This window comes from Heterodontus francisci, chromosome 4 (genome assembly GCF_036365525.1).
Source record: "Heterodontus francisci isolate sHetFra1 chromosome 4, sHetFra1.hap1, whole genome shotgun sequence".
Lineage (NCBI taxonomy): Eukaryota > Metazoa > Chordata > Chondrichthyes > Heterodontiformes > Heterodontidae > Heterodontus > Heterodontus francisci.
This window is the reverse complement of record NC_090374.1, coordinates 129,791,999-129,864,087: the sequence shown is the minus strand read 5'-3', so window position 1 is coordinate 129,864,087 and position 72,089 is coordinate 129,791,999. Positions and strand designations below refer to the sequence as shown.

The 72,089-nt window shown below is 44.2% G+C and overlaps 3 protein-coding genes across 4 annotated transcripts; 2 read left to right on the top strand and 1 right to left on the bottom strand.

The window, feature by feature from the left end:
- Nucleotides 1-11,989: 11,989 nt before the first annotated feature.
- Nucleotides 11,990-25,731, bottom strand: hint1 (histidine triad nucleotide binding protein 1). The gene is made up of 3 exons (XM_068028889.1): nt 25,560-25,731; nt 21,159-21,263; nt 11,990-12,317 (listed from the first exon to the last, which is right to left on the bottom strand). Exons 1-3 carry the CDS (start codon nt 25,668-25,670, stop codon nt 12,153-12,155), a joined length of 381 nt encoding a protein of 126 aa, XP_067884990.1. The 5' UTR covers nt 25,671-25,731; the 3' UTR covers nt 11,990-12,152.
- A 7,952-nt stretch (nt 25,732-33,683) lies between these two features.
- On the top strand, nt 33,684-47,170 carry lyrm7 (LYR motif containing 7). Of its 2 annotated transcripts, none has more exons than XM_068030169.1 (5): nt 33,684-33,741; nt 36,272-36,344; nt 41,736-41,806; nt 43,115-43,196; nt 45,377-47,170. In XM_068030169.1, exons 1-5 carry the CDS (start codon nt 33,724-33,726, stop codon nt 45,448-45,450), a joined length of 318 nt encoding a protein of 105 aa, XP_067886270.1. In that variant the 5' UTR covers nt 33,684-33,723; the 3' UTR covers nt 45,451-47,170. The 2 variants fall into 2 exon arrangements, with proteins under 2 accessions (XP_067886270.1, XP_067886271.1); XM_068030170.1 differs by having other exon boundaries at nt 43,115-43,200; nt 45,377-45,457.
- Nucleotides 47,171-49,737: 2,567 nt separating this feature from the next.
- Nucleotides 49,738-54,452, top strand: LOC137368820 (paraneoplastic antigen Ma6E-like; the record flags this gene model as incomplete). Its single annotated transcript, XM_068029024.1, has 1 exon — nt 49,738-54,452. A coding segment is annotated over one exon (639 nt), but the record flags the coding sequence as incomplete, so codon positions are not given.
- Between the last annotated feature and the right edge of the window lie 17,637 nt (nt 54,453-72,089).

Sequence of the window (72,089 nt, the reverse complement as noted above, 5' to 3'; positions counted from 1 at the left end):
CCCAGACACCGACCATTATAACAACCCCACAGCACACTCCAACAACCCCCAGACATTGCTCACTCCAACAACCCCCAGACATAGCCCACTCCAACAACTCCCAGACATAGCCCACTCCAACAACCCCCAGACATAGTCCACTGAAACAACCCCCAGACATAACCCACTCCAACCCCCAGACATAGCTCACGCCAACAACCCCCAGACATAGCTCATTCCAACAACATCCAGACATAGCCCACTCCAACAACCCCCAGACATAGCGCACTCCAACAACCCCCAGGCATAGCTCACTCCAACAATTCCCAGACATAGCCCACTCCAACAATCCCCAGACACAGCCCACTCCAACAACCCCCAGACTTAGCCCACTGCAACTCACCCCAGACATAGCCCACTCCAACAACCCCCAGACATAGTCCACTGCAACTCACCCCAGACATAGCTTACTCCAACAACCCCCAGACAGAGCCCACTCCTACAACCCCCAGACATAGCTCACTCCAACAACCCCCAGACATAGCTCACTCGAACAACCCCCAGACATAGCCCACTCCAATACACCCAGACACAGCCCACTGTAACTCCCTCCAGACGTAGCCCACTCCAGCAACCCGCAGACATAGCCCACTGCAACTCCGCCCAAACATAGCTCACTCCAGCAACCCCACATAGCTCACTCCAAAAACCCGAGACATAGTCCACTCCAATAATCCCCAGACAGAGCCCACTGCAACTCCCTCCAGACGTAGCCCATTCCAACAATCCCCAGAGCTCACTCCAACAACCCCCAGACATAGCCCACTGCAGCTCCGCACAGACATAGCCCACTCCAACAACCCTCAAACATAGCTCACTCCATAAAAACCCCACAGCCCACTGCAACAACCCCCAGACATAACTCACCCCAACCCCACATAGCCCACTCCAACCCCACTTAGCCCACTCCAGCAACCCCCAGACATAACCCACTCCAACAACCCCCAGACATAGCCACTCCAACTCCACATAGCCCACTCCAACAATCCCACATAGCCCACTCCAACAACCCCCAGCCATAGCCCACTCCATCAATCCCCAGACATGGCCCACTGCAACACCCTCCAGACGGAGCCCACTCCAACAACCCCCATAGCTCACTCCAATAACCTCCAGACATAGCCCACTGCAACTCCCCCCAGACATAGCCCACTGCAACTCACCCAGACATAGCCCACGGCAACTCCCCTAAGACATCGCCCACTCCAACAACCCCCAGACATAGCTCACTGCAACTCACCCCAGACCTAGCCCACTCCAACAACCTCCAGACATAGCCCACTGCAACTCACCCCAGACATAGCTCACTCCAACAACCCCCAGACATAGCCCACTGCAACTCCCCCCAGACATAGCCCACTGCAACTCACCCAGACATAGCCCACGGCAACTCCCCTAAGACATCGCCCACTCCAACAACCCCCAGACATAGCTCACTCCAACAACCCCTAGACATAGCCCACTCCAACCCCACATAGCCCACTCCAACAACCCGCTGACATAGCCCACTGCAACTCCGACCAAACATAGCCCACTCCAACAACCCCCAAAGATAGCTCACTCCAGCAACCCCACATAGCCCACTCCAAAACTCCATAGCACACTCCAAAAACCCCAGACCTAGTCCACTCCAATAACCCCCAGACATAGCCCACTGCAACTCCCTCCAGACATAGCCCACGCCAACAACCCCTAGAGCTCACGCCAACAACCCCCAGACATAGCTCACTCCAACAACCCCCAGACGTAACCCACTCCAACAATCCCCAGACATGGCCCACTGCAACACCCTCCAGACGTAGCCTACTCCAACAACCCCCAGACATAGCTCACTCCAACAACCCCCAGACATAGCCCACTGCAACTACGAACAGACATAGACCACTCCAACAACCCCCAGACAGAGCCCACTGCAACTCCCCCCAGACATAGCCCACTGCAACTCCCTCCAGACGTAGCCCACTCCAACAACCCCTAGAGCTCACTCCAACAACCCTCAGACATAGCTCACATCAACAACCCCCAGACATAGCCCACTGCAACTCCCCCCAGACATAGCCCACTCCAACAACCCCCAGACATAGCTCACTCCAACCCGACATAGCTCACTCCAACAACCCCCAGACATAGCTCACTCCAACCCCACATAGCCCACTCCAACAACCCCCAGACATAGCCCACTCCAGTACACCCAGATATAGCCCACTGTAACTCCCTCCAGATGTAGCCCACTCCAGCAACCCGCAGACATAGCCCACTGCAACTCCGCCCAGACATAGCTCACTCCAGCAACCCCACATAGCCCACTCCAAAACTCCATAGCTCACTCCAAAAACCCCAGACGTAGTCCACTCCAATAACCCCCAGACAGAGCCCAATGCCACTCACCCCAGACAAATCCCACTGCAACTCCCCCCAGACGTAGCCCACTCCAACAACCCCTAGAGCTCACTCCAACAACCCCCAGACATAGCCCACTGCAACTCCCTCCAGACGTAGCCCACTCCAACAACCCCTAGAGCTCACTCCAACAACCCCCAGACATAGCCCACTGCAACTCCCCTCAGACATAGCCCACTCCAACAACCCCCAGACATCGCCCACTCCAACCCCACATAGCCCACTCCAACAACCCCCAGACATAGCCCACTGCAACTCCCCCCAGACATAGCCCACTCCAACAACCCCCAGACATAGCCCACTCCAATACACCCAGATATAGCCCACTGTAACTCCCTCCAGATGTAGCCCACTCCAGCAACCCGCAGACATAGCCCACTGCAACTCTGCCCAAACATAGCCCACTTCAACAACCCCCAGAGATAGCCCACTGCAACTCCGCCCAGACATAGCTCACTCCAGCAACCCCACATAGCCCACTCCAAAACTCCATAGCTCACTCCAAAAACCCCAGACATAGTCCACTCCAATAACCCCCAGACATAGCCCACTGCAACTCCCTCCAGACGTAGCCCACTCCAACAACCCCCAGAGCTCACTCCAACAACCCCCAGACATAGCTCACTCCAACAACCCCCAGACATAGCCCACTGCAACTCCCCCTAGCCATAGCCCACTCCAACAACCCTCAGACATAGCTCACTCCAACAACCCCACATAGCCCACTCCAAAACTCCATAGCTCACTCCAACAACCCCCAGACATAGCCCACTGCAACTCCCCACAGTCATAGCCCACTCCAAAAAACCCCATAGTCCACTCCAACAAACCCCAGACATAGCCCACTGCAAATCCCTCCAGACGTAGCTCACTCCAACAACCCCCAGACATAGCTCACTCCAACAACCCCCAGACATAGCCCATTCCAAAACTCCATAGCTCACTCCACAACCCCCAGACATAGTCCACTCCAAAAAACCCCATAACCCACTCCAACAACCCCCAGACATAGCCCACTGCTACTCCCTCCAGATGTAGCCCACTCCAACAACCCCCATAGTTCACTCCAACAACCCCCAGACAAAGCTCACTCCAACAACCCCCAGCCATAGCCCACTGCAACTCCCCCCAGACATAGCCCACTCCAACAGCCCCGCATAGCCCACCCGAACATCTCCCAGATCTAGCCCACTCCAACAACCCCACATAGCCCAATCCAAATCTCCATAGCTCACTCCAACTGCCCCCAGACATAGTCCACTCCAATAACCCCCATATCTCGCCCACTGCAACTCCCTCCAGACGTAGCCCACTCCAGCAACCCCCTTAGCCCACTCCAATACCCCCAGACATAGCCCACTCCAATGACACCCGGAGCCCACTCCAACAACCCCCATAGCCCAGTCCAATTCTCCAGACATACCCCACTCCAATTTCCCCCATATTCCACTCCAAACCATCCCCTATTGATAGCCCACTCCAATTCCCCCCAGACATAGCCCATCCAACAACCCCCCTTGCCCATTCGAACCTCCCCATATCCCGCTCCAATCCCCTCTCGCCCACTTCCCACCCCGCTTTCCATGGCCCACTCCGATCCCCCTTCCCATGGCCCAGTACAATATTACCCCCCATAGCCCACTGCAACCAACATCACCACCCATATCAAGCACCAACCACCCAACCTCCCCCACCAGTGGAGGTGCGAACAACGCCTCAAAATGTGCCCAAAGAAAACTCTACCCTTTACATTCTTGTATTGCTTCCAACAAATGCTGAAAGCCATCCCACTGACACAGTAGCGATCCTCATGGAGAGACATAATTCTCTTCCTACAATGTTGTTAATAGTTGTGTTACTTGGAAAAGATAACACTAAGGCATCCGACAATGTTTTCCATGGATGCAAAAATGAATACTCTTTAAAAACTTGTACTGTAAGCTTTAACTAATCATTGTCCAGCAAATTAAAAGTTTCAGTTTGTTTGTGCCTGCTTTCTTGTGGGGGTGGGGAACATTTCTACTTGGACACCCATTTTCACACACAAAATAACACATTGGTGGTAATGTTTAAGTCAATGCCAATGATAATCTGGAGAGATGTCTATCAGGTGGCTGATCCAATATTGCCTGCTTTATCCTGTCACCCAAAGTCAAAATTACCCCATTATTCTTTGTTCACACTGTCTTCTCACTACTGCACTTCCCAGATTGCTTTCTCCTTTGCCTTTTAAGTATAAGTAAATCTATAAAATCTAAGACACCATAGGAAAAACTGGCAATTCTTCATCTTCCTCTTTATAAGGCAAATATAAGGGTATTTCTATTGGGGAATCCATGTCCAGAATGATAAGAAGTAGTTTGTGCAGAGCTGAGTGAAAGTAGCAACAAAAGGCTCAACCCTCAAAATACTTGAAGGAATGTTATGCAGAAACGCCAATCTTCAGCATCGGCGCACAAAATGGCCTCCTCCAAGCTGTATCTGCAGCATGATTACCTGCTGCAGCCTCGACCATCACATTTATAATGTCATTATTGTTTAGGGTGAAATTGAGTCAGAGGTGTTGACCATACCCCTGGACCCCATTTACATGGGGCAGTAAGCAATTCTGGCAGGACTTAACAGGTTTTTAAGACTCTTTATTTTTTGGGGGGGTGGGAGGGTTGGAGGATATGGGTGTAGTTTGTTGGGGGCGGATTTGAGATGGTAGCCTTAAACAACCCATTGTATGCTTTCATGAACAGTGGGAACAAAGCTGATTTGTTACAGAGACTGCCCCTGGGATCTTCTTGGCCTGTATAACTCAGTACCATACTTGTTAATGCACTTACCTGTAGAGCCACTATAGGATATCACCCGTCACTTTAAAAAAAATTTTCCCCTTCAAAATTTCCGTTTTTGATGATGAATTTTTCCTTCCATTTTTATTTGCTCCATTACACTACAATAATGCATCTAGCAGTCAGAATAAGAACTCGTAAAACTTGTTAAATGATGATAAACAAGTTTTAATATTGGTCAAGGGTGAAATTCAAACAAGTGACCCTCTGGTTGCAATTTCAATCTTTCCTTTCTTTATATTAGTTCCCCTCACAATTTTGCTGCAGCTTATTCCCCACTTCCTACTCAACAGTCATATCTGGCGACCAATAAAATACATGATAAGAGTTAGGACCTTTGGGTTACTTGATTAATTAGTAGTATGCTATGTTTGATGCCTCTTGTACATTTTGGATGAGTATTAACAGTAGAAAAGAGCATTTCAACACTCCCCCCTGCTCTCATGCTCACATCTCTATCCTGGGATTGCTGCAGTGTTCCAGTGAACATCAACGCAAGCTCGAGGAACAGCATCTCATCTACCGATTAGGCACACTACAGCCTGCCGGACTGAACATTGAGTTCAATAATTTCAGAGCATGACAGCCTCCCATTTTACTTTCATTTTTAGTTGTTTTTTCTTATTTCTTTTTTACATTTTTTGCAACCTTTTTTTTTGTATTTATTTCATTTCATCTTAGTTTGTTCAGTTTGCTTACCCACTGTATTTTTTTCATGTTTGCATTTGCTGCTGTTCAATATTCAGTTCGTTAACACCTTTTCTGTACTAATGCTTTGTCTTTCAACACACCATTAACATATTGTTTACCTTTGCTCCATGAACTTTTGGTCAGCTATGTGGCCTTGTCCAATCTACACCTTCTCCTTTGTTATCTCTTGCCCCACCCCCACCTCACTTGCTTATAACCTGTGACATTTTTAATAATTGTCAGTTCCGAAGAAGGGTCACTGACCCAAAACGTTAACTCTGCTTCTCTTTCCACAGATGCTGCCAGGCCTGCTGACTGGTTACAACATTTCTTGTTTTTATTTCAGATTTCCAGCATTTGCAGTATTTTGCTTTTATTTTAGAAAAGAGCATAGGTTCAGTCAGGCCCACTGGCAATTAAGGAAAATACCCATGGGGCCACAGCTTGCCATAATTAATTTTAACATATAAATACCCACTGTTGCTCAGCAATCTGAGTACCTAGACAAAGAAAGTCATAAATAAATTTAACTGTTACCAACAACAACTAAATTGTGCTACTTTGAACACTCTGTGCTTAGGTTAGATTAAACATTGGTAGTCTGAACCAAGGCCTCTATGCCAATGAGAGAAGGGGGAAATAATCTAGAGTTGCAATGACTGAATGCTGCTCAGTGACCCTTACTAGAACTTGTATGCAGTGACCCTTACTAGAACTTGTATGTGTGTGCAAATTAATGACAACAAAAGAAAATAAGAAATGCAGGAGGAAACATTTTTACTAAAATGGTTGGACATCTGTGACATAGATTGCTGTTGGGGAATAAGAAATCTTAAGGGTTTCAAGTAGGTCTTGCCAGCAAATAGGAATCAGACTGATTAGAAATGCCCCAAGGGAATACTGTAGATAGGTGGGCTAGATGGTCCAAAGACCTAAAACTGTTACTATGGCATCACTAGCATGGCAACAGGAGTCCAAGTGCCCTGCAATTTGCTTTTTGTGGGGATAAGAGGGCATCACCATTGCATCAGACAGTCGATGAGCCACAGGGAAAACAAGTGTGGATGCGAAATGATGCCCAGGAATAGATGCTGATTTAACTTTGAGGCTTCACTTATAATTCCGGGTAGCATGGAGAAGTTGAATCAAGGTGGAGACTGGGATTTCTTCCTCTATAGCCTCTATAGTAGGGAGGCAGGTATTTGTGGTTCAGAAAATGGAAGGGTGAATACCTTCAGCAGCTGTCAAGAAAGTTTAATGATTGTTTTTCCTCCAAGTCAGCAATATTGCAAAAGGCAGATGGCATAGTATTGAACATGGCCTCCCAAGTGTAAAGGAAGAACAGCAATCTGCAATAAGTATTAAAGCAGCAAAGTCATTCGTTATTCAAAAGTCAAAAATAAAGATGCTTCTTGGTGATACTAACCTGTTTCTTAAGACAGAGAGGATAAAATCAGTCACTGTCAATAATACAAAAAAGGCTTGTTGCGAGTTGCAGCCTGTTTTACAACATGGCCAATTCTCTTCATTGACTTCAATGAAAAAGAAAATAGAGAATGACGGCAATTCTTGAATCAGTGACACCATGTTTCTCTAGGATCAGTTTTACCCCGAACTACACATGGTGCAATTTGGGTAGGTTTGAATGCGGAAGTCTCTGACATTGATTTGCATGAAACTTTACAGTTTCTTCAAGCACTGTCTGGTGCAGACACCAGAAGAGATGAGGAAGTTTGCGTGCAGTGCAATTCAAAAGCAAGGGATTAGCACCCACTGTTCGTCTGTATTGCATCCATCCATTGTTCCTCTGTGGCAGGGGGGAACTACTTGATAAGCAGGGCAAAAAATTGTTTCCCCTAAATGGATCTTCCTGATCTGTGAGTCTTAGCTTACTCAGTGGATATATTCACTAAGCCATCAGGAGAGCTAAGGAGAACTGTTAAATTAATATTTTCAGAAAGAATGAGATAGTTCATTGTCATTAGGGTCACTTTTCTTGTTCATAACATTTAGAATCAACATTAAATTGCATTAATAAAACAAGTTGCAAATACTAACAACATTTGCTTTTAATGCACAAGGTGCATCCTGCCAATTTTGAAACTACAATGGCACCTAGTGTTCAAAATGCATAAAGAAGCCAGAGGAGGACAGAGTTACTCTGCAATCCACTCCAATGACTTCTGGCTGTCATTTGCTTCCATTTGACCCACAGAGAGTAGTTAAAGTCTGTCTCCAAGGGTGACATCAATCAAAAGGAAAAAGAGCGTGATCAGGAGCCATTATGTGGAAGTCGAGTCAACTTAAGTAACATTGTGTTCACTGACATTTGGTTCAATTGACTAAAGAAAAAAAATTCTGGGAAATTAAAATTAACATTGTACTATGAAAAACTGCAATTTTTGTAACTAAAAAGACTTTATATATTTTGGAATATACATTATATATTTTGGAATAGTACTAAAAAAAATGGGCCATGTGATGTTTTTCTGTTTACTAAACAAATATCATAAATGTAGAGAATCTGTTTTGCTAAAAGTTAGTATCCTTATATATTTTGTGGGGTAAATGTTTTCTTTTCAAGGCAGGAGTTGTCAATGCAGAAGAAAGGAATTTTTTCCATCTTTGACTACCTAAGATATGTTTTCCATTCTGCACTGGTGCCATTGTGAATCAGGCGTGTACGGGCAGGGAAGTTAGGCAGAAACTTGCGTCATTGGCTTTTCACCCATTTTGTTCACCGCACAATCTACCGATTGTCTTTTAGTTTGGGCTAAAGCACATCAATGATGTGAGAATGTAGTTTAAACATTAAATTCATTGAAATTTCAGCACACAAGGAGGCAACTCAACTGTGCTTATGCTGCCTCTTCAATTGGAGTTATCTATTCTAATCCCATCGTCCTGTCCTTTCTCTCCATCCTGCCAAATTCTTTTTCAAATACGTAGCAAGTTCCCTTGTAGATGTTATAGGGAATGATGATCGACACCTCTTACAGAAGATGCCCCCTCGTGACATAGGTTTCAAGCAGCCTCTTCCACCTCTGCCTCCCCGCACCACCACCAAAACCACCATCCCAACTTCCCCACCCCCAACCCCAGGCCTCCCAGTGGCAGCATACTCACAGGTTTAACCTACCACTGCTAACAATGTTTGGGTCTACATAAGTAGTAGTCTAAACTTACGTGAGGGTTTGCACAACAGGTTGACAGGCAACACTCTTGGCATGGATTCTAGGGCCAGCCACATGGCCACATTAAAGTATGGCATCTGTTCATGTTGTCCTGGTTATGCAAAGCAAAATTGTGCTGACTACAAACCTTCTGTTAGACATGTTGCAATAGTGAGTTCTTTGCTTCTTTCACCATCTTATGGCTCGCTGAGCAAGATTGGCAACTTATGCTAAATTATGGAGTTTTATGCTTTGTACCTGTACTCATTTGAAACAGAGTTGAAACTGGTTAAACATTTCATAGGTTCTTTCATAGTCAACCAAGGGACATTCTCATCCATTATACTGTACTGGATTAGAACAATCTTAGAGGTGAATGGATATAGTATTCTAACATACTGTGCTAACTCAGCATCGTATAAAAACAAAGTTACAAAATATTATTTTTACATAAACTTATTTTATTCCCCATTTAAAAATAATTAAACAATGACTGTCAGTGATCATGAAAGAACTGTTTTGAAGGAGATAAATTTGCTAGTGTGAAGGTACTTTCTATTTCATTGCATTATCTCAACATTTTTTTAAATTGTAAATCTGGTTTTCCACATGAGCTTAAGTTAATCAGAACCATGTACCACAGGAAAAGGTGCATTATAAAAGAAATGTGGCCTTAACACAATAGACTTCAGTGACATTACAATTCACTGCACAGTCAGCTGATGATTTTACTGTTACTCACACATGGTGCATAGTTATTGGCATGTGTAGCTTGGTACTTTATATAGGGAACTTACTTGTTTCATGGGATTGCTATGTCAATATTTTGCCACAAGCCAATTAGATTTGCCTTAAAATAAATGCCTATTAGCTCCTTCTCTTGGCCAAGCTTGCTCTGGTTGCTCTTAACAGAATTATTGCAGTGGCAAACATTGAGTTTGACATATTAATATGCCAGGTAACAATCAGATGACTTACAAATCATGTAAGAAAGCTTTCCTACCCAAGGAGACATCACTGCTGCTGATCATCACAACTGAAGGGTATACATATATTGGTCAACTGCAAAATATACAGCCTGAATGAGGAAACGCTGGTGGCTTCTCAGTTAGGCCCAACCAGCTGAGAACAGGAGCCAGGGCTAGAAGCAGCTCATTAACATAAGCTTTTTAAATTTTTTATACAAGTTTCCATATGGTCAGCAGGAGCAGGCGGAACACTAAGTTTTCAGTGTTGATTAGACTTAAAACAAAACTGTAGGTTCTTAAATAACCAAGATGCCTACATTTGCTAGCTTGATTCATTAAAATACATTTTATTCTTCACTCTTTCTTGGCTATTGGCTGGACAGGAGTGGGGAAGAAAGGTGGATTTATGTTGCATTTTCCAACAAAAAAATTGGATTTTTTTTTTTATTGCATTTTGATCTGGTAGCTGTTAAGTGCCGAGAATCAAGGTAGAATTTCAGCCTACACTAAAACCAAAATTTGACAGTGAGAGATTTGCATTTTTAAAAAATAGCCACTAAATTAAAGTATCACAGTAAAGAAGTGTGTGTGGGAAGCAGCAGAGATCAAAAGAATGTACAAAAGAGCCGATTTGTTTACCAACGGTCACACGTGCGGCTGCCAACAGTTAATGGCAACGGTGGTTGATGAAGAACGTAAACAGAAGGTAAGGGAGCCCTGGCTGGAGACCTTGCTTCTGAGAGATGGGATGGGATTGATGGCATGGTATGGGTGGATGAAACGATGGAATTGGTTAAGTGTGGCAAAATGGTGGGGACAATTATTTGATACAAATTATTCAAAAGCTATTCTTTCTGCTAAAAATGAAGATTCACTAGATTTGAATGAGAAAGGTTTAGAAAAGCTGTCAGGTGAATTAAAATACATCAGTGTTGATTCTATAGACGAAGATGATAACAGTCTACACCCTCCAGAGTTTCTGCATGGTCTGACTCCAATGACCATGCCACCCACAAACTTAAGATTCAAGGAAGCAGCAGTTATAATGTTGCTACAAAAACTTAAATCCCAAACAAGGACTTTGTCATGGAACCAGATTGGTAGTTAGGAAGCAGTGTTCTTTGATAATAGATGTTGAAATAATTTCCTTGAAATCTGCCAGTTATAGTGTTTATTCCTCAAATAATATTGAGCCCATCAGATATGAACCTGCCCTTCCAACTCAGGCAAAAATAGTTCCCAATTAGACTTTCATATTCTATGACTATAAACAAGTCACAAGGCCAGAATCTTGACAAAATTTGTATTTATATTCCTAGGCCTCTTTTTATAACAAGGACAGCTTTATGTAGCTTTTTTCAGAGAAGTTTTGATTCTGTGAATGTCTTTGGTGAAAGAATAACTAGAAATCCTGTGAAGAAGTACAGTTCTATTGATACTAATTTGACCACAATGTTTTTGCAGGTCTCTGCTAGTAGCACCCTATCTCATTGGGAAGAGAAAGTTTGATTAGTAGCTAACAACCTGAAAGATATCTATTTATGGCCCTCAGAAAACACTACAGGCTTTTAAGTGTTAGCTATATATTTACCTTTCTTCTTTGTCTCCAGAATCTTTTCAAAATGCCTCTCAAAGCACACTGATGTACGATGACCGAGTCATATACCTCAACATGGAAGTAAGCCACACTGCAAAAAGGGCCACCTCCGTCAACTACATACACTTAGGAGTCAATTTCATTTCCCAGGTGGGAAAGTAGTCAGGAGTCAGCTACCCAGCACAAGGTAAATGCTGCAAGGAGAAAACTGGTTGGAGCGGGGAGGCACGAGACTTCCTTATAGGGCATTACCGTTTAAATAAATAGCATTTACACAACAGATTCATTATGAACTCAATTTATTTTGTAAGCTTTACAGCAATTGATACATTGAAAGAAATCAGTAATGGTGTTTTGAGATTAGCACACCATTATTCTGCATGCAACATGTTCTTTAAATGACTGCATTAAACATTCCAAAGGTCAAGTAACAGTCATGTAGCAATTAACCTGGTGGCCAAAGCATTTGGCGCCCACCACATACGTGGAGATGAATGTGGTAAACAGACTGTCCACCATCCCGGCCTTCATTCAGAACGAGTCTGTAGCCATTTGTTAAACCCAACTGCGCTGCACATTTTTTACCAACGATCATCAGGTGTCCCAGAAGCTGCAAGGTATTTGAAAAAAATGCATAATTGAATCAGTATAGTTCACCATAAAATCAATGGTTTTACTGGGTAAAATGCAATGACTATATAATTATTAGCATCTTATATATATAAATAAATGGCATTCAATAACAGATCAATGCACATATGGTCTATTCCAAGCCACAAAAGACATCAGGTTTGATCCTGCATTCTGATTGCGTTTAACACATTAGGATGCTACAACTGGCCTCAGTGAACTAGTGGAGACAGGAGGAAATGGGTTTCCAGATACTGATTGGCCTAAAGTTTTTTTTTGAAAAGGTACAGGTACTTATCAGACAGCAGCAGCTCAGGCTCAACTGCAATGCCTCCATAGTAGCATAGCCAGCTGACAGTCTAGCCTCACACAGGAACAATGGACACATGGATGGTGCAGTACATAGTTGATAGGCCTACAAATTTGCACTTCAAGTGACAATGGAAAAATTAGGAAAACATATAAGTGTTTTATTCCAATAATCTATGGCAGGGTTACTCTACAAAGTTACTGAAACAAAGGGCCTGATTCTAACTCTGTGCAAGCGAATGGATTTTGAGTAAATTCAAAATTTCACCCAAAAAAAACATAAGTTGCATTCCCTAGAGTTTAGAAGATTGATGGGTGAGCTACTTGGTGTTTAAAATGATAAAGGGATTTGGTAGATAAAGAAATGATTTCCTCTTGTGTGAAATCCAGAACAAAAGGGCATGATCTTTCAATTAGAGCTGGACCAGTTGCGGGTGAAATCAGGAAGTATTATTCCACAGAAAGAGCCATGGAAATGTGGAGCTCTCTTCCCCAAATGGCTGTGGATGCTGGGTCAATTGAAATGGTCAAGTTTGGGAAACAACTATTAGTTAAAGTTATCAGGGTATATGGAACCAAGGCAGGTAAATGAAGTTGAGGTATAAATTGGCCACAATTTAACAGATTGGTGTAACAGACTAGAGATGCTGATTTCCATACTCTCATTCCCATTCCAACAATATGAAACTAAGTGTAAGCAGTTCAGAAAAGCACTGCCATATATTGCAAATAAGTAAGTTTGTAGGCATGAATGAAAATAAAATAACTGGTGATTTCAGCTTTTCCCTGAAGTCTTACTGTAAACTGGTATATTGTAGCGTGAACAGTAACATCTCCAGAAATTGCTCATACAGTTTCTTATTGGCAGAAGTAGGTTTTATGGGCTGAACAGTCTTTTCTATGCCCTTAGAACACAGCTTGAATGATTTGTGGCCTCCTCTGAAACATTCCCCCCTGGCCCCCAAAAGCAAATTCCCGCAATCACTTCTAGACTACTTTCTTCTTGCTATCCCACAGGAGTATTAATCTACACCAGGGACTTGACTAGCAGGCAAGATTCATACTGATCAATCTCAATTTTAAAAAAACACTAGTAAATGTTATTAATACCTGGAGTATACAAGTTGATGTTTTTAAATCAGTTGCTTTTATGAGGAGAATTTGATTTGCATTTAAAGTTAGTTCGTTCCTCACTGTAATACACTCCAGTTTTTGAAACATTTTTATTCATAGCTCCTTCATTAACTATTTCATACAAACCATCCTCAAACACATCCTTCGCTAAAATGCTTCTTGTTCAGCTGCTAAAAATACATGAGAGAGTTTACTATATTATAGGACATCTCTTTAAAAGGCTCTGAGCGAATTTCGCGCTAATAGTCATTATAGGACTCCTATAAGCTCACTTACATAACACTTTATATGGCTCCCAAAGAGCATTATTCAGATCGACTAGAGAGCACATTGTAAACATATTTACATCATACTAGGGCAACAATGCTGTTTTCTCACCAAAGCAGCTAAATTTCAGTACACATTGGTTATGTGGTGTGTAACAACATAGCCAGGCAACTTGTCTTAGCCACTGTTGCCCTCCTTCTTCCCGTCACACAATGGAACCACAGCCTTCAAATAAGCTAACAGACATTGGCAAACAGCACTGTAACCAAACAAAAATAAACCATACCTTTAGGAAATGCATGACTGCCAGAGTATTTCAACCCAATAGACCTGCTGTATTCTGACTGCACTCCCAGCAACGAGGCTTTCACGCACCCTGATCTGACGCACTTTAGTACATTCGCTCATCAGATGTATTCATTTAACCTGCCCCATCACTAAAAGGCTTTTCTGTGATTCTCCTCTCTTTCCCCACTGAAGGAGCACTCCATCTCTGACACAGAAAATATTCAGGACTGGTAACTGCTACTGAAGAACATTTTGGAGCTGTTCCAATCACCATCGATAGGCATTTCTCTCAAGTCGGTGTTCTTCATACTTGAATTTCATCATCCTGAAGATTGAGACTGTGTGCAGCTGCCTCTGCCCGTTATGTCCTCCTTCCTTTCCATTTGGCCCCAAGTCCTAATTCCTCCCCACTCTTACAACAAAATATATATAAACAACTTTAACATAGAAAACATTCCAAGATGCTTCAGTGGTATAAACAGACAAAAATGGTTTAGTTCTGAACTGCCATCTATCTGCACCTCCACCTCACCTCCTGCCACATTCAACCTCATCTCAATGAGACCCAAGTGCTACTCCAACAATCTCCTGCTCCCTCAACTCCTGACCGGCCAACTCCTCTTCCTGGTCCCATTTTGGTTGACATTACCAATAGCTCCCTCTCCGAGCACCATCTCTTTTCAAAACTACCATTACAACCCCCTTCCTCAAAAAATTCCAAGCTTGACTCTTCCATCCTTGCCAACTACCACCTCATCTTCAACCTCTGTTCTCTCTAGGTTCTTCAGCATTTTGTTGCCTAACAATTCATAGTAATCTCCCTGTTCAAATCCCTACAGACCAAACTACGATCATGGTGTTTTATCCTCCCTCATACTTATCCACAAGGTTGACACAATCCAATGCTTCTCTTTAGGACTGTTCTTGCAGTTTCACTCCTACCTACTTGAATGCAGCCAGCCAATCTCCATTGCCAACATATACCCACCCACCCTTTCCAGAAATCTTCCTTTGGATTAATGGACTACTCCTCTTCCTTATCTATACATAGCCCCTCAGTGACAATCTACAGACACAGATCAGTTTTCACAAGTACACTCAGCTCCACCTCTCCACTCCTCTGTGCTGTCAGACTGCCAGTCCAAAATCCACTCAAAAAAATCTCAGTGCCCTCCAGCTGACAGTGGGAAAACCAAAGCCATCAACAGCAACACCGAGCAATACCTCCAATCCCTGTTCACTAGTTCCGCTCCTTCCTTAGTCACTCTCTCAAGCTCTTTGCAACCTCAACATCCTGTTTAATGCTAAGACGCGCTTCAAGCCTCATTCTCTCCAACAGAAAGACCACCTATTTCCACCTCCTCAGATTTGTCCAGCTCCAATTCTGACACCTTTATACATTACTTTGTCAACTCCAGATTCACCTATTCAAACACCCTCCCTGCAGGCCTAGTTTTCTACCCTTCATAAACACAAACGCATCCAAAACTCTGCTGCAGACATTCTGTCCCACTCACTCATTACCCCAGCCCTTGCTGACCTATATTAGTTCACAATCCCTCAAGTTTAAAATATTGTCCTAATTTTAAAATCTGTCCATGATCTCACCCACCCTATCTTCACATCTACCTCCAGCCCTTTTTCTCCCCTCAAACTCTCCATACTGACTTGAAGCTTTACATCTTCCTTCTCTTAGCCCCAGCACTACCAGAAGAGCCTTCAGCTGCCTGGGTCATATTCTCTGGAGTCCCCTCCATAAACTCCTTACCTTCTCTCCCTTAATTCATCCTTCTGACCCAATTTTTCAACCAAACATTTGGGCAACTCTCCTAATCTCCTCTATTAGTTTGGCATCCATTTCCCATATACTCTGAAGCATCTTGAAACGTTTTTCTATTAACATTGTTTACACAAAGGGAGTTTTTGTAACAAAGTTTAACCAAGTAATCTGAAGCAACTATAAACATTTAAACAGTCTAGTTTTAACAGACAAAAAGTTCAGGCCAAACCTCGGACAATTAATGAGCAAGTCCAGAGATGGCAGCTGCTGAGACCTACCCAATTGTGATTTTTTATTTTAATATTGTCCACAGCAACAGCAGAGGATTAGATAAAGTAGGGTGGGAGAGGGCCATCAGCAAATCCTTCTAGTTTTCACTTAGGATTACACAGGGTACACAGCATACAAACAGGCCACTCAGCCCAACCAGTCCATGCTGGTGTTTATGCTACTCTCAAACTTCCTCCCATCTTTCCTCATCTAAATCTATAATAACCCTCTAATCCCTTCTCCCTCATATGCTTAAATGCATCTAACTGCTCCCTTTGATAACATGTTGCACATTCTCACCACTCTGGGTAGTTTCTTCTGAATTCCCGATTGGATTCTTTGGTGACACACTCATATTGATGGCTTCTAGTTATGCTCTTCCCCACAAGAGGAAACATTCTTTCTATATCCACTGTAACAAAATCTTTCATTTTTATAGACCTCTATTAGGTCACCCCTCAGCCTTATTTTTTTTTTGAGAGAGAGAAAAAGACCCAGCCAATTCATCCTTTCCAGATATGTATACCCACGCATTTTTGGTATCATCCTTGTAAATCTTCTCTGTACTCTTCAAAGAACTATACCATTTAACAAAACAAAGAACAGTACAGCACAGGAACAGGCCATTCGGCCCTCCAAGCCTGCGCCGATCTTGATGCCTGCCTAAACTAAAACCTTCTGCACTTCCGGGGTCCGTATCCCTCTATTCCCATCCTATTCATGTATTTGTCAAGATGCCTCTTAAACGTCTCTATGGTACCTGCTTCCACCACCTCCCCCGGCAACATGTTCCAGGCACTCACCACCCTCTGTGTAAAGAACTTGCCTCGCACATCCCATCTAAATTTTGTCCCTCTCACCTTAAACCTATGTCCCCTAGTAACTGACTCTTCCACCCTGGGAAAAAGCTTCTGACTATCCACTCTGTCCATGCCGCTTATAACTTTGTAAACCTCTATCATGTCGCCCCTCCACCTCCGTCGTTCCAGTGAAAACAATCCGAGTCTATCCAACCTCTCCTCATAGCTAACGCCCTCCAGACCAGGCAACATCATGGTAAACCTCTTCTGTACCCTCTCCAAAGCCTCCACGTCCTTCTGGTAGTGTGGCGACCAGAATTGCATGCAATACTCTAAGTGTGGCCTAACTAAAGTTCTGTATAGCTGCAGCATGACTTGCCAATTTTTATACTCTATGCCCCGACCGATGAAGGCAAGCATGCCATATGCCTTCTTGACTACCTTATCCACCTGCGTTGCCACTTTCAGTGACCTGTGGACCTGTATGCCCAGATCTCTCTGCCTGTCAATACTCCAAAGGGTTCTGCCATTTACTGTATACTTCCCACCTGCATTAGACCTTCCAAAATGCATTACCTCACATTTGTCCGACTTAAACTCCATCTGCCATTTCTCCGCCCAAGTCTCCTGCTGTATCCTCTGACAATCCTCATCACTGTCCGCAACTTCACCAACCTTTGTGTCATCCGCAAACTTACTAATCAGACCAGCTACATTTTCCTCCAAATCATTTATATATACTACAAACAGCAAAGGTCCCAGCACTGATCCCTGCCGAACACCACTAGTCACATCCCTCCATTCAGAAAAGCACCCTTCCACTGCTACCCTCTGTCTTCTATGACCGAGCCAGTTCTGTATCCATCTTGCCAGCTCCCCTCTGACCCTGTGTGACTTCACCTTTTGTACCAGTCTGCCATGAGGGACCTTGTCAAAGGCTTTACTGAAGTCTATATAGATAACATCCACTGCCCTTCCTTCATCAATCATCTTCGTCACTTCCTCAAAAAACTCGATCAAATTAGTGAGACACGACCTCCCCCTCACAAAACCATGCTGCCTCTTGCTAATAAGTCCATTTGTTTCCAAATGGGAGTAAATCCTGTCCCGAAGAATCCTCTCTAATAATTTCCCTACCACTGACGTAAGGCTCACCGGCCTATAATTTCCTGGATTATCCTTGCTACCCTTCTTAAACAAAGGAACAACATTGGCTATTCTCCAGTCCTCTGGGACCTCACCTGTAGCCAATGAGGATGCAAAGATTTCTGTCAAGGCCCCAGCAATTTCTTCCCTTGCCTCCCTCAGTATTCTGGGGTAGATCCCATCAGGCCCTGGGGACTTATCTACATTAATGCTTTGCAAGACACCCAACACCTCCTCCTTTTTGATAATGAGATGACTGAGACTATCTACACTCCCTTCCCTAGGCTCATCATCCATCAAGTCCTTCTCCTTGGTGAATACTGATGCAAAGTACTCATTTAGTACCTCGCCCATTTCCTCTGGCTCCACACATAGATTCCCTTCTCTGTCCTTGAGTGGGCCAACCTTTTCCCTGGTTACCCTCTTGCTCTTTATATACGTATAAAAAGCCTTGGGATTTTCCTTAATCCTGTTTGCCAATGACTTCTCATAACCCCTTTTAGCCCTCCTGACTCCTTGCTTAAGTTCCTTCCTACTGTCTTTATATTCCTCAAGGGATTCGTCTGTTCCTAGCCTTCCAGCCCTTACGAATGCTTCCTTTTTCTTTTTGACGAGGCTCACAATATCCCGTGTTATCCAAGGTTCCTGAAACTTGCCAAACTTATCCTTCTTCCTCACAGGAACATGCTGGTCCTGGATTCTAATCATCTGACATTTGAAAGACTCCCACGTGTCAGATGTTGACTTACCCTCAAACAGCCGCCCCCAATCTAACTTCTTCAGTTCCTGCCTAATATTGTTATAATTAGCCTTCACCCAATTTAGCACCTTCACCCGAGGACTACTCTTATCCTTATCCATAAGTACCTTAAAACTTATGGAATTATGGTCACTATTCCCGAAATGCTCCCCTACTGAAACTTCGACCACCTGGCCGGGCTCATTCCCCAATACCAGGTCCAGTACGGCCCCATCCCTAGTTGGACTATCTACATATTGTTTCAAGAAACCCTCCTGGATGCCCCTTACAAATTCTGCCCCATTTAAGCCCCTAGCACTAAGTGAGTCCCAGTCAATATAGGGGAAGTTAAAATCACCCACCACAACAACCCTGTTACCTTTACATCTTTCCAAAATCGGTCTACATATCTGCTCCTCTACCTCCCGCTGGCTGTTGGGAGGCCTGTAGTAAACCCCCAACATCGTGACTTCACCTTTCCTATTCCTGAGCTCCACCCATATTACCTCACTGCATGACCCCTCCGAGGTGTCCTCCCGCAGTATAGCTGTGATATTCTCCTTAACCAGTAATGCAACTCCCCCACCCCTTTTACATCCCCCTCTATCCCACCTGAAGCTCCTAAATCCTGGAACACTTGGCTGCCAATCCTGTCCTTCGCTCAACCAAGTCTCTGTAATAGCAACAACATCATAGTTCCAAGTACTAATCCAAGCTCTAAGTTCATCTGCCTTACCTGTTTTACTTCTCGCATTGAAACAAATGCACTTCAGACCACCAGTCCCGCTGTGCTCCGCAACATCTCCCTGCCTGCTCTTCCCCTTAGGCTTACTGGCCTTATTTACTAGTTCCCCCTCATTTATTTCACTTGCTGTCCAACTGCTCTGGTTCCCACCCCCCTGCCACACTAGTTTAAACCCTCCCGAGTGACGCTAGCAAACCTCGCAGCCAGGATATTTGTGCCCTTCCAGTTTAGATGCAACCCGTCCTTCTTGTACAGGTCCCATCTGTCCCTGAAGAGATCCCAAAGGTCCAGATATCTGAAACCCTCCCTTCTACACCAGCTGTTCAGCCACTTGTTCAGCTGCACTATCTTCCTATTTCTAGCCTCACTGGCACGTGGCACAGGGAGTAATCCCGAGATTACAACCCTAGAGGTCCTGTCCTTTAACTTACTACCTAACTCCCTAAACTCCCCCTGCAGGACCTCGTCACTCTTCCTACATATGTCGTTGGTACCGATGTGTACCACAACCTCTGGCTGTTCACCCTCCCCCTTCAGAATGCCCCCTGTCCGTTCAGAGACATCCTTGACCCTGGCACCAGGGAGGCAACATACCATCCTGGAATCTCTTTCACGTCCACAGAAGCGCCTATCTGTGCCCCTGACTATAGAGTCCCCTATAACTATTGCTCTTCTGCGCTTTGCCCTTCCCTGCTGAACAACAGTGCCAGCCGTGGTGCCACTGCTCTGGCTGCTGCTGTTTTCCCCTGATAGGCCATCCCCCTCAACAGTATCCAAAATGGTATACTTGTTAGAGAGGGGGATAGCCACAGGGGATTCCTGCACTGACTGCCTGCCCCTTCTAGCAGTCACCCATCTATCTGCCTGCACCTTGGGTGTAACCACTTCTCTAAAACTCCTGTCTATGACACTTTCTGCCACCTGCATGCTCCTAAGTGCATCCAGTTGCTGCTCCAACCGATCCATGCAGTCTGTGAGGAGCTGCAACTGGGTACACTTCCTGCAGATGTAGTCTTCGCATTGTCTCTATGTCCTTTTCATAAAATGGCGATCAAAACTGCATGACGTACTGCAAGTGTAACCGAGGTTCAATATAGGTTTAGCATAACTTCCCTATTTATCAATTCTATCCCTGCAGAAATAAAGCTTAATGCTTTTTATTTTATGGCTTGTGGCGCAGCTTTTAGTGATGGAGATTCTGTCAATTAAATCACCATTCAAAGCAATGTTCAAGTAAAATGATAAGTACAATCATACATTGGTAAAATCTTAATTGATAAAAAGAAAGTGAAATTACAAACATGCGATTGTAATTTTGAACAAACTGTAAAATCTTCACTCACCGCTGCATCGGAATCTTCTGCTTCAGACAACTGGGCAATAGGTTTCTTGGGAACCACTAAGAAGTGCGTTGGAGCTTGTGGTTCAATATCATTAAAAGCGATACACTGTGAAAACAAAATCCATTAAATTCTGATTAAATGTTTCTCTCTCCCCCTGATGCCACCGGACCTGAATATTCCCAGTGTAATGCATTTGTACATTATTCTAATAATGTAATAACGTAAATAAGCACTTCTTTGAACTGGCCATGCTTGGTGTCCATTTTCTCTGCTAGTGCAAACCCAAATATATTAAATGGCAACAAGAATGAGATGAAAGTCTGTCAATACAGGCAGCAAACAGCAGCAGGAACTGCAGCGAACAGGTTTGGCACACTAACAACCTTTCTTGCTCCCAACAAGGCAAAAGATTTGTCATTCAAAACAACCACCAAATTGAGGAACATTTCAACCTGCAGCCAATAGAGAGAATGGAAAGTTACAAATTTGCAATCAGAAATCAGAAAAGTAGCAAAACAGTTGGTGAGCACATTGTGGCATTGAAGAATTTATCACTACAATGCAACTTTGGCACATTTTTAGATTGTGCATTACAAGACAGATTTGTGCATGTGTGTGGATTGATGGATGAAAGAATCCAATCGAAGTTATTAAACACAAAATCTTACATTTGAGCTAGCGTGCAAGATTGCTCATTCTGAAGGGATAGCATCAAATAAAGCTCAGGAATTTCACCCTATACCAGTGACTAGTACAGCTTCTGCCCACTGTCAGGCGGTTTCTGCCAAGCCTAAAGATGAGACCCCTAGCCAGAAGAGTGCTAGTGATAGCAGTTTAGTATCGTTATCGCTGTAAGGGCACATCAGTACAGAAATGCCAAGGGTTTTACTTGCCAAAAGAAAGGTCATATTGCAACTGCTTGCTGAGCAAAGGCCAAAACAGGAAAGGGAACCCATTCCAGTGGTAATAGAAAAGTAATGTCACAAAGGTTGAGTTCACAATCTTGAAGTGAATCCAGAACGCCTAAGCGAAGACAGTTAGGGCTGTACAGCATTTATGCCACTAGCTATCACTCAAATGAGAGCTTTTTGTACAAAGGTGTTGATAAATCAACAGTACATCAACATGTTCATTGATGCAGCTGCAGATTGCTCTAGTATCAGCAGCGACATGTACAAGAGCAAATTCAGTTAAGTGCCTCTAATTGAAAACACACTTCATTTGAAAACCTACTCTGCTTAGGTTTTAGAAGCCAACAGGTGTCTGAGCTTAGATCTCTTGTAGGTATAGTCTAATACTACTCGTGATTTCTGCCTGAGCTTGCAATGGTGTTAGCTCCATTATATGAGTTGTTGAGAACAATGTGAAATGGGAATGGTTCAAAGAACACGATGTTTATGATGCATGTAAAAGCTTGACCAGTGATGCATTACTCATTCATTATGACACAAATTGTGACCTGAAGCTAGCATGTGAGGCTTAAAATTGTGCAGTTGGAGCAATGATCAGTTCCGTCATGGATGATAGTGAAGAGAAGCCCATAGCAATTGTGTCGCGTACCCTGACCAAGAGTGAATGCAAGTTCCGCAGATAGAAAAGGAAGCACTTAGAATCATCTTCGGAATCAAAACGTTTCACTAGATTTTGTTGGACAGAAACTTCACGCTAGTAACAGACCATAAACCTTTAATAGATATCTTGGGATTAAAATCTGCAATACAGACAATGGCAGCAAAGATGCTGCGGTAAAGCCTGGCTCGGATATAAAATTAAAACCCAACCCGGGCCCGATCCAACAACATCCAACCCGAACCCGACCCAGGCTCAGAGTCCTATAGTTTTTTTAAATGCCTGACCTGACCATGACACATGTAGTCAGGTTTGGTCGGGTAGTCAGGCTTTACTGCAGAATGCGGAGTCCAGACTGCACGTTTCCCACCTTGACGTCCTGAATGTTCATTTGAAGATTACTTTCCATGGGAAGGCAGTACTGTCCACACCCAGCCCAACCAGAGCCTAGCCCAAAAGCTGGACCCGGAAGAGACACCCAATCCAAACCAGACACGTAGTTAGGTTCGGGTTGGGTAGTCACGCTTTATGCAGCGGTGACTGTACTTTACTCATAGTAGAACTACAACATTGAATATTTCACTTGCAAAGAGAATGCTACCCTGCTGCAGCACCATCACGTTTGTCACACAAGGATATAGAAGTAGGCTGTGAACGTGCAATTTTCACAACAGAAGTACAGAATATGATGATTTTCCATTTGCTGCAACTGAGGTTGCAGGTGAAACTTATAAAGACTCAGTGTTGAAAAGAGTCTATGAATAGGCATTGAATAGTTGACCAGTGCACAGGTGAGGAACTGAAATTGTTCCACAATCATTGCAATGAGTTGTCAGGTGAACAGGGTTGCATTAAGCGGGATCAGACCGAGTAGTGGTACCTAGTTCTTTGAGAGATGGGATTCTGGCTGAACTCCATATTGAACACACAGGAATAGTCAGTGTGAAATCTATAGCAAGAGGTTTTGTTCATTGGCCTGGTCTAGACAATGACCTGGAGGCACTGATTAGTAAATGTACTATCTGCCAAAACTGTAGAAATAAGCCACCAAAAACTCCTTTATAATTGTGGTGATGATCACATCGACAATTTCAAAACGTTAATGCAGACTTTTGAGAGAAAAAAACGGAGTGACTCCTGATAAAGCACAGTGATCGTGGATATCATCAGTGCGTGCGAACATTTGCCAAACTGAATGCGCATGCGTGGGCTGATGTCATCATGCAATGACGTCCTCACCCTCAATAGTCGCAATTGCCAACTCCATTCCTCCTAACAGTACCCCGCTCCCGTCCACTTCAATTACCTCTTTCAATTTCCAGCTCCCGAGTACTCGCCTCTCCATCCCACATCGCTGTGTCTGCCCACTCAGCTACTCACTCCCTGCCTTCCCTCAACCACTCACTCCCACCCTCACCGTTTCCCCCTCAGCCGCTCACTCCCTGCCTCGACTGCTCACTCCTTGCTTCCCCACCTCCCCCACTCCGGCCGTTCACTCCCCGCCTCGCAGTTGCCTTCCCTCAGCCACTCGCTCCCGTGCTTGGCGCGTCACCCCACCCCCCACCAGTTGCTCCCTCCCTGCTTCTCCCTCTTCCCCACCCCAGCCACTCATTCCACACCTCATTGTTGCCTTGCCTCAGCCACTGCCCCCCCCCACCACCACCACCACCACCGGCCACTCACTCTCCGCTTCCCCCCGCCATCCCTCAGCCACTAGCTCCAAGCCTCACAACGCCACTCCTCAGCCACTCACTTCCAGCCTCGCCACTTCCTCTGCGACTCACCGCCCGAAGGTGGGGAACGAGCTGCTGAAGTGGCACGGTGGGGAGGAAACAGTGAGGGCGGGAGCATGTGGCTGAGGGAAGGCAGCAGCGAACGAGCGAGCAAGCGAGCAGTTGGGGGGGGGGGTGGAGCGGCGAGGGCGGGAGCAAGCAGCTGAGGGAAAGCAGCGACGAACAGATGGGCGCGGGAGGTTGCGGCGAAGAGAAGCAAGATGGCAGGTGGGAGCAGGGTACTGATGGGGGTGGGATGGAGGCGGCAATTGCCGCCATAAAGGGGGTTTGGGTTCAATTTGTTTTTTGTGATAAATTGAGCAGCGCCATCTTTGTTATAGGCAGCTGCCTGGGACATTGCAGACAAGTGATATTTTAGTGGAGGAGGCTGCATTTGTGCATGTGCCAGTACTGCACCACCTAGTGGTTGCATTGTCAGCAAACACAGCCTTCTGAAGAGGCAAAGTTGAACGACTGCATTTAAGTTCACGTTAGCCATTCGATATGTTCAGGAAATCCAAGCTCTGTTTCCGATCGGTTTGATTCACAAAAACCAACACTAACCCCGGGGCCCAGGTTCTTCAATCAGAACAGTGCAAGGAACATGATTTACTGGGAAAACAACAATTAGGCCTGGATGCCAGCTTGTCAACAGCAGAAACAATGCTTTATATATATATGTATAAAATATATATGAATGTATGGTGCACGATCAAAGAAAGGGAGAGCAGGACCCTAAGATTAAAATGTATAGCTATCAGAGACACGATATGCCCAAAGGCCTATTTCCGGGCTGGAACCGCCTCTGACACTAACACTGCACAAACTACTGCAACCACCGTGCCTCCACCCACCCAACCCCACCCCACCCCCTGCAGTCTCCCTGAGCCCAGGGACTGGCGGGGGGCGGGGGGTCTGCAGTCTCCCTGAGCCCAGGGACTGGCGGGGGGTGGGGGGTCTGCAGTCTCCCTGAGCCCCTCTCACACAGCCTCACCTCCCAAAGCTGTAAAACAGATTGTGACAGCAGAAACTCTGCAGCCATTCACGGCACCTACTCTACCTGATCATCTTCATACAGGAGCTTGCACACGATTTCTTTGCGAATGATTTTACCAAAGATGGTATCACCCCCCGCTTGAGCACTTTGGGCCCTCGCAGTCTCAGCAGCCATGACTCCAAGTGCCGCTGCCCGACAATGGTCCCGCTTCGGAAGTCCCCAACGCCGGGGCTGCCAATCACCAGAGATCCGATCTCTGATTGGCTGGGGGATGGGACCGCGGGGCCGCTGATCGGAGGCGGGGTCAGGGCGCCGGTCACGTGGTGTTGCTTCTGGCAGAATTAATGCGGAAGCTGCGTCTGCTGCATTTGGAAATCTCCGATTCTAAATGTGGTCATATGTGTTTGCTTGGGTTATATAGCCTGCGTAACTTTTTCTGTTGAGAAAGCTCCGAGTTAAAATCATAGAAAAACTACGGCACAGATTGAGGCCTTTGAGCCCATCGTATCTGCCGGCTGAAAAAACTAGCCGCCCAATCTAGGCCCACTTTCCAGCACCTGGTCCATAGCCTTGCAGGATACAGCACTGCAGATACATGTCCAGCTACAACCAGGGTTTCTGCTTCCACCACCGTTCCTGGCAGTGAATTCCAGACACTCACCACCCTCAGTGAAAAGGTTTTTCCTCTCGCCCCCTCTAATCCTGCCAATCACCTTAAATCTGTGCCCCCCCTGGTAATTGACCTCTCCACCAGGAGAAACAGTTCCTTCCTGTCTATCTAGGCCCCTCATAACTTTGTATATTTCAATTAAATCACCCCTCAGCCTCCTCTGTTTCTGGGTGTTCTCATATTGCACTGCAACATAATGCACATTGCTTTTAGAATTCCAACTTTCAGTGAGCACGTTATATGATTTGTGCTTTCAACCTTTTATGTTCATGTAGTTTAAACTGGTCTTTGAAAGCCGGTTTTGAGATCCCCTGCTCTTCAGAGTACCGGTTATTCTACATTTGCCTGCAGATGTCCCACATTTCAGCAACCCAGAGGACCTAGCAGAAGTTATTTTTGATAGCCTCCCTAATCAATGTTTTGATATTATGAGGTTCAAAACTACATGGGGGAATTATTTTTATTTTAAGTTTGGTATCCAGATTACATCGGAAATTCCCAGATGTACTGCCCGTATTAAAAGCAAAGATTGGATTGGTGACAACTGCAGAAGGAACATGGGGCATGAATCACAGAATCATTACAGTGCAGAAGAAGGCCATTCGGCCCATCGTGTCCACACCAACTCAAAGAGCAATTCACTCAGTTCCATTCCTCTGCATTCTTCCCGTAACCCTGCACATTCTTCCTTTTCATATAATAGTCTAATTCCCTTTTGAATGCTTCAATTAAACCTGCCTCCACCATGTTCTCAAGCAACGCTTTCCAGACCTTAGCCATTCTCTGCATGAAAAAGTTTTTCTTCATGTCACTTTTGCTTCTCTCACCCATTACTTTAAATTTGTGCCCTCGTGATCTTGATTCTTTCACGAGTGGGAACAGTTTCTACTCTGTCCATACTCCTCATGATTTTGAATACTTCTATCAAATCACCTCTCTGCCTTCTCTTCAAGAAAAACAATCCTAACTTCTCCAGTCTATCTTCATAACTGAAGTTCTTCATCTCTGGAATCATTCTCATGAATCTTTTCTGTACTCTCTCCAATGCCCTTATCTCTTTCCTAAAATGCGTCAGTCAGAACTGGAAACAATACTCCAGCTGAGGCTGAACTGGTGTCTTACACAATTTTAACATAACTTCGTTGCTCTTGTACTCTTTGCCCCTATTAATAAAGCCCAGGATACTGTATGTTTCATTAACCACTCTCTCAACCAGTCCTGCCACCTTCAATGACTTATGTATATATACACCCAGGTCCCTGTACTCCTGCACCCAAATTAGAATTGAGCAAGCAGTCCAGCCTATTGAAATGTGTGTGACAGCTTGTATACAGTTTAGACCATCCCAATCTGTTTAATCTCCTAAGGAAGGTAAAACAAACAAGATAAACCTGACCAAATGTTTAATTCCATGACATGAAACATTAATGAAGCGTTTGAACCTTAGTTTTTGTCATATATTTGATCAGTTAGCTCAATATTTATCCCTGTAACCGACAATCTGGTTCTTAATCAGATAGTTCCCCTTTTAAAGGAAATAATCAGCATTTTGTTAGTTTTAATAGAATTTAATATTTTAACAAGATTCTTGTACAAGGGAGTTCTCCCAGATGTCTGATTAATATTTATCCCTCAACCAACACCTAAAATAGATTCACATTGCTGTTTGTGGAACCTTGCTGTGTGAGAAGTGCTGATGCATTTCCTACATTATAATACTTCATTTCAAAAGTGTTTCATTGACTGCAAAGTGCTTTGAGAGGTCCTGAGGTTGTAAAAGGTGCTATATAAAACAGAAGTCTTTTTTACACAAATTTCTCTGTGGAAGAAAAAGAAATTGTGCAATCCTTAACCATGGATGAAGTTTGGTAATGTTCTACACGTGTCCTCTACATCTGCAGTAACATAGAAGTTACAACACAGAAGCAGATCCTTCGGCCAAAACAGTCCACGTTGACGATTAAGCTCCACTGTGAGGACCACAAATGACCACAACTGAATCTTGAGGTCTTCAGTCAATCCATATTTACAATCAATTAATATACTTGAGTTGAATCCTTGAATGCAACAACATTAAGTCACATTGGGGGAGACGGTGGTGTAGTGGTAATGGCACTGGACTAGTAATCTAGAGGCCCAGGCTAATGTCCCGGGTACACAGGTTCAAATCCCACCATAGCAGCTGGTGGGATTTAAATTCAGTTAATTAATAAAGATCGGGAATTGAAAACTAGTCTCAGTAATAGTGCCATAAAACTATCAATTGTCATAAAAACCCATCTGGATCACTAATGTCCTTTAGGGAAGGAAATCTACCATCATTACCTGGTCTGGCCTGCATACAACTCCAGACCCACAGCAATGTGGTTGACTCTTAACTGCCTGCTGAAATGGCCTAGCAAGCTACTCAGTTGACAAGGGCATTTAGGGATGGGCAACAAATGCTGGCTTTGCCAGTGACTCCCACATCCCATGAAAGAATAAAAAAAGGTAAATGTTTTCTTTCATGCTCTTATTGCATCAAAATCAATAAATAATACTGTAAGAATAACACTTTGCTCCAAGGTTGGCACTATTACAGTACCTCTTAAAAAAATGTTCTACATACTTGCATCAGAGGTGGCAATGCCCAGCCTTTCACAACAAGTGCAGTTCAAAGGGTTCTGCCACTGAGCCAGTGTAACTTCAGTGGATAATTATATACTTAATAATATTAGTATTATATTATCGACAAACTCTGTATCCTTCCCACCAATTCCAATCTGTTTCATGGACTCTGCTGAACCAAACTGTTAGCAACCTTGGCATCCTATTTGAATTGGAGCTAACCTTCCGACACTGTTTCCTCTCCATCACAAAGAACAGTTAATTCCACCTTTGTTAGATCACCCGCCTCTGGCCTTACCTCACTCCACCTGTTGCTGAAATACTCATCCATGTCTTTATCACCTCCAGACCCGAATGTTCCAATGCTACAGCTGGCATCCCATCCTCTACCTTTCGTAAACCTCAGCTCATGAAAACCTCTGTTGCTTGTATCCTATTCAGTATCAAGTATTGCTTGCCCATTACTATTGTCCTCACTGACTTACATTGGCTCCAGATCCCATAATGCCTTATATTTAAAATTCTCACCATCATGCTTACATTCCTTCACAATCTCACTCCTCTGTATGGCTTCAAGGGGATTTGGACAGGCTAAGTGAATGGACAAGAACATGGCAGATGAAATATAACATGAATAAATGTGAAGTTATCCACTTTGATAGAAAATACAGAAGGCAGGTATTTCTTAAATGGAGAGGGGTTAAGAAGTGTTGGTATCCAAAGAGACCTGGGTGGCCTTGTTCATGAGTCACAAAAAGCTAGTATGCAGGTGCAGCAAGCAATTAAGAAGGCAAGCTCTATGTTGGCCTTCATTGCAAGGGGATTTGAGTACAGGAGCAAAGATGTATTGCTGCAATTGTATAAAGCCTTAGTGAGACTGCAGCTAGAGTATTGTGTACAGTTTTGGTCCCCTTAACCAAGGAAGGATATACTTGCCATAGGGGGAGTGCAATGGAGCTTCACCAGACTAATCCCTGAGATGGCAGAATTGTCTTCTGAGGAGAGATTGCAGAAACTGGGCCTGTATTCTCTAGAGTTTCAAAGAATGAGAGGAGATCTCTCATCTCTCAGGTTAGATGTGGATAGGATGTTTCCTCTGGCTGGTGAGTCTAGAAAAAGGGGACACAATCTCAGAATAAGGGGTGGGCCATTTAAGACTGAGATGAGGAAGAATTTCTTTACTCAGAGGGTGGTGAATCTGTGGCATTCTCTACCCCAGAGGGCTGTGGAAGCTCAATCATTGAGCATGTTCAAGACAGAAATCGATAGCTTTTTGGATACTAATGACATCAAGGGATATGGGGATAGTGGGGAAAAATGACGGAAAGTAGATGATCAGCCATGATCTGTTTGAATGACAGAGCAGCCTCGATGGGCTGAATGACCTATTTCTGCCCTATATCATGTGATCCTATGATATCTTCATAATCTCATCCAGCCCTACAATTCCCCCACTGCTCTCCAGAATTCTTCGTTCCTTTGACTTTGGCCTCTTGTGCAATCCCCTTTTATTAGCCACACCATTGCCTTAGCTGCCTAAGACCCTATGCACTAAGTTTACTCCCTGAATCCCACCAATTTCATCTCCTCCTTTTAGACCCTCTTTAAAATCATCTTCTTAACCAAGATTTTAAAACCTCTCTGAATATCTCCTTCTTTGGCTTAGCTTTTTGATTAAGTCTCTATGAAGCATCTTAGGGCTTTTTATGCTAAAGGTGCTTTATTAATGTGAATTGTTGTAATAATATGACAAAAACAATAAAATTTCCAGTGAGGTTCTCACAATCATCTGGTATAACTTCAGCAGAAGGTTGTGGTTTCTGTGGATCATCCGTTGAAGTTTTGGTGGACAATCAACAACAACAACTTATATTTGTATAGCACCTTTAACGTAATAAAACGCCCCAAGTTACTTTCAAGGAACATTATAAAATAAAGTATAAACCAAGCCACAAAAGGAGATATTAGGTCTTATGGCCAAAAGCTTGGTCAAAGAAGTAGGTTTTAAGGTATATCTTAAAGGAGGAAAACAAGGTGGAGAGATGTCAGGTGGATATTCTAGAGCTTGGGACCTAGGCAACTGAAGGCGCGGCCACCAATGGTGGAGTGATTAAAATCAGGGATGCTCAAGAGGCCAGAAGTAGAGGGGCAGATATCTTGGAGGATTGTGGGGTTAGAGGAGATTAGAGATAGGGAGGGGCAAGGCCATGGAGGGATTTGAAAACAAGGATGAGAATTTTACAATCGAGACGTTGCTTGACCGGCAGAACCAGCAATGGAATTTAGAGTGAGTATGTCAAGCAGCATTTTCTATCCTTCACACATCTTTATTACCTATCTGTCAAACTTCAGAAAATGACAGACTTGCTAAATACTTACTTTGTATCAATCTTCACAGTAGAGGATAAAGATAAAGTACCAAATATATGTGAAAAAGTAACATTAAATCAAGGGAAAGAACTTATTGGATGTAATATGAATTAGAAAATGTTAATGGAGAAAATAACAAGCCTAAAGATAGACAAATCTTCAAACCCTGATGGTTTCCATCCCAGCATATTAAAAGAAGTAGGTGAAGTAAATGACAAATGCATTAGTCATGATCACTCTTAATTCAGGACTTGTCCCTTAGGATTGGAAAATTGCCAACAAAGCTCCACTATTTAGGAAGAATAAGAGAGATAAACTCAGAACTTATGGGCCTATCATTTTAATGGCTGTTTTGGGGAAGTTACTAGAATCTATTATTAGGGACAGAGTGACTGGGCACTTGGACAAACATGAACTGATCAGAGACAGCCAGCATGAAATTCTAACAGATAAACCATGTCTAAGGGACCTATTTTTAGGAGGTAATTAATGTGGTAGATAAGGAAATGTTTATGTATGTTATTTCTATGGACTTTCAGAAGACATTCAATCAGGTTATGCATACAGAGTGCTAACAAAAATGGGAGCACATCCAGTTGGAGGCAGCCAATTGAGATCGATAAGGAATTGGTTAGCAGGCAGGAGACAGAAAGTAGCAATAATTGGTATGTACTCCAATTCTCAGTTCTGAAACATTCCAGTTCTGAGTAGGTGGCATAGTGGTAATGTCTCTGGACTAGTAAGTAAGAGGCCCAGGTTAATGCTCTGGGGACATGGGTTCAAATCCCACCTTGGCAGATGGTGAAATTTGAATTCAATTAATAAAAAATCTGGAATTAAAAGCTAGTCTAATGGTGACCATGAAACCATTGCCAATTGTTGTAAAAACCCATCTGGTTCACTAATGTCCTTTGGGGAAGGAAATCTGCCGTTCTTACCTGGTCTGGCCTACATGTGACTCCAAAAACACTCTTAATTGCCCTCTGAAATGACCTAAGAAGCCACTCAGTTCATGGGCAATTAAAGATGGGCAATAAATGGTGGCTTAGCCAGCGACACCCACATCCCATGAACAAATAAAAGAAAATTGGAAGTATGTGACTAGTGATGTGCCCAGGGATCTGTACTGAGGCCTCAGCTTTTCAATACACTTATAAATGACTTAGGTGAAGGAATAAAGAGTGACATATCCAAGTTAAGTGGTACAGTAAATAGAATAGATGGGAGAACAAGGTTGCAAAGGAACTTTGATAGATTAAGTGAGTGGGCAAAACTGTGGCTGATGGAGTTCAATGTGGGGAAAAGTGAGGATCTACGAAATATAGATCAGAGTATTTTCTAAATGGTCAGAAGCTAGGCACTGTGCAGGTGGAGCGATCTAGGTGGCCAAGTACAGAAATCACTAAAAGCCAGCAGACAGGTGCAAAAAATAATTTAAAAGGCTAATAGGACGTTGACCTTTATCTCAAGTGGGTTGGAATACAAAGTTACGTTACAGTTATATAAAGCTTTAGTTAGACCTCATATAGAGTACTGCTTTCAGTTATGGGTATCACTCCCCAGGAAATATATATTGGCCTTAGAGTGGGTGCAGTGCAGATTTACCAGATTGATACTGTGGTTAAAAGGGTTAAATTATGAGGACAGGTTGCATAGAGTAAATTAGTATTCCCTTCAGTATAGAAGATTAGGAGTGATCTAATTGAAGTGTTTAGGAGGTTAAATGATATGCTAGGGGGTGAGACAGAGAAACTATTTCCTCTGGTGGAGGAATCAGCACAAGGGGACATAACCTTAAAATTAGAATAAAAGCAAAATAATGCGGATGCTGGAAATCTGAAATAAAAACAAGAAATGCTGGAAATACTCAGCAGGTCTGGCAGCATCTGTGGAGAGAGAAGCAGAGTTAATGTTTCAGGTCAGTTCTGAAGAAGGGTCACTGACCTGAAACGTTAACTCTGCTTCTCTCTCCACAGATGCTGCCAGACCTGTTGAGTATTTCCAGCATTTCTTGTTTTTATTACCTTAAAATTAGAGTTACAGCATTCTGGAGTGATACCAGAAGTCACCACTCCACACAAAGGATAATGAAACTCTGAAACTCTCCCCCAAAAAGCTAGGTCAAATTGAAAATTTCAGAACTGGGATTGATAGATTTTGGTTAGACAAGAGTATTAGGGATTATGCAACTAATGCGGATGGGTGGACTTCAGATGCAGATTAGCGATGATCTAACTGAACAGCAGACCAAGTTTGAGGAGCGGAATGACCTACTCCTTTCTTCAAAAGTTTAACATCAAATTTCTAATACTTTTAAAGAAAGTATAAAGAAACTTAGACAGTGACTTGGAACATAAAGTTAAACCTTCCATGTAGTACAAATACTTTTACACTATATAATGTCCTCTTCATGCTAAACTGATTTTCATGTTTTCGTGCTGGCCAGCCTCTAAAAAAAACTTTGCAAAATTGCTTTTTCGACCAGGCTGTGTAGTGGCTTGTCCCAGGGCAGCGCCCGTACGGAGGTAGATCTGATACATTGTTGCGGCAGAGGGCGTGGCCTAGGCTGGCCCATGCGCGATGGACACACGCCGCAAGGTGAGTGTTGCCTTTGTTTTGGCGGACAGGCATGAGTCCGGAAAGCTGGCAGGGCAGTGCTTAAAAAACAAGAGGCAGAGTATGGGTCCCTTGTTCGCGATGTGGTCAGAGATCCCTCCGGAGAGTTCATTGACATTGCGCCGAGGCGCTTTGACCGAACGCTGCAAATACTGAGCTCGGGAAGCACCGAATGTTTCTTTAAACAGCAACAAACAGCAGGATGAGCTTATATCTTTATACCCTGGGACAAACCAAGGCACATATCAGGCGTATTATCAAACAAAACTGGGCACCTGGACATATAAGGTGACATGAGGTAGATGACCAAAAGTTGGGTCAAATGTTTTAAGGACCGTCTTAAAGGAGGAAAGAGAAGTTTAGGGAGGGAATTCCAGAGCTTAGAGCCTAGACATCTGAAGACGTAGCTGCCAATGGTGGAATGGTTAAAATTGGGGATGTTCAAGAGGGCAGAATTGGGGGAGTACAGATATCTCATAAGAATGAAAAAAAAGAACATACGAATTAGGAGGTGTAGGCCATTCGGCCCCTTGAGCCTGCTCTGCCATTTGATAAGATCATGGCTGATCTGATTGTGGCCTGAACTCTACTTTTATGTCTGTCTGCTCTAACCTTTGACTCCCTTGTCAATCAAGAATGTATCCAACTCAGCCTTAAAATTGTTCAATGACCCTGCCTCCACTGCTCTCTGGGGAAGAGAATTCCACAGACATCCTCTGGTAGAAAAAAAAATCTCCTCATCCCTGTCTTAAATGGGAGACCCCTTATTTTAATTTTATGTTTATAGGAGCAGGAGTAGGCCATTTGGCCCCTTGAGTCTGCTCTGCCATTTAGTAAGATCATGGAGGGTTATAATTTGGAAGGTTGAATGGCTGGAGGAGATTCCAGGGGAGGGGTGAGGCCATGGAAGGATTTTTAAACCAGGATGAACATTTTAAAATTGATACATTGCTTAACTGAGAACCAAGGTAGGTCATTTAACATAGGGGTCATGGGTGAAGAGGACTTGTGAGAAAGGACATGTGCAGCAGATTTTACAATGACCTTGAGTATGAATGTGGGAGGCTGATCAGCAGTGTTGGAACAGTTGAACTGTTTCTCCAGACAACAGAAAATAGTTATTACATAACAGAGGTGGGCCATTCAGACTCTGAAGCCAGTTCTCCCGATTACATCTGTCGCATTATTGTATATGCTGTGAGAGTTGCAACAGAGATGCACTAGCAGTGAAAATTATTTGTTTAACTTTAAAATATACTCTGTTTTAATGCCTGCTACTCTTAAAAACCAAACAACTTTTTAGTTTTTTAGTTTGCTGTCACTTTCAATATTTATTTATTTTGTTGATGTTAGACTACTGCTAGAATTTTATGCCTCCCCTCCACCACAGAGTGGGTAGGGGGGAGCATAAAATGGAGTGGGAGGCTCGGGGGAGGGGGGCCCCTTCCCGACCCGCTCCCGCCTCCGCCGCCATTTTATGCAGGGCGGCTACGGCGAACACCGGCCCACCCGCCCCAGGCCAATCAAGGCCCTAAATGGCCAGTTAACGGCCACTTGAGGGCCTCCGCCCGCCACCACAGGGATTTTACCCGTGGCCGGTCGGGCGGCCCAATCCTGAGAAAAGCCGCCTGACAAAAGCAGGTGGCTTTCTGATGGCCTGGAAGGGGGACCTCATGATCAGGTGCCCTGTGCCCGACGGAGGGCTGTCCCCGATGCCCTAACCACCCCCAACACGCACCCCCTCCCCCCCACCATCCTGCCAATCGATCACCCTTGCCTTGCCGGAGCCTGACTGATCACCCCCAGCAAGGCTTCAAAAACTTACCTTTTCCTGGGGCTGTCCTTTCTCTTCTTCTCGAAGCTAGGTTGCAGTCCCAGCAGTGGCCACCGCTCCCGGTAGCGCTGGAAGTCCCACCTCAGACCAGTTAAAGGCCTGGGGACTGTAAAATGTTGTCCGGATCCCCAAGCTAGGCTGATGCGCCACCGATTTTTCAGTCTGTGGACTGCTTCCATCCATCGAGGGTAAAATTCAGCCCTACATGTTCTGGTTTGATAACTGTTTCCAGCTATGCAGAGCCAGCAGACCTGAATTATGTTACCAGCTCAAGACTGCTGTCCAGTCAAACAAGCCATACTTCGCATTTTAAATTTAATGTCAATAAATTGGCTGTTTACTGGTATTGAGCAGCTTAACAAATTCCCAGGTTGTATAGCAGACTGCTCAGGAACAATTTGACGCTTGTTTTGCACCAGCCGCCAGTGAAGTAGTTTTGCATCTCTTCGTAGTCTTCAATGTGGATGATTTTACTCCATTTGTTATATGCTAGTTCCCTGGTTGTAAATGCAAAGCTGCATTAAGTTGGCATCAACTGTGTAGTAAAACTAGCATATATGCTGATGAACCTATTAATAGGCTAGTAGCTGTTTTTGTAAATTGATGGTGATAAAAACAATTGTAGGTTATATATCAGTACTGGAATATATCTGTTTTTTCATCTTTTCACTTTGGAAGGTATTGCAGCTTTTCAAGGCTTTACATAGAACAAGAAAACACGTGTTTAAAGGCGACAGTCAAGCTCTAGAAGGTAAGCTGAATTAAATGTGATAAGAATACTATTGGTAGAACTGGTGTAGATGTAGTTCTTGAAAGTAAGCGTATCGGCGCACAATAGAGTGATACAATATTTATCACCTGATGTGAGTGTGTCCCATCTAAAACTTATCTGTTTACCTCTGGAAGTAAAAAGGGAAGGTATTGTGGAATTGTGATGCCTACCAAGCCTGTACATTCTTTTGTGGCTTACAGTGCAATCTTGAGCTATATATTGCAGTAAGTGTACATTTTATGGACAAAAAATACCCTTACTGAACTAATTTGCAAAGATCCAACCTGCCTAAAGTGAAAAATCTGACTGACACCGTACCTTTTCACAAAAATATACATTTTTCTGTGCTCCTCACCCTATTCTTAAAGGTGCTGGCTTATGGTAGGCCACAGCTTCACAGGGAAATGCAGTCATTTGGTAATTCAGCCAAGTGACAATTCTTAGTGTGTGCACGTGTCTTGTTCGTGCAGTGTCAGCCAACTATTTGATTTTGGGGGACTCACAGCCAAGTCAGATATGATCCTCACATAATAGCCATGTTATGCACTTTCTGGCACTGGGTGTCAATCAGAAATTGTCAAGCTAGATTATATGTATAAATCTAAATTGATATTTCAGCTCATAACCTTATGACTTGGGGGGGTGAGTGCTCCCAACCGAGTTCGGCTGACACTGAGACAAGAACAGCACTATAAAATATCATAGACACTGAATCTTTCACAATAAAAGCAGTTTTCCATTCTTCACACAGAGATGATCAAATTTCTTCAAATAGCTGGTGTATCCTTTGGTATAAAAGTTCTATTTTTAGGTGGGGGCATGGAATTGCAATAATCGACTTTGCAAACTGCACGTAGTATATTGAGTCTGTGTTTTAGGGAATAGAATCATAGAAATTTATGGCACAGAACGTAGCCATTCCACACATCGTGTCTATGCCAGCCAAAAATACCTATCTGGCCTAATTCCACTTTCTAGCTCTTGGTCTGTAGCCTTGTAGACTACTGCACTTCAGGTGTGTATTCAAGTACTTTTTAAATGCGATGAAGTCTTCTGCCTCTTTCCACCCTTTCAGGCAGTGAGTTGCAGACCGCCCCAACCACCTGGGTGAAGAAATTTCTCCTGAAACCCCCTGCCCCCTCCAATTCTTCTACCAATTGCTTTAAATCTGTGACCTCTGGTTATTGACCTCTCTGCTAAGGGAAATGGGTCCTTCCTATTCACGCTATCTAGACCACTCAATTTTATATACTTCAAGTAAATCTTCCTTCAGCCTCCTCTGTTCCAAAGAAAACAACTCCAGACTAACCAATCTTTCCTCATAGCTAAAATTCTCCAGTCCAGGCAATATCCTCATAAATCTCCTCTGTACCCTCTCTCGTGCGATCACATCCATCCTGTCATGCAGTGACCAGAACTGAATGCAGTACTCTAGCTGTGGTCTAACTAATGTTTTATACAGTTCTAGCAGAAGCTTCCTGCTTTTATATTCAGTTCTCACCTAATAAAGGAAAGTAGCCCATATGCTTTCTTAATCACCTTATCTATCTATCCTGCTACCCTTCAGGGATCTATGGACATTAGAGTCACAGAGTTAAGCAGCACAGAAACAGGCCCTTCAGCCCATTGTGTCTGTGTCGGCCATCAAGCACCTATATTCGAATCCCATTTTCCAGCATTTGGCCCGTAGCCTTGTATGCTATGACGTTTCAAGTGCTCATCTAAATACTTCTTCAATGTTGTGAGGGTTCCTGCCCCTACCACTCCTTCAGGTAGTGTGTTCCAAATTCCAACCAACCTCTGGGTGAAAATGTTTTTCCTCAAAACTCCTCTAAACCTCCTGCCCCTTATCTTAAATCTATGCCCCCTGGTTATTGATCCCTCTGCTAAGGGAAATAGTTTCTTCCTATCTATCCCAACAATGTCCCTCATAATTTTGTATACCTCAATCAGGTCCCCCCTCAGCCTTCTCTGCTCGAAGGAAAACAACCCTAGCCTATCCAGCCTCTCTTCACAGCTTAAATGCTCCAGCCCAGGCAACATCCTGGTGAATCTCCTCTGCACCCTCTCCAGTGCAATCACATCCTTCCTATAGTACAGTGACCAGAACTGTACACAGTACTCCAGCTGTGGCCAAACTAGCATTTTATACTCCATCATAACCTCCCTGCTCTTATATTCTATGCCTTGGCTAATAAAGGCAAGTATCCCATATGCCTTCCTAACCACCTTATCTACCTGTGCTGCTGCCTTCAGTGATCTATGGACAAGTAGACCAAGGTCCCTCTGACCCTCTGTGCTTCCTAGCGTCCTACCATCCATTGTATATTCCCTTGCCTTGTTAGTCCTCCCAAAATGCATCACCTCACACTTCTCAGGATTAAATTCCATTTGCCACTGCTCCGCCCATCTTACCAGCCCATCTATATCTCCCTGTAATCTAAGGCTTTCCTCCTCACTGTTTACGACACCACCAATTTGCGTGTCATCTGCAAACCTACTGATCATGCGTCCTATATTCACGTCTAAATCATTAATGTACACTACAAACAGGAAGGGTCCCAGCACCGATTCCTGCGGTACACCACTGGTCACAGGGTTCTACTTGCAAACACAACCCTCGACTATCACCCTCTGCCTCCTGCCACTAAGCCAATTTTGGATCCACTTTGCCAAATTGCCCTGGATCCCATGGGGTCTTACCTTCTTGACCAATCAACCATGCGGGACCTTATCAAAAGCCTTACTGAAGTCCATGTAGACTACATCAACTGTCTTACCTTCATCTACGCATCTAGTCACCTCCTCAAAAAATTCAATCAAGTTTGTTAGACACGGTCTTCCCCCTGACAAGTCCATGCTGACAATCCCTGATTAATCCTTGTCTCTCCAAGTGGAGATTAATACTGTCCCTCAGAATTTTTTTTCAATAATCTTTACACCACTGAGGTTAGACTAACTGGCCTGTAATTACTTGGTCTATCCCTGCCTCTTTTTTTAAACAACAGTACAATGTTAACAGTCCTCCAGCACCACACCTGTAGCTGGAGAGGATTGGAAAATGATGGTCAGAGCCTCTACTATTTCCTCCTTTGCTTCTCTTAACAGCCTGGATACATTTCATCCAGGCCTGGTGATTTATCTACTTCATTAGAGACATTTTTAGAAAAAATGGGACTTTCCAATCAATACCTATTCCTGTGACAAATGACAAGATAGGCTGTGAACAAGGTGGTGTTTTGGTATATGGAGTTGTTACATTAGACACTAAAACTTGTGTGGAGTTTCATTCCTTGCATTTCAGTGGAAAATAAAGCATGATTTGGAGATGAAATTCCAAATGTTCTTGGCAGTGTAGCATCAGTGTTCTTTAACTGCTAATTCTCTTGCCCCGAAAAGCACAGTAATGCCATAAGCAGAAATTCTTAGCACTACCTATGTCCACAGCAAAAAAAGATACCGGATACTATTACCTGTCTTATAGTTAATGTTTAGATTTAGAGCTGGTGACAGTAACTGAAAATAAGAAAGGGAAGGAAGGCAAGGAAGAATGATGGACTGAGAGGAGGAGATATGAAATGGAAGGAATAGAAGAGTGAGTGAATTAGGGAGCAAAGGAATGAGACAAAGGTAATGATGAATAATGTGTGAGGGAAAAATATGGGAAAAGAGAAGTGAGAGAGCACACAGTCTAGATTGCAAGTAAATAATTGAAAACAACAAATATAAAAAGTTAAATTTCGCTAGGTTAAAAATATCTTTAAGTAGACTATATTTAAACTTGTTATACAATTGTTTTAGGTTCAAATTTTAGAAGGTTGACCATACCTGTAGTATGTCAGCAAACAAAATCATAAACATAACTCTACAAGCTGCTTACTAATGTACAATGTAACTGTATTAACATTTTTTGTTCAGTTTCCAGGTTTCAATTGTGAATTGGTGCGAACCAATCCGATTCTTTTCTCTGTCAAACTCTGACTTCTGCAAAACTTGATTTGGATGATCTTTTAAGAAAACTACCCCGTAGTTCAGAGACATGGAAGGCAGACATTTCACTTCCACTGACGTAACTTGAGTTATTCCAAACTTAATCTAAATTTTAAGCACTTTGGAGGCCTGGCCCAGCTCTGAGCCCATATTTTGGGCCTTTGGATAGTTTTGAACATTGCATGTCTATGTGCAGCTAGACCCTTTTATTTTCAGTTGGATTCCCAGGAGAGTGATGCTCAACTGGAGATCAGTGATCTCTTAAATTCAGTCACGCTTCATATATATCTGTAATTTTCATGCCTGTTAATGTACTAGGGAAGAGTAAAGGTCATGAAATTGCTGCATCTGGAAATATTTATTCTCTGTTACTTCTTAATAAGCAACCATTAAGAAACAGTAAATTTCAGTTTGGACCAAAAATAGAGATGGAGCAAAAGCATCATGAGGAAATTCTTTATCCACCTTCCCTTCTGATTATCATTTAATTTGACACATATTTCACTTTAAATTTATATCATTGTGTAGGTAACAGGGCTTTTGAATCAATATATAGCCAATTCATTCTTCATACTGGAGTTTAACAGGAATCATCTAATCTGACAACAGCTTGCAAGATTCAAAAATTCAAACCCAATGTATTTTCAAAATTTTGGAGAGGACGATGTCCAAAGCATTGAGCAAAGGAAAATAAAGCTGACTATTCACGCCGACCATCTTGTATCCTTTTCCTCTTTTTGCCACTGCAGTGGTAATACTCTTCCTCATGCTCAATATGTTTTAAACGATGGATACACTGTCTCTCAACCTATTCGAGCAACCCACATCTAACTACACTGGCCTGTTATCCATACTCCTATTATCTGCCATCTTGGTTATCTGCTAGGACAAAATCTTGCACAGAACAGTGCCTCATTGCACAGTCTACCAACACCAACCTTCTCCTGATTAACTCGAATCAATCTCAACCTAAGAAAGGCTTATACTATGCATGTCTTCATTCCCTTGTCGAGGGTATTGCTTTATTCGGTGCTTAAGGTCAAAAGTGAGGGATTCTGGATTCTGTACCAATTTCCATTATATTCTTGGGAGATGGGTCAACTTTATGATGATAAGGGAATTTTTGTTATATTTTGTTCACAATTGTGTTTGTTACATTGCAATTTTCTGATCCATTTGTTCTTTTCTTTATGTTTGGTGATACCGAGCTTTGTCTTTAGAGGTTATTTTAATATTTATAAAACTTGTGATGTTTCTCGGAACCCTGAAAAAAATTACTCAATCCTGGATCATTGTTTTAATATATCAGACTTGAATTGATGAATATTTGTGTTAGAATTTGATAGTACAGGGAAACTGATTTTGTGTCCTGCTGTTTAGCTGCAAGACAGAAGATTAATTCTGAATTCCGGAACAATCTTACTGAGTCCTCTCCAGAGCAAGTAACTGAGGTCTGTTCAGTGTGGCAGTCTTTACAAGTATTCACTCTTATCCTATTCCTCCAACTAAAGGCTGTTCATCATGAACACTGTAGCTAATTGCACAAGGATGTGTCTGGGTTATTTGTTAGACACGTTTGGGGGGTGGTGGTGGTGTGTGTGTGTGTGCGTGCGTGTGTGCGCGCGTGTGCGCACGTGTGTGTATGTGTGTACACGTACACATAAACGTAGACCGTTGGCGTTGGAAGACCACGGTGACCATTGATCCAGTCCTGATATTGGTATTTGTTCGTTGGTGTCATCGTCTTCCCCGAAGGCTGACTGCCATAGATCTCCACCGCTGTCCTTACACATTCTGCATAGGTCAGCTGCATCCAGTCTATTATATCTGTCATCCATTTTCTCTCTGATTCACTCTGTTTTCTGTGGATCTTTCTGTTTTCCATTTTATTGGTATTACCAGCTATATTAATGCTGTCAGTAGTAATTATTTATACTCTAGTGAAAAATCATATTCTGTTCAGTAGTGTTTCCTTGTAATATATTCTTTTACCTTTTATATTCTCCTCCTCCAGCTGCCACATTGATTATAAAAGCAATGAAAGTGCTTGGAGAACTTCAAGGGAATATATCTTTTGCCATTGTATTGGGATGGTCAGGTCGAATGATGGTGGGGGTGGGGAGGTGGTGGTGGTAGCAGCATTTGTTGAAAGGGTTTCCCCAACAGTGGAGAAACCTTCATTATGGTCAGATTTTACAGTCATCTTAAAATTGGTGCATAAGCTTCTAGAAGCCAAAATTAATACTCTTGGAAATGTGAAAATTAGGGACAGTCAGCATGAGGGTAAATCAGAAAATCTGTTTCCACTGTTCACTGAGTGAGGAACTAGAAGTTATACATTTATCACAGTCAAAGAACGATGGGGGAGATTACAAGAGGCCAGAATTGGAGGACTGCAGAGATTTTGGATAGTTGTAGGACTGGAAGAGATTACAGAGATAGCAAGGGTTGAGGCTGTGGAGGGAATTAAAAACAAGAATGAGGCTTTTAAAATTGAGGGAACATTTAACCGGGAGCCAATGTAGGTCAGCGAGCACAGGGCTGATGGGCAAATGGGACTTGGTGGGAGTTAAACACTTTAGAATGTACTTCCATTTTCTGAATAGCTGGAAGTAATAGCATATTTAATAAACTTAGCTCTACATTTATACCACTGGTCAGAGGTCTGATTGTGTTACATTGACAGTATTGTTAGCTTGATTAAATGCATCAAGAATTTGTTTAGTAATTGTTTCTGCATTGTGTTTTGTTTGCTTCAGTTACTTAAATTTGGTTCAGATGTAGAAGTTATTCTCAGAAAAACGGTAATCCAGGGAGTTCACACAAACAATAACACAATTCGTAAGTAAGGTCCCTTCTTTTAAGTACAGAAATCTAACCAAAAGAATAATTGTACACTAAATCAGTAGTTGCATGATTTATCATTTTTCATATATGATCACAGATTGTGGCTGAAACCAATGCTAAAATTGAGTTTAATTTAGAGATTTCCTTTTACTATATTATTAATCGATGTATGAAAAGTTCAAGCCATTGTCTCATTTAATCCTGTCTCGTGGAATTGCACTGGATCATAATACTAGAATAATAAAATAGACCATAGAATTTTGTAGCACAGAGGACAACAACCATTTGGGTCATTGTGCCTATGGCAACTCACTGAAAGATCTACTCACTTAGTCACATTCCTCTTCCCTTTTTCTTTTATTTAAAGTTAATTTAGGCTTTGCTTCCACCACTGATCAGGTAAGGCATCCTGTGTTCTAACAACCTTCAGGGTTTTAAAAGAGTTCTCCTAATCTCTCCCTTCATTCTTTTTTTCAATCTTAAGTTTATGTGCTCTATTTACTGGCTCACTTCCAGTGAAAATAGTTTTTCCTGAACACCTCTATCTTATCACCCCTTAACCTTCTTTGCTGTAAGGAAAATACACCCAGTTCCTCTTGCCTATCCTTATACCTAAAGCCCTGCATCTCTGGTCATTTTCTTCTGTACTCTGGCCACAGCATTAACATCCATGCATCTCGCACGGGGTTGGAGGCGGGGGGGGGCGGTGGTGGCGGCCACCATTCTATATCCTTTCCAGTCTGAAAAGTCTCCATTAACCGCCAGTTGCTGTTGTTTACCCTTTAACCAGTTTCCTGTCCATGCTGCTTCTTTCCTTTTAATACCATGTACTTTGATTTTTAATACTGTCTTTTATGCGCCTTTTGAAAATGCATATAAATAAATTCCACATGCACAATATCGACATCATCCTGGGAGGTTTCCCATCACAGAAATCACCACTGCCTCAAATTAGTGCTTAATAGGAGGTTTTATTATGGTGTCCCAATAAGAGTTTTGCAGATGCTTTGGGGAATTCAGTCATTAAATTAGCAGCTTAACTTGGACTCATCTTCCCAGGTGAAGCTAAGCACTGCACAGCACAAACACAAGATACCCATCCTCCATCCAGTAAGATCTTCCATTGGAGGTGCAAGTTAATAATTTGCAATTTTGCTGTTTACTTCTGAACTTCACATGTTCCTAATAAAGAGTCCTAGTAGATCTGAATTCTACTTTAATCTACTTTACTGTTTGGGAATAAAGCCTAGTATTGAGATGCTTATTGTTATTAGCAACAATATGCAAAGAGTCTTTCTTTTGAATACAAAGGTTGCTTTGGATTGGTTCGGATTGAGTACTTGTATTCCAAACTGAAACGATCAGTCATTGAAAGGAATTCTGCCCTATCCTAGTGCTCTAAAGTCAACTGCTTCGGATGTTAACTCAAAGCATGTATGTTTTTAAATAACCGATTTCACTGATCAAACAGTTGCAGGAGATTTTACTTTCAGAGCAGTTTGCTCGTCTAAAAATTGATGTTGCACGTTTTGTCAGGTGCTTCTATACTTCATCAATAGTTGCCAGTTTGCATGAAATATTGCTTAGAGTAGTGATGGATGCATTATCCAAGACAGTTTTAAGATGGCTATCCTATTAAATATCTCATTAAAGTAATAAAGAATATTCCCTCTCACAAGTTCACAGGTAAATAAATCATTTTCATCCATTTTTAAACATCCCTATTTCCTGGTTTCTGATTTTATTTTTAAAATAACCTCCAGGCTAATAATAAGGCCATTACAGACTTTGGTCCAGATCTCCCAATTGTAACACCAGTTGATTAGCATCAGCATTATGATCAGAAAACCTGGAACATAATCTGTAATAGTACTTTAAAAAGCCGACAGAAAAATACAGATTATTTTTGAAAACATCATTATTTGTACAGAGGAATAGAACATAAAGCCAGGAGTGAGAAAATGCTCCATTCAGAGTTTATGATTGATGGGTTTATCATGGACTTGATTTTTTCCCACACTTGATGATCTTCTACTTAAAAGAATACTGAGGTCCTTCCCCTGCCTCCCTCAAACAAATCTCCTGAAGTGCCATTAATATCTCTGTAGTCCTCAGTTTCCCTTCTCAAACGATACTGATCCAAATAACGAACCTTTTCTTTCCTTTTTCCACAGTTCTTAGACCTAGACAAGAGATTCTTCTGGATAACGCGCCTTTCGGTGATAATCCTACAAAGAAAGCTACATAGTACAGGAAATATTTCAGTGATGGAGTCAATCTATTATTGTATCTCCAGAATTACATTTTATTGAAACAAGCAAGGTTTGTCGTTTTTGGAGATGCTAAAAGTCTAAGTCTATGTTACATTTATAATGAAACTAACTAAGATGTGGTGACTCGGCATCTGATTTGTTTTCCTCTGGTGAACAAGCTAGGTGGAAACAGAAAATGCTAGAAATGTGCAGCAGGGTAGGCAGCATCTCTGGAGAGAGAAATCAAGTTAATATTTCAGGTTGATGGTCTCTTGTCAGACCTGTTTGTAGTAATATCCATAGATGCATAAAACCTTGAAAAATGCAAAATTACTGGTTATGAATTTCCAATGAAAATTATCTGCAGTAATCTGGTAGTTATACAGTAGTATCACAGTGGGATGAAATATTTTATATTGTACAATTTTGGGAATTTACTTTTCCCCTGACCTCTAAATGAATCCTTTTTCCTGCTTCCTTTAGCTCAAATGGTCTGAGCTGTGCACTTAAATACTATTGTAGTCCAGGAGCTAGCATGTGAAAAATTAATTAATAAATTATAGAGCGCTGCCAGGAACATTGAAATTCCGGGAAGAAAAAAACACAATTCATCTGGTTTGCCTTCTGCCATCCTGCTCATTGAATAATACAATGATAATAGTCAAGTCATAACAGTCAATCTCTTTCAATTAGTTGAAAGCAGACATGAGGAAAATCCTAATGGGAGAAATCATAGAACCATCAAATGGTTGCAGCACATGGCGGCTCTCTACAAGAGCAATTCAGCTAGTCTCACTTCCCCGCCTTTTCCCCTTGGTCCTGCAATTTTTTTCTCTTCAGATAATCCCATTCTCTTTTGAAAGCCACAATTTGAATTTTCCTCCACCACACTCTCGGCAATGCATTCCAGATTCTAACTACTTGCTGTGTAAAAAAAAAAGTTTTCCTCATGTTGCCTTTGGTTCTTTTACCATTCACCTTAAATCAGTGTCCTCTGGTTCTCAACCCTTCACAAGTGGGAGCAGTTCTGTCCAAACCCCTTGTGATTTTGAACATCTCTATCAAATCTCCTCTCAACCTTCTGTAAAGAGAAGAGCCCCAGATTCTCCAATCTATCCAAGTAGCTGAAGTTACTCATCCCTGGAACCATTTGCTGACAACGCAGTCACGAGGTGGCACTGTACTGAAACAAGCACAAATGCAGCCTCATCCACTGGCTGCGACATCTCAGGCAGCTGCCAATAATAAAGATGGTGCTGCTCTGTTTATCACCAAAAACTAATTTAGCCCAAATCCCCTCAATGGCTGCGATCGCCACCTCCATCCTACACCCAACTGTACCTCGCTTCCTTCTGCCACTGCACTTCTCTTCGCCACTCCCTCCTGTGCCCGTCTGCTCGACATTCACCCGCCGCTGCCTTCCCTCAGCCGCTCGCTTCCCGCCTTGTGCTTCGGCAGCTCGCTCCCCGCTGCTTCTTCGGGTGGCACAACGGGGAGCGATCAGTTGAGGGAGGAAGCAGCGAGGCCGGGAGCGATGGGCTGTCGGAAGGAAGCGGCGAGGCCGGGAGCGATGGGCTGTCGGAAGGAAGCTGCGAGGCCGGGAGCGATGGGCTGTCCTAAGGAAGCGGCGAGGCCGGGAGCGATGGGCTGTTGGAAGGAAGCAGCGAGGCCGGGAGCGATGGGCTGTCGGAAGGAAGCAGTGAGGCCAGGAGCGAGTGGCTGTCGGAAGGAAGCGGCGAGGCCAGGAGCGAGTGGCTGTCGGAAGGAAGCGGCGAGGCCGGGAGCGATGGGCTGTCGGAAGGAAGCAGCGAGGCCAGGAGCGAGTGGCTGTCGGAAGGAAGCGGCGAGGCCAGGAGCGAGTGGCTGTCGGAAGGAAGCGGCGAGGCCGGGAGCGATGGGCTGTCGGAAGGAAGCGGCGAGGCCAGGAGCGAGTGGCTGTCGGAAGGAAGCGGCGAGGCCGGGAGCGAGTGGCTGTCGGAAGGAAGTGGCGAGGCCGGGAGCGATGGGCTGTCGGAAGGAAGCGGCGAGGCCAGGAGCGAGTAGCTGAGGGAAGGAAGCAGCGAGGCCGGGAGCGATGGGCTGTCGGAAGGAAGCGGCGAGGCCAGGAGCGAGTAGCTGAGGGAAGGAAGCAGCGAGGCCGGGAGCGATGGGCTGTCGGAAGGAAGCGGCGAGGCCAGGAGCGAGTGGCTGTCGGAAGGAAGCGGCGAGGCCAGGAGCGAGTGGCTGTCGGAAGGAAGCGGCGAGGCCAGGAGCGAGTAGCTGTCGGAAGGAAGCGGCGAGGCCAGGAGCGAGTGGCTGTCGGAAGGAAGCGGCGAGGCCAGGAGCGAGTGGCTGTCGGAAGGAAGCGGCGAGGCCAGGAGCGAGTGGCTGTCGGAAGGAAGCGGCGAGGCCGGGAGCGATGGGCTGTCGGAAGGAAGTGGCGAGGCCGGGAGCGATGGGCTGTCGGAAGGAAGCGGCGAGGCCGGGAGCGAGTAGCTGAGGGAAGGAAGCGGAGAGGCCAGGAGCGAGTGGCTGTCGGAAGGAAGCGGCGAGGCCGGGAGCGAGTGGCTGTCGGAAGGAAGTGGCGAGGCCGGGAGCGAGTGGCTGTCGGAAGGAAGCGGCGAGGCCGGGAGCGATGGGCTGTCGGAAGGAAGCGGCGAGGCCGGGAGCGATGGGCTGTCGGAAGGAAGCGGCGAGGCCGGGAGCGAGTAGCTGAGGGAAGGAAGCAGCGAGGCCAGGAGCGATGGGCTGTCGGAAGGAAGCGGCGAGGCCGGGAGCGAGTGGCTGTCGGAAGGAAGCGGCGAGGCCGGGAGCGATGGGCTGTCGGAAGGAAGCGGCGAGGCCGGGAGCGAGTAGCTGAGGGAAGGAAGCAGCGAGGCCGGGAGCGATGGGCTGTCGGAAGGAAGCGGCGAGGCCGGGAGCGATGGGCTGTCGGAAGGAAGCGGCGAGGCCGGGAGCGATGGGCTGTCGGAAGGAAGCAGCGAGGCCGGGAGCGATGGGCTGAGGGAAGGAAGCGGCGAGGCCGGGAGCGATGGGCTGAGGGAAGGAAGCGGCGAGGCCGGGAGCGATGGGCTGAGGGAAGGAAGCGGCGAGGCCGGGAGCGATGGGCTGAGGGAAGGAAGCAGCGAGGCCGGGAGCGAGTCGCTGAGGGAAGGAAGCAGCGAGGCCGGGAGCGATGGGCTGAGGGAAGGAAGCGGCGAGGCCGGGAGCGAGTGGCTGTCGGAAGGAAGCGGCGAGGCCAGGAGCGATGGGCTGTCGGAAGGAAGCTGCGAGGCCGGGAGCGATGGGCTGTCGGAAGGAAGCAGCGAGGCCAGGAGCGAGTGGCTGTCGGAAGGAAGCGGCGAGGCCAGGAGCGAGTGGCTGTCGGAAGGAAGCGGCGAGGCCAGGAGCGAGTGGCTGTCAGAAGGAAGCGGCGAGGCCGGGAGCGATGGGCTGTCGGAAGGAAGCAGCGAGGCCAGGAGCGAGTGGCTGTCGGAAGGAAGCGGCGAGGCCAGGAGCGAGTGGCTGTCGGAAGGAAGTGGCGAGGCCGGGAGCGATGGGCTGAGGGAAGGAAGCGGCGAGGCCGGGAGCGATGGGCTGAGGGAAGGAAGCGGCGAGGCCGGGAGCGATGGGCTGAGGGAAGGAAGCGGCGAGCCGGGAGCGATGGGCTAAGGGAAGGAAGCGGCGAGGCCGGGAGCGAGTAGCTGAGGGAAGGAAGCAGCGAGGCCGGGAGCGAGTAGCTGAGGGAAGGAAGCGGAGAGGCCGGGAGCGAGTAGCTGAGGGAAGGAAGCAGCGAGGCCGGGAGCGAGTAGCTGAGGGAAGGAAGCGGAGAGGCCGGGAGCGATGGGCTGTCGGAAGGAAGCGGCGAGGCCGGGAGCGATGGGCTGAGGGAAGGAAGCGGCGAGGCCGGGAGCGATGGGCTGAGGGAAGGAAGCGGCGAGGCCGGGAGCGAGTAGCTGAGGGAAGGAAGCAGCGAGGCCGGGAGCGAGTAGCTGAGGGAAGGAAGCGGAGAGGCCGGGAGCGAGTAGCTGAGGGAAGGAAGCAGCGAGGCCGGGAGCGAGTAGCTGAGGGAAGGAAGCGGAGAGGCCGGGAGCGATGGGCTGTCGGAAGGAAGCGGCGAGGCCGGGAGCGATGGGCTGAGGGAAGGAAGCGGAGAGGCCGGGAGCGATGGGCTGTCGGAAGGAAGCGGCGAGGCCGGGAGCGATGGGCTGAGGGAAGGAAGCGGCGAGGCCGGGAGCGATGGGCTGAGGGAAGGAAGCGGCGAGGCCGGGAGCGAGTAGCTGAGGGAAGGAAGCAGCGAGGCCGGGAGCGAGTAGCTGAGGGAAGGAAGCGGAGAGGCCGGGAGCGATGGGCTGTCGGAAGGAAGCGGCGAGGCCGGGAGTGATGGGCTGAGGGAAGGAAGTGGCGAGGCCGGGAGCGATGGGCTGAGGGAAGGAAGCGGCGAGGCCGGGAGCGATGGGCTGAGGGAAGGAAGCGGCGAGGCCAGGAGCGATGGGCTGAGTGAAGGAGGCGGCGAGGCCGGGAGCGATGGGCTGAGTGAAGGAAGCGGAGAGGCCGGGAGCGATGGGCTGAGGGAAGGAAGCGGCGAGGCCGGGAGCGAGTCGCTGAGGGAAGGAAGCGGCGAGGCCGGGAGCGAGTCGCTGAGGGAAGGAAGCGGCGAGGCCGGGAGCGATGGGCTGAGGGAAGGAAGCAGCGAGGCCGGGAGCGATGGGCTGAGGGAAGGAAGCGGCGAGGCCGGGAGCGATGGGCTGTCGGAAGGAAGCGGCGAGGCCGGGAGCGATGGGCTGAGGGAAGGAAGCGGCGAGGCCGGGAGCGATGGGCTGAGGGAAGGAAGCGGCGAGGCCGGGAGCGATGGGCTGAGGGAAGGAAGCGGCGAGGCCAGGAGCGATGGGCTGAGGGAAGGAAGCGGCGAGGCCGGGAGCGATGGGCTGAGGGAAGGAAGCGGCGAGGCCGGGAGCGAGTAGCTGAGGGAAGGAAGCAGCGAGGCCGGGAGCGATGGGCTGAGGGAAGGAAGCGGCGAGGCCGGGAGCGAGTCGCTGAGGGAAGGAAGCAGCGAGGCCGGGAGCGATGGGCTGAGGGAAGGAAGCAGCGAGGCCGGGAGCGATGGGCTGTCGGGAGAAAGCGGCGAGGCCGGGAGCGATGGGCTGTCGGGAGAAAGCGGCGAGGCCAGGAGCGATGGGCTGAGGAAGAAACCATTCTGCGCTTGTGCACAGCTGGGAACGCACTGATGATGTCGGCACTTGGCTGTGTTGTCAGAAGTCACTTTGTTATCGTAAATCGTTCCTGAACCCTCTCTAATGCCTTCACAGCCGCCTTAAAGAGTAGTGCCCCGAACTGGACACCATATTCCAGTTGAGTTCGAACCAGTGTTTTATAAAGGTTCACCATAACTTTTGTATTCTGTGCCTCTGTTTATAAAGCCTATATCCTGTCTGCTTTATTAGCTGCTTTCTCAACTTGCCCTGCCACCTTCAACAATTTGTGCACATATACCCCAGGTCCCTCTGCTCCTACACCCCTTTATTTTGTATTACCTCTGCTCATTCTTCCTAACAAAATGTATCACTTCACATTTCTGCATTAAATTTCATTTGCCACATGTCTGCCCATTCCACCAGTCTGTCTGTCCTCTTGAAGTCTTATCACTGTCCTCCTCACAGTTCACAATACTTCCAAGTTTTGTGCCGTTCAAAAATTCTGAAATTGTGCTCTGCACACCCAAGTCTAGGTCTTCAATATAGATCAAGGAAAGCAGTGATTCTAATACAACACATGGGGAGCCCCAGTATATACCTTCCTCCAGTCCAAAATACAACCATTCACCACTACTCTCTGTTTCCTGTCACTTTGCCAACTTTGTATCCAGGCTGCTATCCCTTTTATTACATGGGCTTTAACTTTGCTGACAAGCCTGTTATGTGGCACTTTATCAAATGCCTTTTGAAAGTCCATGTACACCACGTCAACTGCATTACCCTCATCAACCATCTCTGTTGTTGCATCAAAATATCCAAGCAAGTTAGTTCAGCTCAATTTGCCCGTAACAAATCAGTTCTGGCTTTCCTTAATTAATCCGCATTTGTCCAAGTGACTATTAATTATGTCCCGTATTATCCTTTCTAAAAGCTTTCCCACCACCAAGGTTAAACTGACTGGCCTGTAGTTGCAGGGCTTATCCTTGCACTCTTTTTTGAACAGGGATGTTGCACTAGTCCTCTGGCACCACCCCTGTATCTAAGGAGGATTGGAAGATTATTACCAGTGCCTCAGCATCCTCGGATGCATCCCATCCGGTCCTGATAACTTATCAACTTTAAGTACAGCCAGCCTTTCTAATATCTCCTCTTTAACAATTTTTAGCCCATCCAGTGTCTCAACCATCTCTTTCATGGTGACTTTGGCAGCATCCTCTTCCTTGTTAAAGACAGATGCAAAGTATTCATTTAGTATCTCAACCATACCCTCTGTCTCCATGCATAAATCCCTTTTTTGGTCTCTAATTGAACCCACTCCTTTTCTCACCCTTTTACTATTTATATGCCCATGGAAGACTTTTGAATTTTCTTTTATGGTAGCTGCCAGTCTCTTCTCATACTCTCTCTTTGCTTCTCATTTCTTTTTTCACTTCCCTACGAACTTCTGATATTCAGGCTGGTTCAAACCTGTATTATCAGCCTGACATCTGTTATACGCACCCTTTTCCTGCTACATCTTCCTCTCTATCTCTTTCGCCATCCAGGAGGTCTGGCTTTGTTTGTCTTACCTTTCCCCTTCATGGGAATGTACCTTGGCTATACCTGAACTATCTCCTCTTTAAAGGCATCCTATTGCTCTGTTGCAGTTTTGCTTGCTAATCTATGATTCCAATTTACTTGGGCCAGATCTGTTCTCACCCCATTGAAATTGGCTGTTCTCCCCCCCTTTAATTATTTTTACTCTATTGCTCTTTGTCCTTTTAGGAACCACAAGTCCAAAGTCACTGTTCCTCCCAGGCATACGACACTTACCAGAAGTCATGTCTCAAATCACTCATACTGTTCCCAAAATTTTATTTTCTGAAAGAAATCCACTGAAGTTTATATTTGAATGAATCAGTGCGAACTACCTCCACCATCTCCCTTTGGAGCTTGTTCCATAGATTGACAACTCGCTCATTGAAATATTCTTCCTGCAGATTTTTTTTTAATTTACCCCCTTCGAATGCAGGCCGTGTCCTCTGGTTCTACAGTTCTGGACAAGGTGAGATGGCTTGTCATGATTTACACTATCTAATTCCTTCAAAATGCTAAAAACAGAAATTTCATCACCCCTCGACTTTTTTCCAATGTGAACATGACCAATTTACATAATTCCTGCTCATAATTTAATCCCTCCAGCCCCTCAAACATTCTGTTTGCTCTATTCTGTATGCTGTATCCTTTCAATAGCTACAATATCCTTTTTGTAAGATGACCAGAACCAAACATAACATTTTAAGTGCAGTCGCACCAATGATTTATAAAGTGGCAGGGTTACTTGATCGCTTCAACTCAATATTGTCCTTTTAAAATATTCCAACATCTAGTTTGCTTTGCTTGCTGACCCCCGAGCATTGTTGTGATAGCTTTAATTTACTGTTAAACAGAACCCACCCATCCTCACGATTTCTCATTTTCCATGCACATCATTTTCTTCCTATTGAAGTAATACTTTCATTTTTAAAATGGACTTAAATCTAAATATGAAAAAAACCATCCTGCTCATCTTACTTTCTGGTAGTGCAGTAAGCCGAATATTGTTCCTTATGTGCTTCTTGTTCCACCTCACCAATTCGATCTTTTCTGGAATGTGAGGGCGGATGCAGGACTCAGTTCTGTGATCGCCAGATGCATTGCTGTGGATGGAAAGAATCTCAGTTCTTTTTATCTTCTGTTTCCTTTCCAAAAACCCACAATGGAAAGGGCACACTTCACTGGTGGTTTTATCCCATCAGAATGGTAGTACATTCCAGTTATTATAGGTGATTTTTTTACTCCACTGCCGTTGATTCATGATGCACAGTCCTTGTGTAGTCGCTGATGGCAGGGGCAAATATAAAATCACTGATTTCTGCATGACGTGACAGAATCTCTTTTTTTTCTGGGTTTCCCTCTGCTGTCTCTCCTGTTTCACTGCTAAACATGCTGAGCCAGTTGGCATGCTTGTGTCAATGTAAAGTTACATCATGGTACCAACTTACATGGCAAATTGAGCTGGCTCAGTGTTTGCAGACTTGCAACAACTGTTTTTTGTTAATATGAATTGTCTGTATGTTAACCTTTGCCTATACACACTTGTATAGGCCATTGAAGCGTGCCACAGAGAACAGAGTGTCTTATATGCATAGTGGTAGAAGCAGATACATTCGGGACATTTAAGCGACTCTTGGATAGGTACATGGATGATAGTAGAATGAAGGGTAGGTAGTTAGTTTGATCTTAGAGTAGGTTAAAGGTTCGGCACAACATCGTGGGCCGAAGGGCCTGTACTGTGCTCTACTGTTGTATGTTCTATGTTCATACATAGAATACCAGGTTTATGGTTTCCATACCTACATCGAATAGACTGATAGGAGAACAGAAGTGCAGAACAGCATAAATACTGAATAAAGATTGGCTTAACATTGTTCTAAAACTGGGACTAATGGTTTTTTGAGGGCAGTGTGATCATGAACTCTACAGTTGATGCATTTTTTAGAAATTACTTCACAATTGAAAACTCTTTGAGACTGATTTCAGCTGGGAGAAAAAGTGATGATTTTCAGTGGCTGTACAACAACAGTTTTACCCAAGCAATTGTATAAAAATAACTGAATAACCTAACTTTTCTGCAGATCAGAATTGGATAATGTTCACCAAATTAAAATTTAAACTGTAAAAGCTAAAGCATTGTTAATCATACCTGAAGCAGTTTTTTTTAAAATAAAAGTAGTTTGAACTTTTATCTTGTGGCAGTTAGAATTTTCAGGAAATGTTTTGTAGTTGTGTTTACATTGTTTCAACCAATTTTGCACAAATAAAACATTGTGGATAAATCACTTTTTGCATTTTTGGTGAATTTTTCCACTTTTTGTCCATTCATATGTATATTTCCATTATTGCATGATTTAAAATGCTCCTATTCCTTGAGAGAGAGAGAAGTCTGCTACTGGAATCTTTACTCTTACTTCAGAACTAAAATTATTGATTCTGATCGGAATTTTACATTGTGGCAGTGGCCCTGCCTACCGTCTAAAATGTCAGGGGAGAGCCCGCCTCTGCCGTGCCTGGAAGCTGCGCTACAATTTTGCATCACCCAGGCCGTTAATTAGCCTCAATTGGGACTTCTACCCCTCTGAAGCGTTAAGTCCCACCTCCAAGAGCTGCTGGCCAATCAAAGCAGCTCTTCACTCCCAGCAGCGCCACCCGGAACGGTGGCCACTGCTAGGACTGCACGCAGCAAGAAGAGGATGATAGGCACCACCCTTCAGAAAGGTAACTGGGATTTGGGCCTCGCCAGGGACAATTGACTGGGCCCTGGAAAGGGGGTGGGTGTCAGAGAGCAGGGTAGTGGGGTAGTTTTAGTGGGGGTAGCCTGTGCTGATGGGGGGCCCTCTGTGGGGCACAGGGTGCCTGATCAGGAGGGACCCCCCAGCCCGCATTGCGTTTTCCAGGGTATTACTAGGCCGTAGGAGGAGGTCCTTAAGTGGCCTGGAGTGGGCTGGTCATTTGCCACCTCTCCCACCGCTGGTAAAATAGCAATGGGGGTGGGTAGGTGACGGACATGGCAATCCCCGCCTCAATTTTATCCCCCTGCCTCTTGGCTCACTCCCAGGAAGGCTTATAATTCCGGCATCTGTCTCCAAAGAGCCCTATGTAAGTACTACATGTTCTGATTTATGATGACTTGCTATACGCAAGTATTTTTAATGGCACGATCTTTTTAGATAAAAATTTTCAATTTACCTTTCAACTCTGCTTGTGACGAAATGTTGTGCAGTTGCCGTTTAGCCACATCTTTTTTGAATATAACAGCTAAACTGCACATGATCAGCAGAAAGCACTCTGGCCTGATGAGGAAAATCCTCCATCTTTTACTTCTGCAATAGCTACTGTTGTATAACCTAGAATGTCACTACTATAATATCTAATACGTCATTGAAGTATTTCAAGGCCTTCGGAAATGTGCCCCTGCCACCTAGGTATACAGAGCACAGGCCACAAAGTGATTTTGTGCATTGGGATAAGCGTACATACGAATTAGGAGCTGGAGTAGGACACTCAGCCTCTTGAGCCTGCTCCGCCATTCAATGAAATCATGGCTGATCTGATTGTAACCTCAACTCCATGTTCCTGCCTACCCCTTACTTATCAAGAATCTATCTAGTCTACCTAAAAATATTTAAAGAGTCTGCTTCCACTGCTTTTTGAGGAACAGAATTCCAAAGACTAACCACCCTGAGAAAAATAAATTCTCATCTCTGTCTTAAATGGGCAAATCCTTATTTTTAAATAGTGACCCCTAATTCTAGATTCTCCCATAAGAGGAAACATCCTTTCCACATCCACCCTGTCAAGACCTCTCAGGATCTTGTATGTTACAATTAAGTCGCCTCTTACTCTTCTAAACTCCAGCGGATACAAGCCTAGCCTGCCAACCTTTCCTCGAAAGACAACCTTCCCATTCCACATATTAGTCTAGCAAATCTTCTCTGAACTGCTTCCAATGCATTTGCATCCTTCCTTAAATAAGGAGACCAATATTGTACACAGTACTCCAGATATGGTCTTACCACTGCCCTGTATAACTGAAGCATAACCTCCACACTTTTGTATTCAATTCCCCTCGTGCTAAACGATAACATTCTATTAGCTTTTCTAATTACTTTCTGAACCTGCATACTAACCTTTTGTGATTCATGCACTAGGACACTCAGATCCTTCTGCATTCTGAGCTCTGTAACCTCACCGTTTAGATAATATGCTTTTTTATTCTTCCTGCCAAAATGGACAATTATACATTTTCCCACATTATACTCCATTTGCCAAATCTTTGCCCACTCACTTAACCTATTTATATCCCTTTGTAGCCTCCTTATGTCCTCTTCAGAACTTACTTTCCTACCTATCTTTGTGTCATCAGCAAATTTAGCAACCATACCTTTGGTCCCTTCATCAAAGTCAGTTAGATAAATTGTAAAAAGTTGAGGCCCTAGCACTGACCTCTGTGGCACACTCCTCGTTACGTCTTGCCAACCAGAAAATGACCCATTCATGCCTACTCTCTGTTTCCTGTTAGCTAGCCAATCTTCTATCCATGCCAAAATGTTACCGCCTACACCATGAGCTTTTATTTTCCACAATAACCTTTGATGTGGTACCTTATCAAATGCCTTCTGGAAATCTAAGTATAGTACATCCACCGGTTCCCCTTTATCCACACAGCACATGTTACTTCTTCAAAGAGCTCCAATAAATTCGTTAAACATGATTTTCCTTTCATAAACCCATGTTGACTCTGCCTGATTACCTTGAATTTTTTTAAGTGCCCTGTTATAATGTCTTTAATAATAGCGTCTAACATTTTCCCTAAGACAGATGTCAAGCTTAACTGGCCTGTTGTTTCCTGCTTTCGGTTTCCCACCTTTTTTGAATAAAGGAATTACATTTGCTCTTTTCCAATCCAATGGAACCTTCCCCAAATCTAGGGAATTTTGGAAAATTAAAACCAACGCATTAACTATCTCACTAGCCACTTCCTTTAGAACCCTAGGATGAAGTCCATCAGGACTCAGGGACTTGTCAGCCCACACCTCAAACAATTTGCTCAGTACCACTTCCCTGGTGATTGTAATTTTCTTGAGTTGCTCCCTCCCTTCCATTTACTGATTTACAGCTATTTTTGGGATGTTACTTGTATCCTCTATAGTGAAGACTGATGCAAAATACCTGTTCAATTCATCTGCCATCTCCTTATTTTCCCACATTAATTCCCCAGACTCACTTTCTATAGGACCAAAGCTCACTTTGTTAACTCTTTTTAAAAAATATCTATAGTGTTATGACCAACATGGGAGTAATGCACTGTAATTCAGTTCCACGACTCCACAGGTCACAACATATTAGTGAAGTTTCCCACCTACCGGAAATAGCCAAATTAAACCTCTATTTGTCCCCCAGAAGAAAGCACACAAAACCAGGTTTCTTTAAATAACAACAAAATTAACTATTTATTAATAAACTCAATCTTAAACAATAATGGGATAAATCTATATATATGAAAAGATTTTATAACTTCTTACTCTTCCTAACCCTCATGCACACACACATGCATTCAAAAGCCAATGGTTAACTGGTTTTAAAAGGATGTTTTGAATTACAAATGTTTCTTAGGAATGATAAAATGATTGGTTGTCAGAGTCTGGGAGGACATTACCGGATCGGTGAGGTGTCACAGAGTCGAATAGTCGGATGCCACTCGAGATCTCTCCAGGCGAGATTAATGAACAGTCTGTGATGGGTAGGCATTCAAGGCAATTCATCTGCAGCAGGGATCGCACAAGGTCTTGTATCAGGGGTGCAGCAACAGATCTGCTTGGATTTTGAAATAGGAGTCCAGCAATAGAAGCTTTCTTGAGATTTCAAGATCTCCCAAAACACAAAAGGCAATAGGTATCACTCTTGAGGCAGGGATTCTTCAGAGCCTGGAGGCAATAGTAATCTGCCACACCCGAAATACAAGGCTTCCACTCTCCAGATAGACACAGCAACAAGGGTTTTAGCTTTCATACGTTTGATTTGCCACTCCTTCACAGTTCTTTGACTTTCATGAGAAAGTTAGAATTTCATTTGATACAGGAATTACTTTCAAGAGAAAAAGTTTCTGGGCTGTCTTCCTGGTAGATCTCCAGCAGCAACTGAAATGAAATGAAAATGAAACTAAACTTTTTAAACAGCTAAGTCACAAGACAGTCATAAATTTTCCTAGTTGCTTGGAAACAGGTCTTGCAGTCTGCACACTTCAAACACCAATGGCTGAATTTTACTGGCCCCTCAACGTTGGGGGTCGTGGTGAAGGAGCCCGTAAAATTCTGCCAAGAGAGGCCCACCTCGACCCCCAACACCGAGAAAGCCCTGCCCCATTTTACTGGCAGTGTGGCAGGACCTCAGTGCGGCCCCCTCCGCTTGGCGGCAGCACCCCAATTACCATACGTAAAGCGCTACTTACCTTTCCTGATTATGTATCCCACTGCCTGTCGCTCCACACTTCCACATTTTTCGCTGAACACGTGCTGTCACGTGCCATTCTATTCACGAATGAGAAAAGCTGACAGTACATCAAAAATAGGAGTACTCGCTCACAGTGCAGTTAAGTCTGGATATACCGGGATCTGAACTCTGCATACCGGAAGGGAGGGGGGATAGGATTACAGGGGGAACAAGTCTGCAGACGTGTAGGAAGCTACTACATTTCCGCCCTCCGTAAAGGTTGGCTGCTCTGTGCCATTGATTGCCTCTGTCAGTGAAGGAGCAATGGCACTCCAGTCACCCTGTATATGGGGAGAGTGCCAGAAACGGTAGACGTATAAAGGTTATATAGCTGTAGGGCCAATCGATGCAGCTTGTACAATTTTAATGAGGTCATTCTATGTCACTCTTAGTGGGAGCTAAGACAGGCAATGCCATGTCACGCCACATAGTTGATGCATGAAAGCACCTGATGTACCAGTCAACATCAATCTCTGCCCTGTTGGGTACCTTTGAAGAAGTGAAGGAACCAAGTTTAATTGCAACTTTGTGATGGAGATGTTTCACCCTATATGCATTTTCCTGTTTCTCATGCGGATCCATGTGTCACAGGCAAAACCAACAGGCAGTTCCAGCCCACGTAGAGGCCCCCGGTCATGAGCAGCAGCACCCAAGGAGAGCTCGCCCATACAGATCGCCGCGCATCTACAGGTCCCGCATGACATACCTGCAGATGTCAGAGCACCAGTGTCAGAGGCAACTGCAGATGTCGAGAGAGGCGGTGACACATCTCTGTGCCCTGCTCAACAATGAACTGCAGCCCAGGGGCGCGGTGGATATCCTATGCCTGTGGCTCTCATAGTGACAGCGGTTCTTAATTTTTACACTTCTGCATAATTTCGGGGCCCACCGGAGACTTATGTGGGGTCACTCAGTTAGCAGTGCACTGCTGTATCAGGGAGGTCACCGATGCCCTGTACCAGAGGGCCAGTGACTATATCCGCTTCATGGTGGACCCTGGGAACCAGGCCCAGAGGGTCATCAGTTTCAGCTCCATCAGCTGGTCAGCCAGGCGACCAGCTGAATACGTAAACCATAAGGGCTTCCACTCAATCAACATGCAGCTCGTATTTGATCACCAGAAACACTTCATGCAAATCTGTGCCCGCTTTCAAGGCAGCTGCCATGATGCCTTCATCCTGTGCCAGTCCTAGGACTGGCTCAGACGGAGGGGTGGCTTCTTGGAGACAAGGGCTACCCCTTGTAGACGTGGCTTCTGACATTGGTGAGAAACCCCACCAATGATGCAGTGAACAGTCTGCAACAGCACTACAAGAGCCACCTTTGAGCCGGCGATCAGCATGCTGAAAATGTGCTTCTGCTGCCTGGATAGATCGGGTGGTGTCCTGCAGTGCAAACCAGAAAGGGTAACTCGTATTGTTGCTGTTAGCAGTGCTCTGCATGACTATGTACTCAATAAGGGGGAAGGTCTTGCAGGATGAGGAGAGACGTGAGCAGGACTCCTCAGATGATGAGGACGACGAGGACACAGCAGAAAAGGCACATGGAAGGACAGCGAGCATCCAGGTGCGCATGCAGGGAGAGCTTCGAGCTAGGGATGCATGGCAACACCTTATTGATCAACAGTTCGCCACACCATAAGAACTACCATGTGCTCTGCAAACCACACAGCACCCTCGTTCACCTGTTGTACAGCTGTCCGCATCTGCAACATCTTTGTCTCCACAATTACTGGCAGTAGCTGACTGAGCCATTGTACATGTTACTGCATCCTTGGAGATGCACATGACTAATACTGACATGGCAATGATGTTATTCCATACATTGGCAGTTCTGAAAGGCAAATGATGTAATGGGAGGAGACACGATCGGTACATGCTGGCACACTTCATTCAGATAGTAAAAACGATACACATTTAGATACAGCACTGAAACAGGCCCTTCAGCCCACCGAGTCTGTGCCGACCATTAACCACCCATTTATACTAATCCTACACTGATCCCATATTTCTACCACATCCTCACCTGTCCCTATATTCCCCTACCACCTACCTATACTAGGGGCAATTTATAATGGCCAATTTACCTATCAACCTGCAAGTCTTTTGGCTGTGGGAGGAAACCAGAACACCTAGAGGAAACCCATGCAGACACAGGGAGAACTTGCAAACTCCACACAGGCAGGACCCAGAATTGAACCCGGGTTGCTGGAGCTGTGAGGCTGCGGTGCTAACCACTGCGCCACTGTGCCGCCCAAAGTTAGTGAAGAACATTTAGTGATTGAACCTTTACAGTGGAATCTGGCTCACCAGGAGGGCCGCCATCGTCTCCGTGGATGAAGCTATGCACTCAGATGCCTGGGATATGGCAGCTGTCATGGCCAGGATGGACTCCCCCATCATCTGCTCAAGGCTGCGCATGGCCTGTGGCAACTCCACCAGAAGTTGCCACAACTGCTGCTGCAGCAGATACAGCATGCCCTGTGTTGTTGACAACCGAGGGTCATCAGTAGCCTGGGGCTCAGCATGGGCCTGGCCACCCACAGTCCCCCGACTGTCAGGGGCCTCGGCTTTCTCAGCCTCAGTCAGCTGCTCGGGCACATGTGCAGTGCTCTCACCAGCTTGTGACCCAGACTTTAAGGCTGATCAGATTCCCACCGAGGTGACTGTATCTGCGCTGGTGGAAGGTGCGGGAGTGTCATGGGACACTGTGTCCTCTGAGGATGTTTCTTTCTCAGAGATGTGGGAGGAGTCCTGGACCACCGGGTTCGATTCAAAGCGTTGACCTGCAAGATACAATGTGAAAAGCACACCTACAGTCTTGATGGTGTGCATGTAACAATTATTACAGCATCGTCTCGAACAATAACATTTTCAAGGTGATCATTGTGTATATCAAATGGCTGTATGTTCACCCAGGACCCCAAGATCAATGTCACCAACTGAACGGTCCACGTGTATAGTTGCAAGATCCAGGGCCCCCTCCTCAGCCTGTGTCAGTGGTTGGACAGCCGGCACTCCTCCACCAGTCCTCTTTGCCTCCCGGGGATTGTGGGCCCTCTTTGCCTGGAGGAGCAAGGAGGCAGATATTAAGCATGGCAAAGCAAAAACATATCACATGACACAAGAGGCGTGCTGAGCCCAAAGGTGGGAAAGACTCGGTCTGCACTACTGAGTGAGCCTGTCATGTAGGTGCCATGCTCTGAGCAGCAGACAAGGGTGAGTTCTTTCATACATTCATCCATTCATGATGCGTCCAACCTTCCAGTCTTTGGCATGGCAGTGGCACACATGTGTCACTCTGTGGGGGGACAACCAGGTTCAGTGGAGCCATGAAACAAAGTGCCACTTACTTTTGTGGAGCGCAGCAGATCATTCATCCTCTTGCGGCACTGGACCCACTCATGCCAGATGGCCCCATGGCTACTGACCTCCTCTGCCACCTCCAGCCAGACTGCTTTGGTCGGGCGGGAGGGCCTCTTCTTACCATCGCCGGGAAAAAGGACCTCCTGCCTTGCCCACACAGCCTGGAGGAGAATAAGTAGGGAGGTATCGCTGAAACGTGGGCCACCCTGGAGCGTGCCTCTGCCATCTTCGGATTTTTCTGCGGTCCTTTAACTCCACTGGCTACTCCACAGTCCAACTACTCTCAATTGTAGCTGCAGGAGATTGGCAGCGAGCTGATAAAATTCAGCCCATTGTGTTATACAGCTGTAGTTCACCTATTTAAACTCTGCTATGCAAATGTAACTAAGTAATTTATTTGCCTTTTTTACTACAGCTGAACAGTACTGACTATTTTGTTGATTTATCTATTATAAATCCTTATATCTCATGATCAGCAAACTGCAACACTGTTCCATTTAATACATGTGTTTACACATTTGATTTGCTATTGCAGTACTATTTATTTTACATTTATCCTCAGTGGACTCTCAACTGCTACTTATTTGGCCCAGTTACTTTTGCCTGACTCTTTTTATATTCTTTCATGGGATGTGGGCGTCACTGGCAAGGCCAGCATTGTTGCCCATCCCTAATTGCCCTTGACAACTGAATGGCTTGCTAGGCCATTTTAGAAGGCAGTTAAGAGTCAACCACATTGCTGTGGGTCTGGAGTTACATGTAGGGCAGACCAAGTAAGGAAGGCAGATTTCCTTCCCTAAAGGAAATTAGTGAACCAGATGGATTTTTACGACAATGGATGGTAGTTTTGTGGCACCATTACTGAGACTAGCTTTCAATTCTAGATTTTTATTAATTAATTGAATTTATATTCCACCAGCTGCCATGGTGAGATTTGAGCCTGTGTACCCAGGGCATTAGCCTGGACCTCTGAATTACTAATTCAGTGACATTACCACTGTACCATCTTCTCCCCAATAGCAATAAGTTGCAATATTCCTGAATATTTGCTCTACCTGCAATTTTGAAATCATGTGCAAAAATGAAATTTTGTTTGATACCTTCAACCAAGTCATTAATGGCACAGTTGAAATAGCAAGGGTCCCAAGACCAACTGAAGATTGAGGATGTCAAAATATTATTCCAACTTTCAACAAAAGAGTGAGTCACAAGCTGGAAAACGTAGACTACTTATAATATCCTCCAAAATGCTTGAGGGCTTTCTTATGGAATACTATATATGAACAACAAAACATAGGTATCATAGTACCATTTTAAAAGTAATGGATTAGGCCTTATAAACCTGTTGGAAATATTTGAGAGGGTAGCTAATTTAGTGATGAGGTTAATCTAGTAGATAAAATTTATTTAGATTTTTAAAAGGCATTCAGTAAAGTTTCTTATGTGAGATGAATAGGGAGGTCAAAGGTAACATGCTGTTACAGTCTGTTTCTACAGTAAGTTGTCTAAATGGATTGAAAATTAGCTTCAAAACAGAAGACAAAACTAATTTCTAACCTTTCAGAATCGCAGAAATTAGGGTTAACCTTGTCAAGCTATGCTTCTGTTGAAGGACTTGCTTTTATTGATGTAATCTTTGATAACTGTTTATGATTTAAACAATGACGCTGTGCAATCACTTCGGACCACTTGGTTGTGTGTGTCATATTTGAACCTTCATGGGCATCGTTTCAATTACTAACACTAATCTCTTGCTCTGCAAAGTTTGGACCAGTGGCCTGCTCATCAGTGATATCTGACTACCCTGACTCAAGAAACACATCACTACCTGCTCCGCAACTAACATATCCTGACAAGAACAATAGTAGGTACCGATCTTTCATGGAACACAATTAGGCAACCAATAACAGCAAGCACAAGAACATGTAATGGCTTATCAGCACTAAGATCCCACCCACATTCCCATTCTCCACCACACATAAACCCACTGTTTCCATCCGTTTCAGTTATTCCTCCAGATGATGGGCAGAGTACGCTGCCCCAAATGTCAAGGCCTGCCAGTTCTTATAAGAATTTTTTTTTCAAGGAAAGAACTGCTCATTTCAGAGCAAATTCACATGGTGTAAAAACCATAAAATCATTTTACTCAAAGTTAAGTTTAGACCATTTGATTACCTTTAGGAGCTCAAGATCTGTGAGACCAGGTTTTTGAGTTATTTAGCTATTTATCCGTGATCATCACTGATTTCCAATGATTGCTGGCAGAATTTTAAGCTTGGTAATGTATCAAAAAGCAAAAATGAGACCTGATTGGTTGGATGGGAAATTAATGGGGTTAACAGTGTAAATCTGTCCAGTGCTGAGCATTTTTGGCAAAATGATCTCAGAGAAAACTGGAGGGCGTATTGATGTGGGTTGCTATAGAGCAGCATTACAGGAGAGCAAGGAACGCGTTGCAAGGCTAGTCCTTTGCCAGCACAGTACAGCAGTGCAGGTTCAATTAAAAGAGACAAATATATAGTCTTGATTTGCAGCTTTCTGTGCCTATTACCTAAATCTCTCCTTTGATGCTTTCATTTTCTTGGCTTTTGTGTTCTGATTGCTAAAAAAGCATTAAAAGGAAGCTGTCGCTCACTGATTTCAAAAGCTGATATCTCTCAGGTTAGTTTGCATCTTCCGATTCACGTGAAAGGTCATTTTAATGAGATGCAATGCACCATGTAATCGTGGATGTAGCATCAAAGAGCATCTATATAACATGATTTATTATGGAAAGCTTTAATTATGTAGTCAAGTTGTTTTTGGGAATAGTTTTGAACTAAAGGATGTTACTTAGTTTAAAGCAATAGATTGTTGAGAGTTTACAGATTATATTGACCTGGATTTGGGTAGTTCCAGAAAATCATGGAGAACAAGAGCTAACTCCTGCTATAACCGAGAAAAGTCTACACATCAAGAATGGTTCATGTTTATGTATTTTACAGGTGTCTAGAAAATATGTAATGAAACACTTTAAATCTTGATTTTTAAAACATTTTGTATCGTAGAGTAAGCAGTCAAGTCACTTCTACGAGTATTTTTCCAAAATATTTGCCTCTATGATATTTATATATTTAAAAATAAAAGCAGGCCATGCATCAGTCCCATAATTCTTTTTCCTGTTATAATTTTTGGTCTACATTTCTGACAACTTTTCCCATTGTATATTGATAGAGTTTGTAAACATCTATTCAGTTTTACTTTGCATTTGCAGCATTTGCATCACTAGTGTTGTTGTAGAACCTCCATCTCCTATCACACAGTTTCTCCACCAATGATAGCATTGAAAGCCTTGCTCTACCTTGTCCCAGGTGCTCAGAACAAAACCTCTTACATTACAAGTGAAAAATTTCTTTACACATAGTTATATGAATTCTGTCTATTGCCCCCTCAGAAGTTTCTAAAAATGATTTTCCCAGCAGTCCTCTCTGCTGATTTGAAAAAAATGGCATCCTATTTTCTAAAATAATATTGTTGAGCCCCATATAAAAAATGGCCTTTGCGGCATTCCCCAGATCAACTTATTGTTTTTTTTTTAAAGTCCCTTATTGCTCTCCACCCAAGAAAATTTCAATGGCTGGCTCACAGATGATATTCCATGCTGCCCTGCACCAATTGCAATTCCTTCATCTGTGGCAGCTCCTGTTTTTTCCCATCTAACTTTTTATCCCTTTAGCTTCTTTTCTGTTTTCAGCTTTCCAAGCTCTTTCTCACTTTTTTATGCTTCGATTTTATTTCTATTTACCAGCCTCGGCTCTTAATCTTGTCTTTATTTTATGTTCGTACCCTGCTCTTAAGCCCCTCACCCAAGAAAAACTAGCCATAATGAAACCATGAATGAATAAAGAAATAAAGGCAGAATTAAAAATAAAGAAAAAGGCATACAGTAAGTACATGTACCACAAAGGAGAAGGTGACAAATGGGAATTTAATAAAGGATATGATAGAAGTAAAAAAAGGAAGGGATAGATAAACTATGAAATTATATTATCAAAGAATATAAAAAGAAATGAAGTATTCTGCAGACATACATAAATAGCAAAAGAAAAATCAAGATAGGGTTAAGGCCACTTAGGGATATACATGATGAATTCGCAAGTAATGACAGCGAATTGCCAGAAATATTAAATAATTACTTTGCCTTGGTATTTACCAGGGAAACTAACACATCACTGTCATTAAAAGAAGAGATCAAAAAAGGTATATGATATTTAAGATAGAAAGGGGGAGATAACGGATAGATTGCATCTTCACATTTTAAAAGGGAAGAGATAGCAGAGGCACTATTACATATAAATAAAAAATCATTAGAAAAGGAAACAGTACCAGAGACAGGCAGATAATGTGATTCCTTTATGTAAAAAGGGAGACAGAAAAAGTCCGGGGTACTATAGATCAAGTAGATTAATGCAGTGGTAGGAAAGATAATGGAATCATTACTGAAAGATGTAATGGAAAAAATTTAGAAATCAAAAATATAATAAAGGGAAGTCAGATTTCAAAAGGGAAGATCATGCTTGATCAACTTTATTGAATTCTTTGGAGAAGTAACAGAAAGGGTAAGTAAGGGTAATGCATAGAAATAATTGGATTTTCAATAGACTTTTGATAAGGTACTGCATAATAAACTCAAGACTAAGGTGAGAATATGTGTAGTCAGTGGGTAAGTAGTAGAATGGATAGCAAGCTAGCTATAAAACAAAATGTAGAGAGATGGAGTAAAGATCGCTACTCAGATTGGCAAATGGTGAAGAGTGGTGTTCTACATTGATTGGTGCTGGGACAACTGTTCATCATTTACATAAATGATTTGGACTCAGGAATTGGAAGTAAATTTCAAAATTTGTGGACAATAAACTGGGGTGTATAGTTAATGTAGTAGAGGACTGAAGCAAAATACAGGAAGATATTAACAAACTTCCAGAATGGGCATTTAATTGGCAAATGAGCTTCAATATCAATAAGTATGTGGTGGTACATTTTGGTAGGAAGGAAAATAAGTATCTAAATGGGACAGAGGAACAAAGGGATCTGGGGATGCAGATACACAAATCACTAAAAGTAGTGATGCAGGTCAATAATGCGATAAAAAAGGAGACCAAGCACTAGGATTCATTTTCAGATGGATAAAGGGGAACAGTAGCATTGTGGTAATGTTACTGGAGTAGTAATCCAGATGCTCTGACTAATGGTCCAGTGACATGAGTTTGTTGTCCCTGGAATGTAAATGCAAATTTATATTGGCACTCTTGTGCCAGCGGTATGGACCAGAACCCATTGCTAATGTCCAACAAAGTAAACAACTTAGACTGTTTTTGTTTTTTTTCATGTTTTCTAAAACTTTGATTGTCCTCTTAAATGTCAGGTAAATTTCCCTTTGAGTGCTTTAAATGACCACACATATCAATTAAATTTTGTTTATCAATTCCAATTTTTTATGCCCAGACTTGGTGGTACTGCATTTTTTTTTACATTAAAGACAGAAGAGTTTGCAACGATCTCTCCTTCTCCAGCACTTTGTCTCATAGATAACGGATGTTGTGACATCAGAATCCATTGTGGCTCTGCCCCAAAGCCCAATGGGTCAATTTTACTCTCAGCAATGCAAAAATTGTGTGGTGGATTAAATGGAAAAACAATAGCTGCAGTGGGGTTAATTTCTATTTTTATTTTTCCAAGGTGGTGGAACAAAACATTCTCAGCTGCGTCACTTTACGTAACTTTTTTTTGATCAAAAAGAACTACTCTCCATTTTAATCTATATTTTTTTTCAGTTCTTTTGGTATCCTTAGGGTTTGAAAACAACAAAATCATTAGTAACATTATCAACTTCAAAGGAAAGCATTTCCGTCAGGAAAGACAGCATTTTAGATTAAACTCCAATTATTACCAAACTTTTAACATCTTTTGTAAGAGGTTTCTAATCCAAGGATTTTTTTTACATATACAACAAAGATAATTCCAAATTCCAATTCATGGCAATAAACAATTAAAATCAAAACTGTCAATGTTATATGAGCGAATCTGATGTCCAAAAATAAAGACTCCCCCAAAACTTGACATAATAAACTTGAAAGTTCATTGTGGCCACAAATGAAATTTCCAGTTTTCTCAATTTAACAGGTCAGTTAACCTTAATAGTATAAACTTAATTCAAACTTATTAACTTATAACACTCATTAACTACACACAGAACAGAATAGCACGTGCTTATTTTTAAAGATAGGTAAATTACATCATTTTTCTTGTTCTTTCTTCAGGCGCCTTTTCAAATGACTGAAATAAAACCAAAAACTAAAGAAAAAGTTATTTAACATTCTTAAAACAGAAGATTTAACACCAGCTTCTTAAACAAACTTTAAATAGACAGAATCTTTCCCATATCTCCTTTGTCTATCCTTCTCTTCCTTAAACCAATATTTAATTCCTGACATTTGCTACTTAAAACAGTCAGTAAAACATGTCTTTAATTTAAACTCCAAAAAGAAACGAGAACAGATTTTAAACTGGAACTCCAATTAATGCAGTGTTTTAAACTTCAAATTGGATTTCTGTAAGACCTTCAAGGCTCTTGAAGTTTGCCTTCCCCAATTAAATATTTTGACTTTGGCTTGGTCTTTGTCCTTTTCCATAGCTAATGTAATCCTTATGGTACTATGATCACTGCCTCCCAAAGGTTCCTCTACTGACACTTGATCCACTTGTCCCGCCTCATTCCCTGGAATCAGATCCAGCAATGCTTCTTTATTCCTCGGACTGGAAACATACTGATGTAGAAAATTCTCCTGAACATACTTGAGAAACTCTTCTCCCCTCTCTACCCTTTACACTTTTCTATTCAGTCTAGAGTGGGAAATTAAAGTCGCCAATGGTAGTGCCATTGAATGTTGAAGGAAGGGCATTTGGATCACTCATGTTGGAGACGGTCATTATGTGACACTTGTGTGGCATGCATTTTACTTGCCACTTATCAGCCAAGCTTGGATGTTGGACACTGCCTGCTACATGCAGGCATGGACTGCCTCTGTATCTGAGGAATTGCAAATAAAACTGAACACTATGTATCTAACCACTACGAAGTCAATAAAAAAGAATGACACCGGACGGACCACCCGGCATCGACCTAGGCACCAGAAACAACAACAGCAAACCCAGCCCTGTGACCCTGCAATGTTCTCCTCACTAACATCTGGGGGCTTGTGTCAAAGTTGGGAGAGCTGTCCCACAGACTAGTCAAGCAACAGCCTGACATAGTCATACTCACGAAATCATACCTGACAGACAATGTCCCAGACACTGCCATCACCATCGCCGGGTATGTTCTGTCCCACCAGTAGGGCAGACCCACCAGAGATGGCGGCACAGTGGTATACAGTCGGGAGGGAGTTGCCCTGGGAGTCCTTAACATCGACTCTGGACCCCATGAAGTCTCATGGCATCAGGTCAAATATGGACAAGGAAACCTCCTGCTGACTAGCACCTACCGCCCTCCCTCAGCTGATGAGTCAGTACTCATCCATGTTGAACAGCACTTGGAGGAAGCACTGAGGGTGGCAAGGGCACAGAATGTACTCTGGGTGGGGGACTTCAATGTCCATCACCAAGAGTGGCTTGGTAGTACCCCTATTGACTGAGCTGGCCGAGTCCTAAAGGACATAGCTGCTAGACTGGGTATACAGCAGGTGGTGCGGGAACCAACAAGAGAGAAAAACATACTTGACCTCGTCCTCACCAAACTGCCTGCCGCAGATGCATCTGTCCATGACAGTATTCATAGGAGTGACCACCGCACAGTCATTGTGGAGATGAAGTCCCGCCTTCACATTGAGGATATCCTCTATCGTGTTGTGTGGCACTACCACCGTACTAAATGGGACAGATTTCGAACAGATCTAGCAATGCAAAACTGGGCATCCATGAGGTGCTGTGGTCCATCAGCAGCAGCAGAATTGTATTCAACCACAATCTGTAACCTCATGGCCTGGCATATCCCCCACTCTACCATTACCATCAAGCCAGGAGACCAACCCTGGTTCAATGAAGAGTGCAGGAGGACATGCCAGGAGCAGCATCAGGCATACTTCAAAATGAGGTGTCAACCTGGTGAAGCTACAACACAGGACTATCTGCGTGCCAAATTGCGTATGCAGCATGCGATAGACAGAGCAAAGCAATCCCATAACCAACGGATCAGATCTAAGCTCTGCAGTCCTACCACATACAGCCGTGAATGGTGGTGGACAATTAAACAACTAACTGGAGGAGGTGGCTCCACAAATATCCCCATCCACAATGATTAGGGAGCCCAGCACATCAGTGCAAAAGATAAGACTGAAGCATTTGCAACAATCTTCAGTCAGAAGGGCCGAGTTGATGATCCATCTCTACCTCCTCCTGAAATCCCCAGCATCACATATGCCAAACATCAGCCAATTCGATTCACTCCGCGTGATATCAAGAAACGACTGAAGGCATTGGATACTGCAAAGACTATGGGCCCTGACAACATTCTGGCAATAGTACTGAAGACCTGTACTCCAGAACTTGCCGCGCCCCTAGCCAAGCTGTTCTAGTACAGCTACAACACTGGCATCTACCCTGCAATGTGGAAAATTGCCCAGGTATGTCCTGTACACAAAAAGCAGGACAAGTCCAACCCAGCCAATTACCACCCCATCAGCCTGCTCTCAATCATCAGTAAAGTGATGGAAGGTGTCACCAACAGTGCCATTAAGTGGCACTTGCTTAGCAATAACCTGCTCAGTGACACTCAGTTTGGGTTTCGCCAGGGCCACTCAGCTCCTGATCTCATTACAGCCTTGGTTCAAACATGGACAAAAGAGCTGAACTCAAGAGGTGAGGTGAGAGTGACTGCCCTCAACATCAAGGCAGCATTTGACTGAGTATGGCATCAAGAAGCCCTAGTAAAACTGAAGTCAATGGGAATCAGAGGAAAACTCTCCGCTGGTTGGAGTCATACCTAGCGCAAAGGAAGATGGTTGTGGTTGTTGGAGGCCAATCATCTGAGCTCCAGGACATCACTGCAGGAGTTCATCAGGGTAGTGTCCTCAGCCCAACCATCTTCAGCTGCTCCATCAATGACCTTCCTTCAATCATAAGGTCAGAAGTGGGGCTGTTCACTGATGATTGCACACTTTTCAGAACCATTCGCAACTCCTCAGATACTGAAGCAGTCCATGTAGAAATGCAGCAAGACTTGGACAAAATCCAGGCTTGGCTGATAAGTGGCAAGTAACATTAGTGCCACACAAGTGCCAGGCAATGACCATCTCCAACAAGAGAGAATCTAACCATCTCCCCTTGACATTCAATGGCATTACCATCGCTGAATCCCCCACTATCAACATCCTAGGGGCAACCATTGACCAGAAACTGAACTGGGGTAGCCATATAAATACCGTGGCTACAAAAGCAGGTCAGAGGCTAGGAATCCTGCGGCGAGTAACCCACCTCCTGACTCCCCAAAGCCTGTCCATCATCTATAAGGCACAAGTCAAGAGTGTGATGGAATACTCTCCACTTGCCCACACAAGAAGCTTGACACCATCCAGGACAAAGCAGCCCACTTGATTGGCACCCCATCCACAAACATTCACTCCCTCCACCACCAATGCACAGTGGCAGCCGTGCAAGATGCACTGCAGCAATGCACCAAGGCTCCTTAGACAGCACCTTCCAAACCCGCAACCTCTACCAACTGTAAGGACAAGGGCAGCAGATGCATGGGAACACCACCACCTGCACATTCCCCTCCAAATCACACACCATCCTGACTTGGAACTATATCGCCATTCCTTTACTGTCGCTTGGTCAAAATCCTGGAACTCCCTTCCTAACAGCACTGTGGGTGCACCTACCCCACATGGACTGCAGCGGTTCAAGAAGGCAGCTCACCACCACCTTCTCAAGGACAATTAGGAATGGGCAATAAATGCTAGCCTGGCCAGTGACGCCCACATCCCATTAATGCATAAAAAAAATCATCAT

What these genes read in the sequence shown, in the direction of transcription:
- hint1 (XM_068028889.1), bottom strand. Translation starts at nt 25,670, where the DNA reads ATGGCTGCTGAGACTGCGAGGGCCCAAAGTGCTCAAGCGGGGGGTGAT. An exon ending in TCCTGTATGAAGATGATCAG is followed by an intron (nt 21,264 to 25,559) that starts GTAGAGTAGGTG and finishes TTGTTTTCACAG; the next exon opens with TGTATCGCTTTTAATGATAT. An exon ending in CAGAAGATTCCGATGCAGCG is followed by an intron (nt 12,318 to 21,158) that starts GTGAGTGAAGAT and finishes AATACCTTGCAG; the next exon opens with CTTCTGGGACACCTGATGAT.
- lyrm7 (XM_068030169.1), top strand. An exon ending in CTCCAGAGCAAGTAACTGAG is followed by an intron (nt 41,807 to 43,114) that starts GTCTGTTCAGTG and finishes TGTTTGCTTCAG; the next exon opens with TTACTTAAATTTGGTTCAGA. An exon ending in CACAAACAATAACACAATTC is followed by an intron (nt 43,197 to 45,376) that starts GTAAGTAAGGTC and finishes CTTTTTCCACAG; the next exon opens with TTCTTAGACCTAGACAAGAG.